This window comes from Sceloporus undulatus, chromosome 3, assembly GCF_019175285.1.
Source record: "Sceloporus undulatus isolate JIND9_A2432 ecotype Alabama chromosome 3, SceUnd_v1.1, whole genome shotgun sequence".
Lineage (NCBI taxonomy): Eukaryota > Metazoa > Chordata > Lepidosauria > Squamata > Phrynosomatidae > Sceloporus > Sceloporus undulatus.
Window position 1 is genome coordinate 255,606,494 of NC_056524.1, and position 72,089 is coordinate 255,678,582.

General features: G+C 41.5%; 1 protein-coding gene across 1 annotated transcript; it reads left to right on the top strand.

Moving 5' to 3' along the window:
• The first annotated feature begins 9,320 nt into the window (after positions 1-9,320).
• Positions 9,321-45,797, top strand: TMEM212 (transmembrane protein 212). Its single transcript, XM_042459697.1, has 4 exons — positions 9,321-9,500; positions 24,808-24,867; positions 30,407-30,730; positions 44,647-45,797. Exons 1-4 carry the CDS (start codon positions 9,330-9,332, stop codon positions 44,665-44,667), a joined length of 576 nt encoding a protein of 191 aa, XP_042315631.1. The 5' UTR covers positions 9,321-9,329; the 3' UTR covers positions 44,668-45,797.
• The last annotated feature ends 26,292 nt before the right edge of the window (positions 45,798-72,089 follow it).

Genomic DNA, 72,089 nt, shown 5'->3' on the forward strand with positions numbered 1-72,089 from the left:
ACCTAACAGTGCTATTATTGTGTTTTGAATATGAACAAAAATGACTCATCCTTTGTTGCACATGGTAAAAGTCACTTCCCTTTTTTGTTGCCATGGGGAGTTCAATGTCCTAGAAATGTATCCTTTCTCCCACTCAAATATGTGGGTGTCCAAAGCCCAGGAAAGGCAAATCTTTAACAAGACATCATCTCCATCGCCACTAAGACCCCTGTTAAGAAAAACAAAGAAACTCCTCTTATTACACTTGTAGAGCAACAAACCGTCACAATAAAGATGTCACTTCCCTTAATTTGTGTGGGGGTGGGTGGGATGTTTGTTTTTTTAAAAAGTATTGAAGCAGTTGAACTCAATTACATTACTTAAATTGATTTGGGTGCCCATTCACAGCAAGAGATACAAGCCAAGCATCACAGAACTGCAAAAATCATGGATCAGTTTAAAGTGTGTTAAAGAAGCCCATGTAGTGTAGTGGTTTGAACATTGGACAATGACTCTGGAGACCAAGGTTTGATTTCCGCTTGGCCATGAAACCCACTAGGTGACCTTGGGCAAGTCCCATGCTCTCAGGGGAAGGCAATGGCAAACCTCCTCTGAACAATTCTTGGCAAGAAAACCCCATGATAGGTTTGTCTTAGGGTCGCCATAAATTGGAAATAACTTGAAGGCACACACACACACACACACACACAAGCAGCAACAAGATTGTTAGGATATTGATTATAAGGGAAGAATGAGGCAGGAGAACATTTATCTTAGATGAGTGGCTGTACAATGACACCTAGTGTTCTACATGAATATAGCAATTGTGGCAGCAACAACAACAAAATCAGTATAAAGGGATGTGTGCGCATCTTCAAGTTGCCTGTCCACTAATTCTGGCCAGACTTATGATAAAACTACATGCCTGAAGCTTTTGTTTTCGGCCCTTAGTGTATGTTTCATTCCGGGAATTGATCTACACTAGGCAGGTTTAGCACTTTAGTACCACTTTAACTGTCATGGCTCAATCCTACAGAATTCTGGGATTTATAGTTTGTTGTGGGACTTTAAATTCCCAGCCAGAGAACTTAAGTAGAGGGTTACCATATTTTGAGAAGCACCTTGTAATTCAATGTGCACTCGCACCGCTTTGCCCCAGTAGTGACCACAATTTTGTTCTTCACGTGTGATAATTCATCACGTGAATTGCCTTAATAATAGTAATAATACAGTCATCCCTCCATATTTGCAGCTTTGATATTTGCGGACTTGATTATGCACAGGTTTGATTAATATGTTCTCTCTAGGACTGTCTATGTCTTCCAGTGCAACTCTGTGGTCAACTTTAACTAAAAGTTGCACTGAAAGACTATTTGTAGCTACTCCAGTGCCATTCTATGATCAGTGTCTGTTGGACATTGACCACAGAGTTGCACTGGAGGACCTAGAGATTCCTAGAGAGGAGTCCTCTCAGGTAAAAACAGTGTTTTTGTTATTTGCAGTTTTTCCATATTCACGGGGGTCTTGTTCCCCTAACCCTAGCAATATGGAGGGACAACTGTAATAATAATAAAAATAAAATTTATTTGTATTTTCCTGCCTCTCCCAGGTGGATCGAGGCAGGATTACAACCTAACAGTAACAATAAAATACAAGAATAAAACATATAATTTCAAACATTAAAACAGTTAAAAACAATGCAGTCACTTTTATAAGATAAAATGCCTTGGATTCGAAGTGACTCTGCTTCACCCTCGCTATGGAAGTGCTTTGAATTGGGGCTCCTGCTTCACGTGCGATAAGGCTCTGTCTCTCTGAGCACTCAGCTGGACCAGCTTCTGTCTTTTCTCGTAACAGAGCTCTTGGTGAAGCCAGCAATGGGGAGGTGGTTTCAGCAGACAGGAAGTAAAATAGTGGCAGTCACTTTAAAAATTTACCTGGACACAAAGTTTAGCTCTGAAAAAGAGGACATGTGATGACCATAGCTCTCCAGCTGTCCAGAGTACCTCACCAAACTGCAAACCCCAAAATTCCACAGAATGGAGCCATGGCAGTTAAAGTGCTATGCTTGTGCAGTGTGGTCGTTATCTTATGGTGGAGTCAAATCATTTTGCCATCTGTGACAAACAGAGTTCCCAGGTCAGGATATTTGAAAACCTGAGACTTGGGGATCACCCCTTTTGATGTCAAAGCAAACAGGCCCTGGTGATGTTATTCTTATGCTGATGTCATTAAGCATGATGCATCAAGGATTAAACACAATTGCACACAATATGCCATTCTAACAAACAAATAAACAAAAACCCCTAACACACGCACACACACACACACACACACACACGGTGGGCCCTGGTCTCCAGGTAGCCCAACACCCAAACCACTATACCACGAGTCTCTATTACTTTTAGGGAATATGCCCCCATTGAACCCACTTCTAAGTAAACCCAAATAGGGTTATACTACTAATGTGAGACCAAGCCAATTTAGTTTGGACACATAACTCAACCCCTGCAGATGCAAAATACTAGGCCAACTCTGTCCATTACAAATCAATTTCAATAAATGTGAACATTTACTCACAGTCATGACTCTCATGGGATACACAGGAAGGCTGTGGGCCCTTAGTATCCGCTGGGGTTTGGTTTCAGGACTCCCCATGGATACCAAAATCTGTGGATACTCAAATCCCATTAAATATACTGTCATAGTAAAATGGTATCCCTTATATAAAATGGCAAAATCAAGGTTTGCATTTTGGAATTTATATATTTTTTGAATCTTTTCAAGACATGGATGCTTAAATCCAAGGATAAAGAATGTGTGCATATGGAGGGCCAACTGTGTGTGTGTGTGCGTGTGTGTGTGTGCGCACGCGCATTCTCCACACATTTTTCAGTGCAGCCCTCTTGCCCTGAGATTCCTCCTACTCTCCCTAAGGATGGAGTAAATGCCCATTCTTGGTTAGTACACTTAGCCTACTTTGGTGAAAGGGCCTCAGATGTTGATTTTAGGGTGCAGGTAGAGTTATATAGAGAAATGTGCCCCTTGAGCAGGAAAATATAGCAAAGAACTAACCAATCTAGGAGGCCAGGACCTAGTGACAAAAGACAACACCATTGATATCAAGTGAACTGCTGTGGAAAAATATCTTGTCTGAGATAACATTATTTCTGGTCTCTTTAAGTATTTATCTTCAGATGTCTGTAGAGACCCAGAAGAGGGCCTCAGACACTGCATGCAATGTTCAGAAAGCCTAATGGATGTGTAGACAGTCAATTTATTAAAAGTCATAACAGAATTAGATGTGTCAGGGCTACAGATGCTCAAGGATTTAATTTGCTCCATGTTTTAACGGGAACTGAATTCATTTGTATTTCCCAAATCAATACGTGGATCAGAACATATCCATTCTATTTTGCAGTTCTCCAAACTTTGCGGCACAATTCTCAGCTACAAAAATGTACCCAAAATCTCCCTCTTAGATTAAAACAAGAGCTAGGGGAAGTTATGTTTTTGGACTACAACATCCAGAATAACCCAGCTAGCATCTTTTATGATGCTTTGAGCTAGAATTGAACTGGTCACCTTTCCAAAAGAGGATACCTTCACAAACATGACTATTCTCTTTAAATTGGACACATCACCATCCTACCAACTTAAGCAATTGCAGAAAATCACATTTCTAATATTTATCCAGACTGGGCTCTCAGTAGAAAGTTCCCTCTAGTGGCTCATTGTGATAATGCTGGCATATTGTAATTTCCACAATCCAACATAACAGGGTTAGGCATTCAGTTTCCTCCAGATATTTTAAACTACTGTTCCTGTCATCCCTGTCAATTGGCTACACTAGTTAGGGCTGCATCATAGTCCAAAACATCTGGCAGGCTCCATGTCACCAGAGCAAAGCAGCTTTGGGCATTAAAGCAATTGTGGTTCCCATGTGCTGATCCTGGGTCTGCTGGCAAAACTACAGATTCCATAGTGCCAGTGGCATCACTAAGAGGGTGCAGGGGGTGCGGACTGCACTAGGAGACACCCCCTGCAGTAAGGGTGTGTGTGACACCACTACTTCTGAAACATTTGCCTTTGGCCAGAAATGGACTGTGGCATTCACCTGTGTCCCATTAAAAAGCTAAAAAGATGGTTGAGTGGGATGAGGCTTAGTGAGAGGAGAAAGGAGATGCCCCAGTTTTTAAATTTTAAAATTTTAAATGCTTTTTTAAAAAATTAAAAAATATATTTTTTTGCTTTAAAACATCACATTTTACCAAATGTTCACTTCAGCCACATCAAACTGTGTATATGTAAATGCATTTAGGCTGTGCATATGAATTTAAAGGTGTAATTTTAATTTTGCTAGTTATTTATGTTGCAACTATTACCATTAATTCAGTAATTTACAGGAATTATAATTGAGTAACATTCATACGAAAAAACATTCCTAAGGGTTCTGTGTGGCGTGGTATGGGAAGAGGTCAAAGGTGGGGTGACACCATGAATTACCACAAAGCTAGTGACGCCACTGCATGGTGCCTGCCAGTTGCAGGACCAAATTGTTGCACCTTCCTTTCCCCTTATGAACAATGTCTGAAAAGGTCCCTGAAGCTTTAGCCCAGTTTCAATAATTATCTGAAGGATATCCCAGCAGTGTAAGCCATGAGATTCCCAGAGTACTATGCCATCCCAGACAGGAAGCTCCTCCTTGGAGGTCTTCAAACGGAGGCTGGATGGCCACCTGTCGGGGATGCTTTGATCTGGATTTCTTGCATGGCAGGAGATTGGACAGGATGGCCCTTGCGGTCTCTTCCAACTCTATGATTCTATGATTCTATAACATCCAGAATCCCCCAGCTTTTGAAGATTCTGGGAGTTGTGGTTCAAATAGTCACTCTCATTTTAAAACCCCACAAACAGCAAGGTGCTGTCTCTATCAATAGATGTGCCAGGTTGCTTCAACCTCTGCAGATAAAATGTGCAGTAGAAGCCAAAGTGTGGTTCAGAGAGCAAAGCATGGACTATATCCTTCCCAGCTCCCTCTGTGGAGGTCTTCCTCTGTCTCTGTTTACGGAAACTTAGAAGGGAAATATCAAAGGTTAACCAGCCTAGTCACAAGGAAAGCATTAAAGTGGCGACTGAATCTGCACTGCCAAAGCAGAGATTAGAGCCCTGGGGTCCCATGATGCAAATGTACACATTGAATTAGTTGGAAAGTGCTAAGTCATATTAAGCTAATGGCTCTTCCATTTCCCCTTCACCCCTCCCGTAACCACCACAACAGTAGAGGCATGAAATTACATTTCCAATCCGTACATGATCTTTCTGCATCTTTAAAGGGGTCATGTACTCTGAGCATCTGGCATATCTCTTTGAGCATGTGTTGTCTTTTGCATCAGAACTGCTCTCTAATGGAGCCACCCAAAGTTATTGTTTTTGCATTGGGGGGGGGTGTCACATTTACTGACTTGCTAAGTGAAGAGAGAGGAATTTATAATTAATTTTGATAGTAAGAGAGATTGCATATATGTGTGCATGTTGTAGATAATTGCAAGAGCCCACTAAATGCCATTTAATTAAGTCCAGGATGTTTGTATCATCACTTTCATTGAAACAGATGAAACAGTCCATGTTTTGATATCCTGTGGTGAGAAGAACCCACTAATAATGCAGCAGAAAAACAATGTAATATGCAGCACTTACACCATGATTTTAATGTTGCAGAAAACATCAAATGTAGATGTTAAAAGTTAAGATACCACAATTTGAGTCTGTCAGTAATTTCTTTTGTCTTTTCTTGCAGGCACACATTGAATTCAGCTTGCAACAATTGAAATAAATAGAGGATGAAAAGGAAAAGTGGGAGGAAGAGAGAGAAACTGGGACATTTTAAAAGCAGCTGAAAAAGTGAGATGACAGAGAATTAATTGGCACTCTCCTTACTAAACTGAGAAATTTGGAAGGTATGTTATAGTCATTGCTAGTTAATGGGAATCTCTGTTTGTAAAAACAGCTTATATTAACTGCACGAAAATCTATCTACCCCTTTTGTCCCCTCTTTTGGCAGTGTGGAAACCACGCCTCTTCTGTTCTATGTTTTTTCTCGTCATCTTAGCTGGAATTTTATGATGACTGAAAGTGTAAAGCTTCCTTTGCCGAGCAAGACAGCTAAAAATAAACCTGAAATTCCAGCAAGCAAAATTTCTTCTGGGACTCCCTTGACCAAACCTTTGGATCCAATAAGGGCAGGTGAGTGTGATTGCAAGCAGAGTCCATACTTTCGTTTTCTTTCTTTTCTGTTAGCATGATTGGATTACTTGGACACAAAGGATGTTAGGTTTTCATCTTGGGTCTGCTGAGCATAATTGGAAACAATGACTGTGACTCACTCAGCCAGAGAGTCAATAACACTGTGTACACCAGGAAGTGGTCACCCCTCATGGGAAAATGGGCAAAAGAGTTATTTAAACAATAAATCACTGGAGCTAAGGAAGATTCAGTCTAAAGTTCAGTGCTTTATGCTCATAACCTTAATTATTTGTAGCTACAGACTGACTACATGGTCAAAACATCCTGAGCTCTCTTCATATTTATATTGCATTTTCCCATTACATTTGGAATTTATTTTAATCCTGTACAAAACTGGAATTCAAACTGAGAATATTGAGAGCATTGTACTCCTACTACTGGTATCTGAGAACTTGTTTCACCCCCACCACCCCAATGATTTTGTGCAAATGAGAAAAACTTTCAACACAGTCCATTTGTCCCTCACCATGAGCTGCACATGGGGGAAGAGAAAGAAAGCTTGGGGAAGTCACTTTTTTCATCTGGGATTCTGTGGGTTATAGTTCAAAAAAGTAACTTCTTCGAGCTCCGATTCTTCCCTAGCAGCCTTCAGATGGGTATGTAAGGCACATTACAGACACACCGAAGGGGCGTGCTAGGGTTAGGAAGGGGCGTGTTAGGGCTGAGAAGGGGCATCACTTCCTGATGCCCCTCAACCCTAGTACGGACCGAGTCCGTACAAAATGGCGGCACCCGTCCACACTGGGGCTGCCATTTTGACGTCGCGGATGCATAGCATCCGGACGTTCCGCAACAGAAGTGATGCCGCGAGTGCACTTCTTTCTGGCTTCGCCCGGGAACCACACGGTTTGGCCGCTGTGGTTCCCAGATGCAGCAACCGGCGGCGGCGACAGACCGCCCGTTTTGGGCAGTCTGTAAGTCGCCTAAGTTACATAAGATATAAAATTATGGAAGGAGCCTGTATCATCAATGTGATGATCTTGCATAATTATAAAGGTGCATCCACACTGCAGAATTATAGCAATTCAATTCCACTTTAATTGTTATTGACCTATCCTAGGGAGCCTGTGTGGTGTAGCGGTTTGAGCTGTGAACTAGGATACTGGGAGACCAGGCTTCAAATCCCAGCTCAGTTATGTAAAAACCCAATGGGTAGCCTTGAGAAAGTAACACTCTCTCATCCTCAGCAATGGCAAACCCCCGCTGAACAAATCTTGCTGAGAAAACTCCATGACAGGCCAATGCCTTATAGTTGCCATAAGTCAGAAACAACTTGAAGACACACAACAACAACAACAACAACAACAACAACAACAACAAAGAACCATCCTTTGGAATCCTGGGATTTGTAGTCTGGTGATGGACTTAGAATTCTCTAGTGCACTCCCTTGAGCTGTGGCATGAGAGCCTTCTGGTAGTGAATTGTATCTCATAAAACTACAAATCCTAGGATTCCATAGATGGAACTAGGACTAAAGTGGTATGAGACTGATGTAACTGTGTAGTGTGGATACCACCTAAATTTCATTAGGGGCTTTTCAATACTTCATAATTCTAGCACAATGAGATGACTTTAATTTTTAACTGTCAGGGCGCATCCTGTGGAATCTTGGGAATGGTAGTTTTGTGAGGCACCAGTTCTCTCTGGCTAAGAATTCAAAATACTTTGTCCTAAACTGTAATATATCCTAGGATTCCATGGAATGTTGCCATATCAAGTGGAATCATAGTACTCTAGCTTTCTCCAGATTTGTGATGTGCTGGATGCTAGGACTCTATGTGAAAGCCATCACCCATTCTGCTGCCAGTGTGCCATGAGAAGTGGTAGTAGGCAGCTCTGTTGCATAGATAGTAGTCTCGTTGTTTATTTAATCAAAATAATAGATTAACAGAATTAACATACAAGTAAAGTAAGCAACTGATTGTCAGGCTATTGCTTTTAAAATCATTATAACACAACATCTGACATAATAATTGTATATTATTTCACTCATAAATTCATGTTTGTGAGAATCTGTTGAGTTTTTCACCTCTCAGGGTCTCTCTTGCCTATCTCCTCAGTCCACACACATAGTGCCTCCCTTCACTTGAATTCACTTGGCCAATCCCATGTTTATCCTCACTTTGTCCAGCCAATAAAATGCCTCCTTCATTGCCTCTGACTCACCCATATATCATATGAAGGACTGAGGACCACAGTGACGACAGGAGGTGACTTTGTCCCAAGCACACTCCAGTCTCTTGCTGCCCAAGCCAAGAGAGATGTAAACTAATCTATGCATTTCTCCATATTCTGGTAGCCATATCAAGTCATTCATTCACACTAGCAAGATGTGTGTTTATTGATAGTGAAATCGACCAACTAAGCAGTAAAATTCAACTTCTTAATATCCAAATGTGACATTACTTTTGTAGAGGGTGCAAACATTAATGCAACATTTCCTAGGGGTGTGGGGCACAGAAAAGGTTGGGAACCACTGGTTTATGGAAGGTAGAAATAGTCCGTGTTGGCACACACATCTGTCCCCCAAGAGTGAAGAAAGTGAGAGAGCTGAGAAGAATCAGAAGGGGCAGGGATGAAATAGCCATGGGGCTTTCCAGAATTTGCAACTTGAGCCAACTACTGTACCTCACTTAGCCAAATGGTAGGCCTATGAAGACCAAAGGAAGCCACTGAATAGCTCTTAGAAGGGTGCAGAAGGGCCTGGGTTTTGATGGCAGCAACATGATCCTAACTGAAGGCCAATGGAGAAAGACAGGGGTCCCAATGGGGATTCCCTCCCACAGGCACAGAACTTTTGTGCAAGTCTTGGTAATGAATTGTGGTTATTATCCTGTATACCAGGAAGCCTTGCTGATTCCTTTTCACTGCCTTGCATTCTAGTGGGAAATCTCTAAACTAAACCGAAGCATGTCTCATCTGAGTAGGCAAACAAGAAAAGCTTCATGACTACAGTCTCCAAGACACTTTGGCACGTAATGGTATGCATCAGCCCAAGCTCTTATTGCAAAACGTTAGTGCAACAAGTCGAGCACAAAGGGACATGAAGAAACTGAGAATGAATCTATTCCTAGTCACTGGGAGAATACTTATTTCCTTTGGGATTCTAAGCTTCATTTCTGGAATTATTGCCTTCTTCCCTGTTTTTTCCTATAAACCATGGTTTGTTGGATGGAGTGTATGCATTGCTTCTCCCATCTGGAATGGAGGTTTGGTAGGCAAAAAATAATATATGACCAGGAGAGGATGTTAAAGTGTCATTGCTTTATTTATTGGCCTAGTTGTTAGCAAGTTTTATGGAAGCTTTAACTTTTCAGAATGCTAAGAACTAGTGATGGAAAGACTTGAAGATAATTCTTTACATGCTGTTAAGTTTTAGTATGATGTTTCTATCTTGCCAGACTTTTCTATTATACTGAGTTGAAAGGAAACAGGCTGGAAAAAGAACTTCCTAAAGTCGGCCTAGGAATAATAAGGATATTGCATGTTTTTCTCTGATAGTGTAGCAGTCAAACTCGAAGTGTGAACTTGCTCATCATACAGTCTCATAGCCAAGGAGAACCCTAAAATGCAGGTGGCTTTATGCATCCATATCATTTTCTAGTTCTAACTATTTTTAATCTCTTCCATGATTATGGGGCTGTACAGACAGCCTCTAAGAGGTGGTGGGATGCTGGGACATAGCAACCTTCCTAGCCAGATCGGGGCCACTGCAACTGCATGCTGCGGCCCCGATCTGGGTTTTCTGCAGCTCAAAAAGGAGTCACAAAAAGTGGGTCCTTTTTGGAACACGGAAAGGGTGCCATAGCCGCCAGTGCCACAGCTTTTTGGTGCTCCTTTTGGTGTGTGTTATCTGGATGCAACGCCAAAGGACATGGGCATGGACAGGGGAAGCGTGTCCCTGTTAGTGCTCTTGGACATCTCAGCGGCTTTCGATACCATAGACCATGGTATCCTTCTGGGGCGCCTGGCGGAGGTGGGAATCGGGGGCACTGCGCTCCAGTGGTTCCGATCCTACCTCTCCGGGAGGTCCCAGATGGTGCAGCTGGGAGACGTGCGCTCCGATGAGAGGGCCCATACATCTGGGGTCCCTCAAGGAGCCATTCTGTCTCCCATGCTTTTTAACATTTACATGAAACCGCTGGGAGAGATCATCCGGAGACATGGGGCACGGTGTTATCAGTACGCTGATGACACCCAAATAGTCTTCTCTATGTCTCCGACTGATGCAGTGACCGGGATTGGCGTCTCTCCTCTCATGGCCTGTCTGGAGTCGGTAATGGGCTGGATGAGGGACAACAGACTCAGCCTGAATCCAGAGAAGACGGAAGTACTGGTGATAGGTTCCCCCGGTCCGGGGCTGGCGGTGGTTCCACCTGTCCTGAACGGAATCACGCTTTCCGTGAAGGACTCTGTACGCAGCTTGGGGGTGTTCCTGGACTCGTCGCTCCACCTTACATCTCAGGTGGATGCGACGGTCAGGAGCACCTGTTATCAGCTTCGGCTGATAAGCCAGCTGCGTCCCTACCTCGACCGGGGAGACCTTGAAACTGTTGTACACGCCCTGGTAACCTCTCGTTTGGATTTCTGCAATGCGCTCTACATGGGGCAACCCTTGTACCATACCCGGAAGCTGCAACTTGTGCAGAATATGGCAGCCCGTCTGGTCACTGGCACTGCCAGGGCCAGTCATATAACTCCAGTCCTTAAAGACTTACATTGGCTGCCTATTCGCTTCCGGGCGCAATACAAGGTGTTGGTAATTACCTATAAAGCCCTAAATGGCTTGGGCCCAGGGTACCTGGAGGACCGCCTCTCTCCGTACAATCCGCCCCGCGCACTTCGATCTTCAGGGCAGCTATTGTTAAGAGTTTCAGAGGTGAAATATAACTCCACCTCTAGGAGGGCTTTTTCCATCTCAGCCCCCAACCTCTGGAACGCACTGCCCTTTGAGCTCCGCTCAGCCACCTCCCTACCTCAATTCAGGAAGGGGTTAAAAACCCATTTATTTGAACAAGCTTACCCTGACCAGTAATTCCCCCCCCCATGTCAGCATTGTTTTGCCGACATGTTATTTTTATTATTTTTATTGAATTGTTTTTAATGTATTTTATTGGGTTCTGTATAATTGTATTTTTATTCCTGTTGTTCACCGCCCTGATTTTATAGAAGGGCGGTATATAAATAAAATTTTATTATTATTATTATTATTATTATTGTGATGCCACCCACCATGCCGTCGAGCACACGGCATGATTCTGGTGTCAGGACAGTGTCGGAGCATGCGTCATGCAGACGCCACACCCCCACTCTGCCCCAAGGTCAGCATTTAGTGTCGGTCTGTTGAGGCCCTGAGTCTTTTATAAAGTTTGTTGTTGTTGTTTGCCTTTGTTTCCAGTTTATGGCAAACCTAAGGGGTTTTCTTGGCAGGATTTGTTCAGAGGAGGTTTGGCATTGCATTCCCCCTGAGGCTGAGAGCATGCGACTTGCCCAAGGTCACACAGTGGGTTTCATGGCTGAAGTGGGAATTGAACCCTGGTCTCCAGAGTCATAGTCCAACACTCAAACTACTATACCATGCTGATAAAGGTTCTAGGTTTTAATTGTCTATTGTAGTCACCCCAAAATACTTTATGTTGCAAGCAGAACAGCTCACAGCCAGAGGGCATTGGAGATTCCCATGCCAGTGGAGTTCTGAATCCACTCTGGGCTTTAATCTTAATTGTCCAAGGTGCTGAAGCTATCGGGTGTGGAAGAATGGCTGGGGGCCATACAGGCATCACTAGGAATAACTGCTAACATCAATATATTGTTGCTGGAAAAATCTATCCCCTGCCCCTGACAACTGTGAACCTTGTACCTAAAGTTGGAGACAACGGAAGATGATGATTGATGGTGATGATGATGATGATGATGATGATGATGATGATGATGTATAATTTCAATTCCACTAAAGGGTAATATAAAACATATTCAATCAGGGACAAAGACAATAAAACACCTCTCTCTCTCTCTCTTTCTCTCTTTGTGTATGTATGTATATGTGTGTATGTATATGTATATATGTACAGGGGTACCCCGGGTTACGAAATTAATTCGTTCCGCCGCCGCTTTCGTAACCCGGAATACTTCGTAAGGCGAAAAAGCCATAGGTGCTAATGGGGAAAAGCCGCGATTTCGTGTGAAATAGCGCCGAAAAGCACCAAAAATTTTTCGTAACCCGAAATAACCTTCGTAACCCGGAACAATTTTTTTGAATGGATTTTTTTCGTAACCCGGAAATTTCGTAAGGCGGCGCATTCGTATCCCGGGGTACCAGTGTATGTGTGTGTGTGTATAAAACCCCAGAATCCCACCAGTCACTACTTACTCCAGCAACCTCAGGCACAATTCAGCAGCTTAATCCAGTGAACTAAAGAGGAAGGTCTTCAACCCCATATGAAAACAGGTGAAATCCAAAAGAATACTGTTTTACACATGCAATGCCAGATCTTGAAAGGCTCACAGCCTTTCAAGAGCTGTGTGCATTGTTGGAACAGACCAGGGACGTAGCTAGGATGTTAGGAAGGGGGGGTCCAGACTAAGTGCCACCATTATAATGGGGCTTGGGTGCGGCAGCGCAGCAGCACACACCATTCGTTTTTCTAGTGGAAGGGGGGGGCCGGGCCCCCCAAGCCCCCCCCCCCCCTTGGCTACATCCCTGAACAGACAATAATCCTTTGCCTATAGATCTTAAGGGTGCATACCATGCTAGCTGATCAAGTCCTATGACTCTGGCGACCAGGGTCGATTCCCAACTCAGTCATGAAACCAACTGGATCATTCTGGGCAAGTCACATGCTCAGGGGAAGGCAATGGCTAACTTCCTTTGAACAAATCTTGCCAAGAAAACATCATGATAGGGGCCACTTTAGGATCACCATAAGTTGGAAATGACTTGAAGGCACACAACAACAGGGAATGATGGATGGACAGATGCAAGCTGTCCTTATTTAGCAAAGACCATTCAAATTAATCCTTTGTTCACCCAATTTTCAACTGATTTTAAAGTCTCCTCGTTTTTCTTTCCTCCTCCCACATTCACCTTTTGTTCTTAGCTTACTTCAGTTGCAACAAACTGGGTTCAAAATGCAGAAGTACTTAATTAAAAAAAAAGTGTTGGCACAATGGTTAAATGCCTGTACTCTAGCTACTCACTCAAAAGCACAAGGTTGCCAGTTCAATACCAGCAAAAGGGCTGAAGCTCGATTCAGGCTTGCATCCTTCCGAGGTGGCTAAAATGAGTACCCAGATTTTGGGGGGCAATTAGCTTACAGTTGTAAACTGCTTAGACACTGTTAGTTCAGTATGAAGTGGTATATAAATGAAGCTTAATTAATTCTCCAGGGAAGAGAGGATTGGGTAGAGGCTTGTCCCTATCAGTGTGTGTGTGTGCCTTCAAGTTGCCTGTCAACTTATGGAAACCCCATGAATTTCTTATGGTTTTCTTAGGCAAAGAATACTCAGAGGTGATTTTGACAGCTACTTCCTCTCAGAAAAAGACAAATTGCTGCAGCCCCTCCTAGCTTGTCTGTTCTTCCTCATTAATAATATGACCACACTCTGATGTTGCTTGGCCACACATGAACCCAGTTTTCATCTGTGCAATGTTCAAGGATATGCTGGTGCCGCTTAGGATGCCAAATCACTGGCAAGGGAGAAATAAATATTAAGATGGGGAACCAATATAGGCAGTGTGCCAGTATATGGGAGACCCTGGTAGCTACCCAAGGAGGCCAAGTAGCTATGCCACCCCATCACATATTCATACTTCAACACAAACACCTTCCTCCTCTGGGCTGCTTAAGGTTTTAATATTATTATTTATTTATTTTTGAAAGCCACATGGGAAAATACTGTACTATGTAATGCACAGTGTGAGCCTCTGGTGAACGGCTTGGGAAAAGAGAAGTTGGAAAAATTCTTTCATGTCCTAATGATGATGATGAGAATGAATATTAATCACCCTAATTCACACAGTTTGAAATTCTGCTTTTGCTACATCACTTCTGGAGACAAAATCCTGAAATAAATGGTTAATTGTTCCAACGGTTCAGCTCTCATTCCCTTGAAGTTATAATGTTCCAGAGGCTTCACTGAAGAACTCAACAGGAGCTTTAGCTTCTCAAATGTGCAAAGCAATATAGATTTTGTGAAGTTAGTAATGTAATTTTTCTGCAAGCAGTGGTTGCAGATGAGCAAACTGTTTCCTTATTGGCCTGTGATTTTTCCAGATATTGCGGTAAGAGGAAGCACCATGAGGAATTCTCATGAGGCCATGACAGCTGAATCAGTGAAATATTGTTTATAAAAATGGTAGACATACAAGCAGCTGGAATGTTAGGGGAAATACTTCTGTGGGAATGAATGCTATTGGCTGACAATGAAAGTATATATTTATAGCAACCCAACATTTTAGCTCATATATCACCTATGCTGCAGCTTGAATTGGCTACTGTGTGTGTGTATATGTACCTTCCAGTCGCCTGTCAACTTATGATGACCCCATGAATTTAATAGAGTTTTCTTGAGCAAGGAATACTCAGAGGTGGTTTTGCCAGTTCCTTCCTTTGAAATGTAGTCTACAGCACCTGGCATTCATTGGTGATCTCCATCCAAGTACTAACCAAAGCAGACCCTGTTTAGCTTCCAAGATCAGCTGGGATCTGGTGCCTGTAAGGGTGTGTAGGCACTGCAGAACCCCAATACACTCTCAAAATGACAACAAAGGTTTAAGCCAGTGATGTCCAAACTCATGCCCTCCAGGTGTTTTGGACATAAGCTCCCAGAAGCCTCAGCCATCTTGGCTAATGGTCTGGGATTCTGAAGTCCAGAACACCTGGAGGGCCAGAGTTTGGATATCACTGGTTTAAGCTCTTCATGACATTCAGACTTTTTATGGGAGACTACATATTCTGCAGCAGCCTCCCAGATGCCAATGATATACAGTAATTTCGTGTAAGAGCAACTCTGTAGAACATGATGGGCAGTTGTAGCAGATCCAGGGGGCATTTTTCTGCCAATGGGACTCTTTCAGGATCACCTAGACTGCCAAAAATGTCAGGAAATACAAAAATCTTTATGTAGCCACATCTATTTTTCCCCCAAGGTTAAACAGTACAGGAGGCCTTCCAAAATATTTAAAGGATGCATTGCAGTTCCTAGACTGTTTTTAGTACAGAAAAAGGTCACTGTGAGGATTAGAGTCTGGAGTGACCAAGGGCCACAAAAGCAACTGGGGAAGAAGGTAGATTATAGCTCCAGGGCTCACTCCAGATATGAAGTTATTCCTCTAGAGCACCATAGCACCTCAGTACAAAACTTGTTGCTGTTGTTCTTGCTGTGTGCCTCCAAATTATTTTTTTTACTTATGGTGACCCTAACACAAAACTATCATACGCTTTTCTTGGCAAGTTTCTTCAGAGGGGGTTTGTCATTGCCATCCTCTGAGGCTGAGAGAATATGACTTGCCCAAGGTCACTCAATGGCTTTTATGCTGAAGCAGGGAATTCAACCCTGAACTCCACAGTCTCAGTCCAACACTAAAACCACTATACCATGCTAACTCTCAATGTGCAAAACACTCTATATTATAGCATACCCTACATCTGTCCTGGTTTGACAGGCTCAATTTCTGTTGATACTCTGTTGTTCCATTTTTGCATCTGCTTTGAAAATGTCCTGCTTTCTTTCTTCTCTTCCCACTTCCTCCTTTTTTACCCAGCTGACTTCAGTTGGTTCAAATTGTCTTGAAGGTGCAAAAGCAGTTTTCACTCAGAGGCCATTCAGACTATCTTTTAGCCTGAATCCCAAACTGGATTAAAAGTTGGAAGTTCCCACTGGCACCGGTTTTTACATATCAGGATTGGGGTTTTGCACACTGGATCTGGGGCAAATCCAATCAAAGTGGTTTTTCTGAAAGCAGTTTTCCCCCAGTTTCTTTTGAGAAAACCCGTTTCTTCCAGGGTGCCTGCAAATGTGAACTTGGTCATGATCAGGTCAAGTTCAGGGGGAGGGAGAAAGGTCAGAGGGTGGCAGTGGGCAGAACATGCCACCCCTCTTGAACCGGTCACTTTGCAAGCAGCATTTTTTTTAAAAAATTATTGTTTTGTGTGTGTGACAGAATATGCAAATGCTTGTGCTACATATGGTTCCCTTTTAAATTTGGCAAATTGATATAATGTGTGAATGCTTTTGCTACATATGTGTATGTAAGGAGAGATGGCAATTGAAGGCAAAGCAAAGAAAAAGGATATGATGGCATTCTGGGGTGGCAATCGGAGGCAAAGCAAAGAAAGAGGATGCAGAGATGGCATGATGGGGTGGCAATCGGAGGGAAAGCAAAGAAACAGGTTGCAGAGATGGCATTCTGGGGTGGCAATCGGAAGGAAAGCAAAGAAACAGGATGCAGAGAGAAGGGAATTTGAATGACCCGAAGGCACACAACACATGCACATACATGGAGGTTTTTAAATTTGACAAGTTGACAGACTATGTGAATGCTACCGCCAGTTTTTTTTTTTTAAAGGAGAGGGGAAAGCACCCATTCTGTTTGCCAATGGTTGTAGGACACTGACAACAAAGGAGACTCCATTTTAAAGCGCTACTGCAAATGTGAACTTCAGAGGGGCAAATTGCATCGATCAAGGTAAAGGGTAGTGGGGATTTCTTTCTGGGGAGATTTGGTACCGGCTTACCAAGTTCAACCCGATTCCACCCAGGGCATATTCCCCAGTGAGAATGGGGCCTCAGTTAACTCAGCAATGAGGAAAGAAAAGAAGGTATGCAATCTTGCCCTTCCCAGTAGATTCAGGCAAAAGCACACTGGTGCAGCCTCTCCTAGCTTGTGTAATTTTCCTTACTGATAATTTTTGGTATCTTGAGCACACACTGATGTTGCTTGGCCATGTATGTCCCAGTTATCATCTGTGAAATTTGAATGGTATGTTGTAGCTGTCCCACTGCCTTCGTAGGTGTGGCTGGCATGTACAAGGGAGAGGGTCCAGATTTTGGAATGCCTTCTTTAGGGAGGCTCTCCTTCCATCAGCAGGTGAAAACCAACGTGTTCTAACAAGCTTTCAGGAATTGTTCAGATGCTTTAAAAAATAACTTTAAAATATTTTTACTGATTTTTGTAGTGTTTTAATCTGTTCCAGTTTTAGTATTCTATAAACTTCCTCAAGTCTCAGTACTGGGTGGGAGGGAAGTAAGGTATATATTCATAGCATTCAGCTGTCTTGATTTGGCAGGGACAGTCCTGATTTATCCCTGTCATCACACTTTTCAGCTGTTTTTAAAATGTCTCAGTTTCCCTCTCCTTCCGCTTTCATCCTTTGTCCTCAGCTTATTTCAATTGCTGCAAACTGTGTTCAGGGTGTAGAAGTTGATTAAGTTCAGCAGTGTTGATTAACTCAGCAGTGGGGAGAAGAGAGGAATGTGTATAATCTTGAATGAATGGACTTCTTTTGTCATCAACTAGAATATAGTAGAATCTTGCCCATCCAGCAGGCTCAGGCAAAAGCCAACTGCTGTATCCTCTCCTAACTTGTATGTTCTTCCTCATTAGTAACTTTTGCCATTTTGGCTACACTCTTAATGTTTGACTGCACATGTCCAGGTCTTTATCTGTGAACTGTTGGAGGGCATTGAAAGCCTATATAAATTTGCATACACTAAACTATGTAACAGAGATGCTAAGAAACCCTATTAGTGAATTACAGAGATGCCTAACAGGGTACCAGCAAGAGTGGACAATGCAGATTGGTGCCTGATGTGCATTGGGATGATCCGAAGTACATTGGTCCCAATGTGCATCACTCCTGTTGCACAATGGTCCCTTTACATGTTCTACTATGTAGTTACATAAAGCAGCCCTCTATGGATACAGATGTTGTGTATTTTCAAAATTCCAATCCCAGCACACATAATTTCCACTTATGAAGACCCGATTCTTATACAGGATTCTGGCCAACAACAACAATTCGTTCTTAATAGAGCTATAAAATTAGATCGTTCTTTAGTTGTAGCACACTCTAGACCTATAATTCCATGTTAGTGCTCAAAAGAATTAATACAGCTTGAAACCATTTTAACTGCCATGGCTCAATGCTGTGGAATTCTGGGATTTGTAGTTTTGTGAAATATTGTATCTTTGTATTATATCTTTGTTTTGCCTCTGCTCTATTATTGATGCTTTGATCTAATTTTATTGTTTGTATTTGTATGAACATGTTTTACAATATATAAACTAATAAAATTTATTTTTACAAAAAGAAAAAAAAATGCATTAATTCTGCAGTATGGCAGTAACCTCAGTTAGAGACGCTTTGTTGGACAGAAAGGCTTTCCTTTCTGGAGGAAAAGAATCAAATGTGGGAGCAACCAAAACTGACAAATTTGTTCTTCCAAACTTTGGGCTTTGAGTCTAAGTATTCAAGCATGTTAGTGCTGAATTAGGGTTGCCCTCTCTTTCTTCTATGAGGCATCTTCGCTTTAATACCTCTTTAGCAGACAAGCACATAGTATTGGCCTCTCCATGCTGGGAATAGCTATAGTTATTGAATTTGGATAGTGCAGATGGGGAGGAAATTCATTTCAGTTTATCTTTGCAAATTTGTAAATTTCTTCATATCGAGGATGAAGATTCTCACATTAAAAAACTGAATGTGGGAATGAGAAGAACTGAGATGTCTTCCCATTCTTAGGCAGCAGTGAAGGACAGGCAGGGATCCTTAGAAAGGAACAAGACATGATCTAGATGTATAGGGTAGAGGGAAGACAAAAATTAGAAAACTGGGATGGAGAGGTTAAAAACAAGGTATGTTTGTGCCTGAGATAAAGAATTAGCCTGATTAGTCTGAATATTATATGTTGTTTCGAACTATCCATCCAAAGCATTGGCTGCTGGGCTGTAGTTCATAATATTTCAAAAGTGTGATTTGCAGAGATGAAAACAAAATGGCAGAATTGGGAGAAAAGAGCAAGAGTGACAATCAAACTTCTGCAAAATTGCAGTTTTGCAAAGTTTTGGGACAGAAACTAAGATTCCTTGCCAGATTCTTTAAAGCAAAGTGGAAAGTGATCATCTAATAGTTTAAACTATCTGGCTGGAGCTGGCCCAGGAGGGATGAAATAATCCCTCCCTGCTCTGTTTCTCTTTGTTCCCTCCACCACATGTGTAAATTGAGGGAGTCTTGGTTTGGAAAAGCAGACAGCAAACAGGGTTTGGCCCTCTTTGCATGCTACAATAGCTCATCACAATGTTCTTATTTTGTTGTATTATTTGTTCTGGCTAGAGACTCTCCCGGATCCTTTGCAAGTTTTTTTCCTTGATAAATTTGCCAACAGCCACTCGTGACTCCAGATGTTTCTGCTTTTATTCATGGGAAATTTTTTATGGTAGGGTGGTGCCAAGATTATAATTTCAGGCTTAGTCTCCTAAGCAATCTGTTCAGAGTGCTATTTTGTTGTAGCTGTAAATGACCATGAACGTGAATATCTAAGTGTTAGAACAATGCAGGAGGGAACCCAGTCAAAAGCTATGCACTTATCAAAGCTCAAGAGTTTTGTCTGGCAAACAAATAACTTAAAACTGTAAGAAGTGAAAATTCCAGACTTTGGGGTTGTCTATGATGTTAGTATGGAATTCAATGTGTTCAGTCTGGTTTCAGGATTATCTCTAATTCCAAAGGCAAAAAGGCTGTAATCAACAAAGCACATACAGATTTTCTTCTGGAATTCCCTGGTGCACTCCATTATTCATTGTATGTTTGCAAAGCGATTCCTTGTGCCTCTTCCTTTCCTGAAACCTGCTTGCACCTCTGGGATTTCTTGCTCCATATATGGTAGGCGTCTTTGCTGCAGAATTCTGACCATGATTTTTCTTTCATGGGAAATTACTTCAATGGTTCTGTAATTACTGCAATCTTTTGTGCCTCACTTCTTGTGGATGGGAATTTATATATTACTTCCAATCTGTGGGGCACTGCTCTGTTTTCCATATTTGTTGGCAGATTTTAGTTAGAACCGAACTTGATTCTGTCATTGTGGATTGTAGCAGTTCTATTGGTATGTCATCGGTTCCTGGTAATTCCCCCCCCCCAATTGTTTTGAATGCAGCTCTCACTTCACTTTCCAAACTTTGGGGTTCATCTTCATAAGTTTCTTCTTCCCATGTATCATTAGACCTTTCACATTTTTATATAGCTGCTATTATTATTATTATTATTATTATTATTATTATTATTAACCTTTATTTATATAGCACTGTAAATGTACACAGCGCTGTACATACAATCTTTTAGTTAGACGGTTCCCTGCTCTCAGGCTTACAATCTAAGAAGACACGACACAAAAGGAGAAGGGAGTGGTGGTGGGAAATGGGATCAGGTCCAGCAGTTCTTCTCCACCTCCGAGGCCTGGACCAAGGCAGATGGACTGGAGGAAGGGCTTGGCTTCTTAATGGATGCTTAAAAGGAGGCTTCCTGGGTCAGAGAGGGGCTCACCTCTGGGAATGCTTCTCTAAACAATATAGTCTTTAACCCAGTTTTGAAACTGGATAGGGAAGTGATGAAGTGTGCATGTGGGGGAAGAAGGTTCCAGGAGTAAGGGGCAGCAAGCAAGAAAGGACGAATTCGGGAGGGGGCAGTGGTAGTCCTACACTGTGACAGGAGACCTTGACTACCAGAGTGGAGGGTGCGAGTAGGAATGTAAGGAGAAAGAAGGTCAGATAAGTAAGGAGGGACCAATCCATGGAGCGCTTTGAAAGACAATAAAAAAGCTTGTACTGAATGCGGAAGGGGAAGGGGAGCCAATGAAGGGAGGATAAAAGAGGTGAAACATGGTCAAAGTGGTGAGCGGATGTGACAATAAGGGCAGCTGAATACTGGACAGAGATTAAAGGATGGAGGTGTGAAAGAGGAAGCCCTGTTAGAAGGAGGTTACAATAATCTAGTCACGAAACCACTAGGGCATGGACTAGAGTCTTGGCAGTAGAGGCTGAGAGGAATGGACGGATCTTGGCAATGTTGTGGAGAAAGAATCTACAGGCCTTGGCGGTGGCCTGGATCTGGGGAATAAATGACAGAGAAGAGTCAAAAATGAAGCCAAGACTGCGGGCTTGATGAACCGGTTGAATAGAAGTGTCGTCGACAGAAACAGAAAAGGAATAGTGAAGGGTGGGTTTAGGTGGAAAGACAAGAAGCTCAGTCTTAGACATGTTGAGCTTCAAGCGCCGAAGTCGCATCCACTGAGAGATGGCAGTCAGACAAGAAGAAACTTGCTGTTCAAGCCCCGTCTAAAGGTCAGGGGTGGAGAGATACAGCTGAGTGTCGTCGGCGTACAGATGATAGGAGAAACCAAAAGAACTGATGAGTTTACCTAGGGACAGTGTGTATAGAGAGAACAGAAGGGGACCCAAGACAGAGCCCTGGGGAACTCCAACAGATAGGGGAACAGAGGACGAAGTCTGACCACCCGTGACCACTGCAAAAGATCTGTCTGACAAGTAAGATTTAAACCAGTCGAGAGCAGAGTTGGAGAACCCAAGGTCAGAAAGTAAATCAACCAGGAGACAGTGATCAACAGTGTCAAAGGTCGCAGACAAATCAAGAAGAATGAGAATAGAGTAGAGGCCGTTTGCCTTGGCCCACAAGAGATCGTTTGAGATCTTGGTGAGGGCTGTCTCTGTAGAGTGCCGTGGGAGGAAGCCAGACTGGAAAGGGTCCAGGATGGAGTTGGCTTCAAGAAACTTAATACAGCGAGAATAAACGACCCGTTCTAGGACCTTAGAAAGAAAAGGAAGAAGAGAAATTGGACGATAGCTAGATAAAGAGGAGGGGTCGAGAGAGGGTTTCTTCAGAATTGGGGAAACGAGAGCATGTTTGAAGTCAGAAGGGAAGGAACCCATAGAGAGAGAGAGAGATTAAAGATATAGAGGAGCGAGGGCAGAAGAGAAGGGGCTATAGAGATTAGGAGACGGGAGGGAATAGGAACAAGAGAACAGGTAGTAGGTTTGGAAGAATTTAGCAGCTTAGAGAGTTCATCCAGAGAAACGGGGGAAACCCAGAGAGTTTATTAGTAGAAGGTACCAGGAGGTTAGTGGTAGGGGGCAAGTCGGGAGGAACTATTTCAGATCTAATAGTATATTCTGTGTATTGTCCCAATCATCTTTTTCCCATCGTGGTCATGTATTATGTTCCTCTTCTGGTTGTAGAGCACCTCAACCTTTGGTTTAAATTTCTCTTTGACTTCTCAGATCTTGTGGAAGAGGTCTCTTGTCCTTCCTTTTTTGTTGTCAGATTCTATTTCTCTGAATTGATTGTTGTAGTAAATCTCTTTATCCATGTACACTAATTATTGGACAGTAGCATTCATGGTTCTGAGCTTCTGTCTCCCTTTTCTTTTGCTTCTAGTGCCTAAGTGTCTCCCAATATGGTGAAAAAGCTAATTTGCACCCAGAATTACTTTATGGCAGTGCAGCACTTAAGACAAATAGAAATTAACTACAGTTCGTCCTCGCCTTACGCGGGGGATCCGTTACGGATCCCTCCGCGTAAGGCGAATTCCACCTATGCTCAAGCCCCATTGGAAACAATGGGGCTCGTGCGCGGTGGCGCGGCGGCATGGGCGCGCGCAGGGCGCAAGCGCCCATTCAATTGAATGGGATGCGCCGCCCCTTCCACCCTGTGCACGTGCCGTGGCTTGAGCGCGTATGCTCAAGGCCGCATATGGCGCGCCCGCGTATGGCGCGGGCGCACTGTATTCAGTATTTCCCAGAAAGCAACTGGCAAAACCATCTCTGAGTATTCCTTGTCTAAGGCCCGGTACAGACAGGTCCTTTGCAGCGTGCCCATGACGTGCTAGGGTTGCTCGGAGGCGGGGCGTGCAGACACCCTGCAACCCTAGCATGTCATGGGTGCCTCGCAGATGTGCAGCACCATCCAGATGGTGCATGCAGCGATGACGTGCCAGCAGCGCAGCGTCCAAACAGTGCTGCACCACTGGCATGTCATTGTGTCATAGCTGGCACTTTGGCATGGTGCAAGTGTGCCACAAAAAAGGAGCTGCTTCTGCACACTCCTTTATTGCTGCACAACAGCAACGTACAAATTGGGTACTACAGCGCTGCTGCAAAGCAAGGAGAGGTGCCTCCCCGGCACCTCTTTTTGGCACTCTGTACCGCACCTAAGAGACCCTGATTAAATTCATAGGGTCACCATAAGTTGATAGGTAAAGTGAAGGCACACACACACACACACACACACTTTTCTAAGCTCTAGTCATTACAGACCTCAGGTAACAACATTCTATGATTGTACTCTTTATTAACCAATCTCTCTGTCTTGCTGTCTGCTTGACCTATGTTATGGAGTGAACCATATACAGTCGGACCTCTGTATCTGTGGCGGATCCATTCCACCACCCCACCCCAAAATCCATGTATGCTCAACTCCCATTTTTCTTAGTGGCAGCACAGCACATGCAGCATCATTAAGAAAACAGGGGCTTGCTGTCTGTGGATGCTTATATCCATGGATGGCAAGTCTGCCAATTGAGCTCATGGAAGAAGATGAGATATGAATATGTCCAATAAGTGGAATATGTAACCCTTTACTATGTAACCCTATGTTAGGAGCCAGCATTGTGTAGTGATTTGAGTGTTGGACTAGGACTTCAGGAGACCAGAGTTCAAATCCCCACTCAGCCATGAAACCCCATTGAGCAAGTCTGTTTAAATATTTGAAAGGATGTCATGTTGAGGAGGGAGCTAGCTTATTTTCTGCTGAGAAAATAGGACCCGGAACAATGGATGCAAGCTACAGGAAAAGAGGTTCCACTTCAACATTAGGAGGAACTTCCTGACAGTAAGCGCTGTTTGACAGTGGAGCACACTCCCTCAGAGAGTGGTGGAGTCTCCCTCCTTGGAGTCTTTAAAAAGAGGCTGGATGGCCATCTGTCGGGGATGCTTTGACTGAGAGTTCCTGCATGGCAGGGTGTTTGGACTGGATGGCCCTTGTAGTCTCTTCCAACTATGCTTCTATGAAGTCACATTCTTTCAGACTAAGAAGAAGGGAATGATAAATCTTTTCTGGAGAAATCTGGCCAAGATAAGTTTGCCTTAGGATTGTCATAAATCAGTGACTTGAAGGCACATAGCATGAACCATCAGCTTCACATGTATAAAATTAGAACCAATGTCTATATCTCATTATTTTAAAACTCACCGGGATTAGCTGACCTCAATATCAGATGAGTAAACTGTATTAGATTTCTTTTTTAATTTCTAGAATGCCAAATGTTTCACTAGATCCTTTATTTGCATTATACAGAGAGCTCTTCTGATGCTGGTGTATCTGTTTCCTTGCATTTTTTTTCTTTTTTAAAAAAACGTTGCTTGCAAAAAACATCAGCAAGAACAAAGGACTATTTTAACACTGCACACTTTATGATGTGTAACCATATGCTTTCTCCTCTGTCTACAGGCTGTTATTGCAGGTGTACTTGTTGCTGTGGCTGAAAAACAGTGGACACAGAGATACCTGGTAAATTTATCTGGTTATTCTATATGGTGTCAGATTCTAAGCAGTAGGCAGGCAGTTATTCCAAGCATAGAGTCAAGAAGAAGAATAAGCATCCCTCCCCCGCCTTAAGCTGGGGATCAGATAAAGAATACAAGACTCATAGCAGGCACAGTTTAAAACATTCTACCAGATTTATGAGACCAAGCAGGATTCAGAGATATTTCCTGACTTGAAAGAAGGGAATGCTGTAAGAACCAATAAAAGCCATCAAACCAGTGGAATTTTAAAGAAGACATATTTCTGCTTCTTTGATACATGGAAAATGCATAAATAAGAATGCCATCCTCACCAAATGAGCCACATGGAAAATTTGCACATTTAGGTTTGGGTGCATCTGCCTCTCTGGAAAAACACAAGTGACTAAAACACCTGTAAGAACTTTGAATGCTTGAAAAAATATATATACTATTATTTTTCCCCACAACATACTCCAGCCCACGATTTCTATTTTGTCTGTTGTTCTGTTCATGCAAAAGAGCAAACTCAGATTCAGATTTGAAACCCTCTTTTTCTAGTGTTTTTTGCAAAAATATTTGGGTGGAAGAACTGTGTCATGAGGTTTATTGCTTTTTAAAGCATTTTTATTAAAAGTTTTAAAATACATTTTTAAAAATTACAGAAAAAAAAGTAAAGAATGAAAAATAATAGAAAAGTTATTTCTAATCTTCCTTTTGATGGTTATATATACATATAGTTATTCATTCCTCCCTCACTAACAAATTACAGTAAATTATCTTCTTTCAATGACCTATTCTTTCTAATTATCAAAAACAGAGGTTACCAAATAATTTTTTTCACAAAATGTTTATAACCGGTTTCCAGTCTTTAAAACAGGTCACAAACGAACTTTCTCTAATCAAACCAGTTAGTACATTTCAACAACCATTTCTTCATAGCAGGTAGTGTTGACTTCTTCCATCTTTGAACATACAGAAATCTTGTTGTTGTGGTCATATACTGAAATAATCTACCATGATAACTTTCCAACTGTTAATCTATCATACCCAACAGAAAAAGTTCCAGTTTTAATTGAATACAATGATCCCTTGGTATCTTCCAAAGTTTGGTTCCAGGACCCCCCATAAATACCATAACCTGTGGATGCTCAAGTCCCATTAAGTACAATGGAACAATAAAATGGTGTCCTTTACATAATATGGCAAAATCAAGGTTTGCCTTTTGGAATTTATATATTTTTAAAATATTTTCAAGTCATGGATCACTGAATTCATGGATAAAAAATCTGTGGATACAGAGGGCCACTACATTAATCTTTAAACCCTTTTAATCTTTTCTTTCTTTTTTTGTTATGCTGCTGGGAGGTGGTTTTGCCTTGTGCAGAATCCTTGCTGTTTCGCCTCTTATCTCTTCTGCTTCCTCCTCTGAGAGATGTTGGAAGGCGGATTCAACCTAGGCAATGATGTCTTCAACTGGGATTCTGGTGGCAGTTCCTGCAAAGTTGCCTCCTTTGGCCAGGATGGATGTTTCCTCTTTCAACTGAAACCCTCACTGGACATTAGACACTGAAGATGCCAGCCACAGCTGCTGGCGAAACATCAGGAATAAACTCTTCTAGAAGATGGTCACAAAATTCGAAAAACTCACAAAAAACTATAGATGCCGGCTATGTAAGCCTTCGACTTCACAGTCTTTTATTTCTCATCTTCACCCATTCTTTCATCCAAACAAAACAGCAAGCTCCAAAATACAAGCTGAGTTTTACAATCTGAGCAGTGAGCTTTACCCTACCATTGGAGATAAGATAGCATCCTTCACATTAGCTAAGAGCAGTAGGCTGGCCTAAGGCACACAAGGCCAGTTGTCTGAAACACACAGCTTAAAAGAAGGGGATAGCCATCCAAGCTCCCTGCATCTGCCATTTGTTGTAGTTATTTCATTCTGCCAATGACAGGGCTGATCTGGCAAGTGTCTGAATAGTAACAGGAGCAAGAGAAATCTCCTTCTCTCACCATTAGGATAATAACAACAACAACAACAACAACAACAACAACAACAACAACAACAACAAATTTATATACCGCCTTTCCAAAAAGATCAAAGCAGTTTGCAAAATTACATAAAAATACATAATACATAAATGATTTACATAAGCATATAAATAAAATACCTAAATAGTACATAATGTATACAAACTAAAATTCCATCCCTCATCCCTTAACTAAAATACAATCATCATTAAACATTAAGCAAAATTACACAAACAAAACAATATTAAATAAATTCAAATTGCAAACGTAACATAGTACCAAGATAAAAAAGAAAAGAAAAGAAATATGAATAATACAAAATACAGTGCAGCCTTGTGTCCAGCTTTGCAGAGGACAGCCTTCTCTCTGAAGGGTTTTCAGGGACCAATCCTCTAACTGAAGGGATCTTCAGTTTAAGAACTGCTTGGTCTAGGTTTAGTTTAAAGATGAGAGGGAAAAACAGTGATTTCTTCAGTTATCACCTTCTTCACTATTAATTTCGAAATCTGTAATATATTCATAGTTTAGAATATCCAAGCTTTATGCAAATCTGTATTCCTTTTTCTCCTCTTTTATCATCTTTCTTCCTTTCCTAATTTGATTAGTCACCTGGTAGTTTTCAGGGTGACACAGAATAATAATGCAGGCATATTATATCCCAGAATTTGCATAAATTTAAATAAATAAAAAACTAGCACAGTAAAATAACTAATTATAGGTGACAATAAAAAAAGCTAGCTTTCCTGATCCTTCAGCAGTAGTGTAGCTTGGTCTCAGAGAGAGAAGGAAAGTGAAGTGTGGTAACAACAATTTGGAACTATTTAAGAAAAAGGGTTCTCTGAAGGTAGTTTGCCTAAGAATCCACAAAAGCTTCAGCAAAAGCTATAGAAACCAAGATCAGCATGTGGAAATGCCTCTCTTGTACACACAGTGCTTTGTATCCATGGATGCACAAACTGAAAAAATATTTTTTAAAAAAATCCCAAAAACCAAACCTTGATTTTGCCATTTTATATAGGGGACACCATTTTACTATGCCATTGCATTTAATGGGACTTGAGCATCCACAGATTTTGATATCCATGGGGATTCTTGGAACCAAACCCCAGGGGATACCAAGGACCCACTGTAGTCCAAAAAAGTAGCCTTCTTATGTATCCCATGAGAGTCAGAATCAGTTCATGAATGTGAGTGAATGTTCACATTTGTGGAAATTGATTTGTAATGGGCATAGTATCCCTTATATTTTGCATCTGCAGGGGTTGAGTTATGTGTCCAAACTAAATTGGCTTGGTTTCACATTTGTAGTTCAACCCCATTTAGGTTTACTTAGAAGTGGGTAAAATGGGGGCATATTCTCTAATAGTAATAGAACCATTGTGGTGTAATGGTTTGGGGGTTGGGCTTTCTGGAGACTAGGGTTCCATTTCCAACCTGGACACGAAACACATTGGGAGACCTTGGGCAAGTCACGGTGCTCTCTGTCTCAGGGGAAGGCAATGGCAAACCTCCTCTGAACAAATCTTGTAAAGAAAATTCCATGTTAGGTTTGTTTTAGAGTTGTCATAAGTCAGAAATTACTTGAATGCACACAACAGCAGTAGCAACAACAACAGCAGCAGCAACAAGGGTGTTCCTGACATCCAGGTTTGGGTGGGAGGTGAGCAGATTCCAAAGACACTAAAGAAGAATAGCAGCTGTGCTTCCTCTTGAAAGGGGGGAACTGTGGATTATATTTCTACAGAAATATAAAACTGAACAATAGGTTTTCCCTATTAGGCAAGCGATGACTAGGCTGGGGAATGGAAAACAAAAAATTAAACCAATAAAAGCAAAACTGTCATTGTCATTGTCAGTCTTTGGATGTCTCAGGCCCTGTACAGACCGGCACTTTGGGCCAGCTTGGGGGCAGAGTTGGGGGTAGCATCTCCCTGACTCATGCCCCAGCTCCGCCCCCAGAATGCCATGATGACATGCACTGCTCCACACAGCGTGCGGTGTCACGGTGCTCCTCTGGAGCTGCATCCATATGATGCAGTGCCAAAAGAGTGCCATGTAGCCATGGCGCTGCAGCTATGGCACCCTTCCTAGAACACAAAAATGAGCCATTTTTTGCAGCTCCTTTTTACGTCCTGGAAAGGTCAGATCAGGGCCGCAGTGTGTGGTTGCCGTTGCCCTGATCCGGCTGAAGAAGGGGCGGCTGGAGGCCATCCCTTCAGAGCTGTTTGTACTCTTAGGATACTTTTAAATTTAGCATGCATAGAATACCAGAAAACCCACTGTTGCCTACAAACTATCATCACTCTTAAAGGCAGAATGACAGAAGTCCATTGTTTTAGCTGCATAGGCGAGGGTTGGGTGAGAGCTCTTTAGTTCTAGCCAGTTTTTTCTGCAAAATAAAGATATCAGTTCCAATCATTTTTTAAAAAAATGAACTAAGGTCTTACCATAATTTGCATTTTTTAAAATATACATTCTTGATGGGAAGAACATGAGTTTTTCCCCCCTTAATGAACTGGTGGAAAGTAGAAACTGACAAATTCTTCCATTCAGACTCTGAGTGCTTAATTCTTTGACGTCTTGGGAACCTTATCGCACACGCTTTCCCCCCTGATCTGGCCATGGGCAAGGGACGCATTTTATTGCATGACATACTATCCTGAAGGTGGCCCCATACCATTGCCCAGCGCTAAGTTGTACCCAATCAGGGCTCAGCCGCGTGATTAGTATGGCATGTGATAAAATGCATTTTCACTTGGCCACTCACATCTCCTGCCCATGTCTAGATCGGGGACAAAGGTGTGTGCAATAAGGTCCTTGGTTTCAATTCCTGTTAATACAGTGGTACCTCGGGTTACGAAATTAATTCGTTCCGCGGCTAATTTCGTAACCCGAAAAACCTTCGTAAGCCGAATTGCCATAGGCGCTAATGGAAAAATAGCTCTCTGCTGCCCTCCGGTGGCGGAAAATAGCGCCGAGGTTTTTTCGTAACCCGAAAAAACCTTCGTAAGCCGAAACAATAAATCCCTATGGGATTTTTTCGTATCCCGAAAAATTCGTAAGCTGGGTAATTCGTATCCCGGGGTACCACTGTACAATGTTTGTTGGTTTTGCTTTATGTGCCTTCAGGTTGACTCCTATTTATAGTGACCCTATCTGGTGGTTTTTTTATTGTTTTTTGGCAAGACGTATTCGGGGGGTGGGGTGGGGTTACCTAGCCTTCCTCTGAGGCTGAGAGTGTGTGACTTGGCCTAGGTCACCCAGTAGGTTTCCATGGCTGAGTGGGACTTTGAATCCTGGACTCTCAAGACTCCTAGTCCAGTACTCAAATCTCTAAAACTGCAAGAGAATTTCCTTTCAAGTGATTTATAAGGAATTTACCAAAAATTGCAAATTTCTTCATATTCACAATGGAAGAAGCTAAAGAACAATCTGACAGTGAAACTAGTGTGGCTTGCCCATAGTTTTTCATAAGTGCCAAATGTGATAATACATTTCTGTTTCAATTGCAGTGGGAAACCAGCTTTACCTTTTGCATCTTGAATATCATCACCTCTCCAATCCAAGGCGTTATTGCTGTTGCCTCTCTCCTCCTCGGCCCTTACTGCTACTACTCTTTTGCTGGGGTTTCAGGTACAAATTACCTGGGCTATGCAGTCCTTTTCCCTTTTCCTTATGGCAAATTTGCTTCTGTGTGCAAGGACCCATTGCATTATGAATGGTACCATCTGGCACTGCAAATCCTAGACCTTTGCTCAAGTTTCACCATGCTCTGTGGCTCTGTGGCAACGGTGGTCAAACTCACAGCAAGATTGATCCAGTTCGGACACTTAAATGTGAGTATAAATCATTGTCAGGAAAGTACTAATTACAATGCATAATTATTAATCTGCACTTTTGCAGCAGAAGGGAAGCAGCTGTCAAGACTCTCTGGAAAGCAATAGGAGGTGAGGATGGCTGGAGAATTCTGACAATAACTTTCTACTTTGGAAGCAAGACAGCCAATACTGCTCTAAACAACCTGGCCCCAAATGCCATGCTCTATAAAAGCATTGTGAATAGATAATTGTGGTCAAGGATGTGGAGCTTATCTGTGCCATGACAACACAAGAGGCATCTGTTGCCACCCCACGCACAAAACCTCACTCTGGAGAAGGAACATTAAAATAACATTGGAAAAGACCTGGGATAGGAGAAGAAAATGGTGGCAGTGACAGGGAGGAAGCAGCAGAAGTACAATCAGATCTAAGAGGAGTGACAGCAGTGGTTGGGCTGTGTCTGTCCTCTCACCTCAACACCTTGTACCATGACCTCCAAACAGGCCAGTCCTGCACAGATTCTGTGAGCTGATCACATTTTGTGATTGAGAAGTGGTAGAAAACATCTAGATTTACTAGGACTACTATAAATACTAAGAGCTTGGAATCCTTGCAGTGTCAAAACCATTTGCGCATTTGTGCACAAGTGCAGATTGATCTCAGATTCTGCATGGGACAACAGTGCTTTGTGTGTGAAAACCATTTGCACAATTGTGAGTTAGTAATAGGTACTGGCCATTTTAAACTTCCAATTTTTCCCTGTGTAATAAACTCCTATGTGGTTTACATGGCCTCCATTGTTAAAGGAACAGTGCAATAGGAACACCTTGCACATCTACAACAACAGCAAGTGTTAAAAGAGTGTCACTGAAATTTACATATAAAGGCCAATATCCTGTGCACTTTTAATGTAATGTAAATATATGCTTGTATAGTTGTATTGGATCCCACAGTTAAGTATCCAGTTGTATAGTGGACACTTTGGTCTCACCATTTGAACAATGGCCAGGTAGTCCCCACTTATCCACAGGCAAAAGTGGGAGAGGGGGCTGTGTTGTGTGTGCTTGTAAAACAACACACTAGAGACTGCACTTGTACAACCTTTGAGAAATCATGAAGTTTATCGCATGGGGTTTAAAACGTTCCCCGATGCGTCCAATTTCCAAACGCGTTCCCAGAAATGGCGCCCTCTGGAACCAGATGGGAACGCCATGGGAACGCTCGGCGGCGGCATTCCCTGTGCGGTAAAGTCACGTTCTGGGCCCCATCGGGTTCCCATCACGCTCTGCGCGCACTCGCACTCATGCTCGTTAGGACGCATCGGGGAACGTTTTAACCCCCATGCGATAAACTTCCATCTTTGATTGCACAACTATTTTTATGCTAACATAGCTTTCCAGCAGGAACCCAGAAATTGATTTAATCTGTTTTACTGACAGGCAGAAGGAACTGTGCCATTATTAACAAATAATTTGCTAACATATACATGACCTTCATGCCTGGTTTTGTGCTGTTGAACTTTTCTTCATACCTGGTTTTGTGCTGTTCTACCAAATTAGAAGTACAAGAGCATGTGTAAAGAAGGAGCACAAGAACAGACACTAACCAGGAGTGGATATTTGCATACCAGTTGACTGTTAGGCTATTACACACATGCTAATCCTGTTAGGTGAAGAGTAGGAATTATCCAGTATTTCAGATGCTGTTGAACTACAACTTGTGCTAGCTAAAGCTGCTGGGACATGCAGTTCATAAACATCTAGAAGACCAAAGGATTTGCATCCTGGTGCTAGGTATGGCCAGCTATTTGGGGTATTGTTATTTGTTGATAGACACAAAGGTTAATTGTGCCTTACCAATAAAGAGAAAATGAAGCACCAAAAAAGAAGGTAATGAGGAGGAGCTAGGTGTGCAAAGGCCTAGCATTTGCTAATATAGATGTGTAGAGGCAAACACAGAAATAATTATTAAAATGTAATTAGAAATGCAGAAATCTCACCATAGTGAGGAAGAATGTGATTGAGTTACGTGTGCATGTTTGTTTTCACACCACTCAATTAGCACTATGATAGTACTATGATTTCAATTTAACCTGCTCTGCCCACATCCTGTGGAATTCTGAATTTGCAATTTGGTGAGGCACTAGAGGTCTTTGGCAGACAATTTTAAGTATCTCCCCTTTAAACTGCTTTAAACACACACACACACACACACACACACACACACACACACAATTTGGCCTCAGAATAAAACTAGCACTGGTACCAGTAAGGCTTTAAGAACAATGCTGCGGCAGAGGACAACTCAAGTAAGAAACACAGCAGACTGTGGGAGCACACAAAACACCTGGCGTTCTTTCACAAGATACTATTATAGCACTATGATCCTCCTTTAACTGCTGTAACTGGATCCTATGGAATCCTGGGCTTTGTAGTTTGGTAAGGCACATTAAAATTTTTAAAGATTCCTTATACCTTGGCTCAGCCATTAATCAAAATGGAGACTGCAGTCAAGAAATCAGAAGAAGACTAAGACTGGGAAAGGGAATCATGAAGAAACTAGATAAGGTCCTGAAGTGTAATCATTCAGGCCATGATGTTTCCAATTTCTATGTGAGGAGAATCCTGTGAATACCATGAACTGCTAAAAAGACAAATGAATGTCTTATAGAAAAACAAGCCTGAGCTCTCACTAAATGCATTAATGACTAAACTGAGTTTATATGCCTTTTGGACATATAATGAGATGAACTGACTAATGTCTGATAAAGTGGAAGACAATAAGGTAAGTGGAAGAACACATTAGAGGGAGATGGATTCAATCAAGGAAGTCACAGCCCTATGTTTGCAAGATCTGAGCAGGGCAGTTGATGTCCAAGGAACTTGGAGGTCTCCCTTTCATAGGGTCTTTGTAAGTCAAAATTGACTTCATGGCAAATGCAAAGTCACTAGAATGCTCTGGCTGAGAATTCTAAACAAAAACCAACCAACCAACAAACAAAACAACAACAACCCTCTCTAAACTGCAAATCTCTTAATTTCATAGAGTGGAAACATAATCATTAAATTGGACTCATAGTGCCAAAACTGTGTAGTGTGAAAGCATTAACTGCAAATAAGCAAACTCAAGGCCTCTGCTCCTCTTCTTTAGTTCTTTAACTTGAAACTGACCTGAACAAACCTTCAAACAGAGGATTTCCCTCTGCTACACAGGATCATGGCCAGCCTCTGATCATTAACTTTTCATACATTACATATTAGTGTAAGAGCCTTAGTAGTGCTAGCATTTCCCAGCTGTTCCCTAATGTAACTAAACCTAGATCACATAGCTCCAGAGATGGCTGCTAGATCAATTACTGCAAGGAGTGATGAATCCACTCATGGTTTTAGGCTGCTCCTTCTGCAGCTGGATTGTAAGAAGTTCTCCTAGTGCTCAACCTTTTCTGGGAGAGAGTCCAGTAGCTGGATGCCTCCCATACAACCCCAAACAGTTGTAAAACCAAGAGTTGATTCATTGCTCCCATGATAACAGATCCACTGGCTGCCTTTGCATACCCTTTTCCTACATTTGTATCACCTATGTTTCTGAGAGGGCCATGAAGCTTCTCTTTTCTTTATATTATTGGACCACTGAAGGAGATGTACATGCTACAGGACATGCCCATTCTACCAGGGTAGGGATTATATGGCCCTTCAGATATTGTTGGACTGCAAATCCCATCAGATATAGAAAGCATATTGTGAAGAAGAATCAAGTCAAATCAATCAATCAGTCAATCAAGATGGGTCCTACATAGGCTTAGCTTCAGCAGTGCTGTTACACAAGTACTCCCATGCTACTCACTTATATTACTAAATTAGCCAGAAGAAAGACCAATCTTTGCATGGTTTCTGGATTTCAGGCATGCTGAATTTGTACAAGATACAGCTGACACTTAAGTATGTTTAGAAGAATTTTAAATGAGCCTGGGAACAAGTAGTAAAATGCTAAATCAGGCTGGGTTGCTACTTCCTAACAAGATAAGATTTAATTCATTTTATTTGTTATAAGATCCTTATTTTAAAATAAGAAAACAACACTGTTTACATTTTTCCAGGGTGTGGAGGAGGAAAATTCAGTGAGTTAAAGAGATGGGCTTTTACAGTGAGAATGAGAAATCTGCAGTCCACCAAACCAGACAGCTGTTTATATCTCCCAAGAGGCTTATTTACATTGTTTCTAAATTTTCTGTACTCCCTGGTCTCATTAAATGAGACCTCAATTGACCCTTCACTATTATCAGAGTCCTTCATATTTCTTTAGCTCCATTTTCCCTTGGTACACCTTGGTCCAGCTGTGGGATTAATGGTCACCTTGATCTCTTCAACTGGTCCTTTAGCAAAAACGTTAGCGGTGGAGATGCTCTGTGGCTTCAAACTAAGTGGGGGGCTTAAGCATCTTGAAAAGCAGTAGATTCAGTACACTGCATGAAATAAGTTGGTACCACTCAGCTTATGACCAGGTACCTTCAGAACTCAAAACTTCAGGGTTGCCTAAGTGGTGAAACACAAGTCATGTTAAGGCCAACTAGCTATAATGGAGGCACACCTCCAATGCCAGTGGTATCTACAGATATAACATTTGTGGAAATTTGCAGCTATCGGGAGAAAAAAGACCACAGGAAAACTGAAATTTTGGAAATGGAAAATGAAAATTTGGTGGAATGTTGAAATGTATGGAATGCTTATTTTCATATCAAATCTAAACAAATACTGCTATAGCAACAAAACATGCTTCATTCATAGAATTATTGAATCATTGTATTGGAAGAGACCACTAAAACCATCCAGTCCAATTTCCTGCCATACAGGAACACACAATCAAAGGACTTCTGACAGATGCCCATCCAGTAAAAACTTCCAAAGAGAGATTCCACTATACTATGAGACAGCATATTCTACTGTTGAACACCTCTTATTATCCAGAAGTAGTTCTCAATAATAATAATAATAATAATAATAATAATAATAATAATAATAAATTTATGTGTATCCCAGCCAATCAACGAGGAATCTGGGTGGCTAACAACAGTGGAAGTAAAATAAAAATACAAAAAACAAACTAATCCCTTCCCAGCCCCCCCAGTCATATAAAGCAGACAATAACAATAAGCAATATCAATACAGTGGAAATCAATAGGAAAACATAAGAACATTACAAGTCAAACAAGGTTCTTGGAAAATCTCTTCCCCAACTCCTCAGCACAGGTCCACATCAAAACAATATTAAGCAAATTAAATAGAAACATAACATAATACCTGATATAAACCCACCCCCATTAAAATAGCAATTACAATATGTCAAAACCATAATCCATATAATATAAAAACCATTGAAAACTACAATTTATCACAATTAATAAAAACAATTATGACTGATCAAAGTTCAAAGGAGGCAAAAACAGTTCCCACAACTGCCTTCCAGGCCAACACCCCAGGAGCCGACCCAGGTGCCTCCTCGCCTCCTCTTCCATGGAATGGGTGTTTAGGTGGAATCTCTTTTCCTATAGTTTGAATCCATTGCTCTGTTCCCTAGTCTCCTCTCATATATTTAAATATGGCTATCATGTCACCTCTTGACCTTCTTTTCCCCAGGCTAAATATACCCATTTTCCCAAGCTTCCCCTCATAGGGCATATTTTCTTTCACCATTTTGGAAGCCCTCCTCTGGACATGCTACACAGTATTCCAGGTGAGGTCTGACCAAAGCAGAATAAAGTAGCACTATTTTTTCCCTCAATCTAGATGCTATACTCCTATTGATGAAGCCTAGGGGTTATTCAGATGGTGAAAATAATCCAGGATACTAAAATCCTAGGGAGAGAAAAATGCTTTCCCCCTGAGCGTTTCTATGTTTTCAGGCCTTCATAGCTCTAGTTGTACTGCATTTATATAAATCAGGAGGAAGACAAATGATAGAACAGTGGCTTCCTACCCCATTGAAACCACTTCCAGTAGCCATATTGCCCAATTATAAGTTTCACACCACTATGAAATCCTGGGGTTTGTAGTTTAGAAGAGTTGCTTAGAACTCTGTAGTACTGCATCAACTAGAACTCTCTAGAAAATGCTGACACCTCTCACAAAGTTACAAATTACAGGATTCTCTATGATGGAACTGTGGCAAAGTGATATGAGATGACTATAGTGGCATGGTGTGGATACACCCTTGGAGGGGGAAAAATGGGCATAGAATTTTGGGTTTGTTTTGCCTGGTGGTCAAATGAAAATGGTTGTAAATAGGTGTAAATATATAGTGAGTTTTGCTAAATGTATGCACTGGCTTTTAAAGGTTCAGTGTGCAATATAATGTACATCTTAGGCCCACTACTCATTTAGCCCCTGTTGTCAACAGTGAGTGGCATTGGCTCTCTTAGATTTCAGATGAGTCCTAGATAGATGGCTAGGATTGAACTTGAAGTCTATCATAGCCAAAGCCTGCAATCTTCCACTGAACCACAGCCCTTTCAAAGCTTAGGCTGAATTTCAGTAACCACCCAATCTTTGTCATAAGTTAAGTTCAGGGTGTGTTGCTCAGTGTGTATACCAGGGTCCGGATCGGAACTCTTTTTGCATCTTGAAGGGTTAAAGCAGAGGCTCTTCTTCACCATGAAGCACAACAAATGCCTTGGAATTGAGTTAACTCACATCATTGCCTGACACCAAAATGCTTAGGGGCATAGGTTAACACAGGGCTCCTCAGAGCATGTTTCTAACCCTGTGCTGTCTCAGCTTGCAGGACAAAATCAACTCAGTAATGAAGGGTCTGCACTTCACTTAACCTCTGCTGAAGCCCTTGCTTGAGCTATCTAGAGTGATTTATTCAAGGGGGTGGCATCTGGGAACATCTGCTCTGGCCTATTTTAGCTCAGTCTGTAAAACATATCTCTTCAATGCATGTTACAGTTCAGCAATGTGTTTGTAGTTTCATTGTGACCTTACAAAATAGGAGAAACACAAATACTGAATGTAGGTGAAGCCAACAGAGCATAGATATATGTTAGCCAGCAAGCTAACAAGTCAAACCATTTACATGAGGAGTGTTTGAAGGACTGACTATAGAATATACATTTATCTACAACTGAAGTGTATCTTTTTACTATATATTTAAACCTTGCCATGCCTCTTTCATGAGTCACAAAAACACAATATGCAGAGACCTACAATTAATTCCTAAGCAACAACTCTTTTATTCCTTCTCAGGCTGCTGCCACACTGCAAAATAAATGCAGCTTGACACTGTTTTCACTGTCATGGCTCCATCCCATGAAATCCTGGAATTTGTAGTTTGTTGTGACACCAGAGCACTCTGAAAGAGAAGGCTAAATATCTTACAAAAGTACAAATCCCAGAATTCCATTACAAGAATAGGAAAAGCTGTGAGAGAAGCCTGGGTTGCATACAGACTGCATACTGCCCAGTGATAGGTGAATGTGATAAGATCTTCCTTAAGAAAAATACATGCCAGACCTATCCTGGCAGGAAAGCTAATGCTAAGCATGGGAAACTTCTTCCAGATGTTGTTGTATTTCATGTCTTATGATTCCTCACACTGGCTATAGTGGCTAAGAGTGAAGTAAGTTGTAGTCCAAAAACATCTAGAAGCCGTTTCCTATCCATGCCCACATGTTACATGGCATGCGACAAAACATGTCTTTTGATTATGTTCCTAAGTAAAAGATAGATTTATATGAGAGTTACTCTTCCATAGCTTATTCTGTCTTCCTACTACACACATCCACTTCTCCATTTTGGAATTTCTCAGTGAGAGGCAATGACATCAAATAACCCAGGTTAGCTAGCTGTGTGTATGTATGTTTGTGTGTGTATGAGCATGTGCGCGCGCGCACACACACACATCCTTTCAAGTTGCTTGTTGGTGTATGACAACCCTATGAGTTTCATGGGGTTTTCTTTGGCAAGGAATTCTCATAGGTGGCTTGCCATTGTCTTCTTCTCAAATGCTAGGTGCTGTAGGATTCTACAGCACCTAGTATTCCCTGGCAGTCCCATATTCAACAACTAATCAGGGTTGCTTAGCTTCCAAGATTAGACAGGAGCAGGTGCCTTCACATTAAGTACTGTATTTTCTGGCGTATAAGACTACTTTTTAACCCAGGAAAATCTTCTCAAAAGTTGGGGGTCATCTTATACGCCGGGTGTCGTCTTATAGGGCAGGTGCTGAAACTTCCGAGCTGGACTGGAGAATCTGTGGTTGCCGCATATGGTAGGGGGAGCTCAAAATGGCCGCAGCCGCATCCCCTCCTTATGTGGCAACCATATGAAAGCAGGAAGGGAGGTGCTGTACAAGTATGGTAGAATAAAATCTTGGAGACAGGAAGGGCTGGGCAGGCAGGGAGAGCTGACCAATTCAAGCAGGCTTTGCATACAACAAGTTTTCCTGCTAAGTACCTGCATGTCATAAACATTTGAATTAAAATTACCATATTGAAATCAAATCTGATTTTTAAAATTTTTATTTGGTGTGCGTTGGAAGAGGGGGTAGTCTTATATGGCGAGTATATCACAAACTCTTTATTTCAACTGGAAAAGTTGGGGGTCATCTTATATGCCCAGTCATCTTATACGCTGGAAAATACGGTAGGTTTTGCTAGGATGGTGTCTGTGCAAAACAAGTGTCTGCATCAATAGCCTTAACTGGAAGGTGGGTTGCTGGTGAAATAATGTGTACAAACCTTGGGTACATATGAGTGTCTCAGATTTTAAAGATAAATGTGGAATCTTTAGAATGATAGATATTTTCAGTGTTACGTTTTTGCTGTATTTTTTTTATAAATTATCAGAAGTAGCAGAAAGTAATGCCCATTACATAAATACCTCCTTCATACGGGTGTCCTTTCGTAGAGCTATTTGTCTTTATCTTTTGTCATAGACATTTCCCTCCCTATGTGCATAGGTTATTCATTTTTTCCTCACTTTTTCACAAAACAAGCTAATTAAAATCTAAGTTGCCAAAGCAACCTTCGTATGAGAAAAAGTGACAGTGTTTTAAAGTACGAAACACAGAAACAAGATGTGTAGGGAGAGACCCGATAAAGGTCTGCAAAATTATGGATGATCTGGCAGAAGTGGATAGAGAAGAGTTCCTCTTGCAAAAAATACAAGAATCTGGAGTTATCCAGTGAAGCTCTTCTATCAAATACCAAATTAATACAAGAAATTAGTGGGCAAAATGTAATTTTATAGCTTGAATTTTGCCATTGTACATTCAGCCTGAAGTCCCTTTTGTACAAAATCCAACCCAAAAATTAATTATAATTTCACAGGTTCTGCTGCACATGGAATTACTCAGGCTGATCTATTTGCCAAGAATGTGCAATCTGATAGGTCCTATCAGAAAACTTATGTATAGCACTGATCAATTGGATTTAACATCCTTTCATTCCTGCCCTCAAAAGATGATAGGCACAATTTCCACTTCAACAGAGCTTGGTGTATGCCATCCACAATGGCTGTGAGTAAATACAAGAGTTTAATCTTCAGGATCTTTGATTTAAGGCATTAAAATACTTTTCTGAGCTTCCCTGCCTGTGCTCAGTCACAGTAACTCAGTCACAATGACTGTGATGCTCAGGATTTCATAATAGCAGTTCCAAAGTAAGAACCTAATGGAGCAGCATGGACATATGCCAAGCCACTGATGAGGATTCATTTAATGAGCCTATATATTTAAGTTCAGAACTCAAACATGAAGCAGCCACTGCCAACATTGTCTGCATTCTTGGAGGAGTTTGAGCAGGAAGAAAGGTCTAGAGCCACTGACCCGGACAGGGTCCAGCTGCCTCTGACCACCTTTGTTCTCTTCCTCCAATCACCACCTCCTCCTCCTCCTCTGTGAAATGTAGCCATACAGCTTGTTTTCATTTAATTATTGGAAGGGGGCCATGGGGTAAAGGATTGTACAGCATGCAAGTATGCCTACACACCATTCTCTCTCTCTCTCTCTCTCTCTCTCTCTCACACACACACACACACAGATCCAGAAACTTTATCATGTTATGTCTCTCTGAACTATAATCACAAAAATCATGACTAGTATTCAGTATTGCAGTTACCGATTCATAAGCTAAAGTTATGGATCCATATCTGATCTGTATTCACTAGTCTTGAGCCAGCGTGGTGTTGTGGTTTGAGCACTGGACTATGACTCTGGGAGACCAGGGTTTGAATCTCTGCTGGGCCATGAAAACCCACAGGGTGATCTTGCACAAGTCACAATCTCAGCCTCAATGAATGGCAATGGCAAACCCCATCTGAAGAAACCTGCCAAGAAAACCCCATTATAGGTTCAGCTTAGGGTCACGATAAAACAGAAAAGACTTGAAGGCACACTACAACAACCTATAGTCTTACCATGAACCTATGTAAATAATAATAAATAAATAAATCTTATTTTTATCCCACTTTTCTCTGAGGAGACAATCAAAGCAGCTCATAACATATTAAAATATCCACATTTACAAAATTATATCCCAAATTCCCCAGCTTGTAAGTGCCAGTAGCAGGATTGGGTGAATGAGATCTACTCAGATCAGGACACAAAGAGGATGTTTCCTCCCCTTTCTCACCAGTAAGCAAGTCTATGATACTCAGAAGCAGGACACCATCACAAGTCCTAGCAACCTTTTGTCAGAGGAAAGTTGTTCCAGTCCCTTAGTTAAGTTGCTTATCTTTTTCTGCATGGATATATAAGTGAGGACAAAAACTACATAGCCTATGGGCAGATAGGAGCATCCGTGGCAAAAGTTAAGGACAAACAGCTCTAGAAAAAAAGGGAATCATGGAAATGAGGAAATTGTATAACACTGTTCCAACTTCTGATACTCCAGAGCTCTACTCACACTACACTGCACAATTATAGCACTATTATTCCTGTGTAACTACTGTGGAAACCTGGGGTTTGTAGTTTGATGAGGCACTAAAACACACTGGTTGAAAATTATAAATGTCTCTCCCAGGATTCCACAGGAATTTGCCATGGAAGTGAAAGAGAAATATAGCATTCTGTGTGTATCCACACAGCAGAATTAAATCAGTTTCACACCACTTTGATTGCCATGACTCTATGTTACAGAATCCTGGGATTAGTAGTTTGGTGAGGTATTCAACCTGGTGTGTCAGAAAGCTGTGGTGATTTATGAATAACATTAGTACAAAAATTACTAAGGATTCTGTATGGTGTAGTATGGGAGGAGGTCAATGGGCACAGTGACAAGACGAGTGACATCAACCCTAGTAATGCCAAAGCATACATACCGTATCAAAAGGCTGTTCTGTGTAACCAGCAAAGAATCAAATGTCTGTTCAAATAAGAAAATATTTACCTGTTAGTGGAAAGAGAGCAGAGAAGGGGACAGCCTTCCAGGGGAAGATAATTCCACGGGCTGGAGCAGTTATCACACTAGGAAAGATCCCACAGGAAAACGGGAGTTAAACGCGATTTAAAGTACATTCAAATTTAAACCAAACTTGCAAATTGGTTTAGTTTATCACATTAGGAGCAGCCCAAGTAAAATAACTTCGGATTGTTTATTTTTGAAACAATCCGAAAGTAAAAAAGCTGCCATTATTCTCTGCTTTGCGTTCAGATTAACTTCATGTTATTTCATGTTAACGGTGACGTCATGTGATAAACTTTGGGCATTTCTGGGTTTTCTTTGGTTTAAATCTAGTTTAACTCCTGCTTTCCCACAGAATCTCGCTAGTGTGATAAACTCCCTTGTTTCATGTTCTTATTAATTAGGCCAAGGACAGTGGTAGGGCCACCAGAAAACCCTCTCCTTAAGACTTGATCTGTCAGATAGCTTGGACTTAAGTGATATAGGGCTTTATAGGTCACAACTATCAATTCAAATTATGCCCAGAAATAAACCAGTAGCCAGTGAAGATGTTTCAACAGGGGAGTTGTATAGTCTCTGTAACCAGTTCTTATTAGCTGTCTAGCTACAGCATTTGTAACTGCTGACGTCTCCAACTGGTTTGCAAATCCAGCCCCAGACAGAGGGTGTAACAGTAATCCAGTCAGGATGTAATCAAAGCACATGTCACTATAGTCTGACATTTCCAAGACTGGGTGCAGCTGACACACTAGCGTTAACTGTGCAAACATGTTCTTTCTAATACTAAAATTTGGATATAGTTGAGGACTCAGGTCAGGACTGAGTTCAAGAGTACACCCACACTGCAAACCTGAGATTTCAGGAGAAGGACAAGTCTAATTTATCCCCTCTGATCTATCTTTCTACTGACCAGAAGCACCTTTGTTATCTGGATTAAGTTAAAATGTGTGCACCTTCATCCAATCCATTATGGACAGCAAATACTGGTTTAGCACCAAAACAGTTTCTTTAGAATCAGATTCAAAGGAAAGATAGAGCTGGGTTTCATCAGTTTACAATCACAAAACCCTTGATAACTTCTCCCAGTGGTTTTATGCAAATATCGAACAGCATGAGGAGCAGAACTGAATCATGAGGGAGCCCACAGGCCAACAGTCAGGGTATAAAACAAGAATTAGCCAGCACTACCCCTACCAAAAGGACCAGAACTGTGCAAAGGCTGACACAATGTTGGTAGAGAAGTTTTTCTTTGCTGTCTCTCCCAGGATTTCACAGGCTTTCCAGTGGTCTCTATCCCATGTTCACTCAGACCTTCTCTGAGTTTTTTGCCACTGAGTCTCTGGAGTTTATCACATGGGATGGATCCCATGCAAAAACTGAATTTAAACTGAAAAATACCTGTAAAAGTGGATTGTTTTTCAGATGACATTAATATTAATGAGAATTAATGCAACATTAACCCAAACAGAAACTAGACAAAACCCGCTCCTTTTTACTTTTGGAAAATCCCAAAAGTAAAAAGGGATGGGTTTTCTCTACTTTTGGTTTTGGTTAATATCACATTAACCCCATCATGTGTGAAAAACTACCTGCTTTTGTGGATTTTTTCTGATTTTAAATCTCGTTTTTGCACAGAATTCTTGCAGTTTGCCTTCATATGATAAACTCATCTGTCTCATTTGTTTCATCGTTGCCAGCTCCCTAGCAAATAGAGGGCTCACATGGCTCCATTCCATGGAAGGGGATGTTCAGGAACAATCATGACCAGTGCTCTGGCTGTTCCTCCATTCCAGAGTTCAACCACCACTTGATCAGAATCATCTGCCAAAGCAACAGGAGACTCCCTGTAGCCTACCAGGAAGCTATCCAGATCCATTAGCCTCCTGGAGCAGACCATCTTAATTGTTCCCCCGCCTCTACAGAGGCTCCGAAAACCAGTGTGTCTAAAGTCCACCAGGTACTGACAGATTTACTTGCCATTATCATGGCAATATTTTAATGGAGTTGACCAAAGCCCACTGTCTACTGATTCCTTCTGATCCCCAGGGTCACTTCCTCGCTGTTCTCTGAACCTCACACAGGGAAGGGGTAGGAGAGACTGTGTGCTGTTGTTACTGGAAATGAATTTGGATAAGCAGAGGACCATGGTTTTACAAATAGCATGCATTTTGGGTCAGTGCACTGATAATCATATGAGTTGCCCCCAGGTGATGAGGAGAAGTTTAATCCTTCCCTTCCCTGCTGAAGTCCTGACAAAAATAATTCATCTGAAGCTGTTTGCTGAAGAGGAGAAAATCTCTCATTGTCAACAAATTTAATTTGGCCCACAGTCAACAGAGCAGGAAGGAAAAAGATGTTGTGGGTTATGAGTTGAATGTATTGGGACTGTATTAATTCCAAAATATCCAGATATTTGGTTGAAAATATTTGTAATTAACTATATAAATGGATCTATAAAGTCTCCATAGTAAATTAATTTTTTTCTCCTTCCTTCCCTCCTTTCTCTCTCCCTCCCTCTCTCTCTCTCTCTCTCTAGGGGGAAAGGAATACATTCTAATAAGGAACCTCCATTCATTAGATATATCTTCATAGAGCTCCTTGAATATCCCAGTATGCCTTGTGAATGTCAACACATGTTTAGTTGCAAATTGATTTGCTCTTACATTATACATAGTCCCCACATGGTTTAAGGTAATGTAAAAGTTGATAAGATATAACCCTGCACACATACCGCCACCTATGCATTCACCTATATGAGTGTGAATCACGGGTGTGAACTGAGTAAGAGCATACAAGAAAAGTAAGGTTGTTTGGATCAAATATGTCCTGTCATTTCAAAACACTGGGAGCTTTGATCTTTGGCTTTGCACAACAACAGCTTGTGATCTTGAAAAGCTCAGTATCATATATTTAAATTAACCTGTACTTGCAACATGTGGTTGACAGGTGAAAAAAAAAGAGATGGGGGAATAACCCTCTTTTAAAAGATATCTACCACTTAGTCGATATTCTGTTTCTGATGTGGTGTGTATTTTGAGCCTCAGTCAAACACAATATACCTATCAGGTTCACTGGATATGTTTGTCTTGATAAATACCCACACAGCCTACGCAGTTTACAATTGTCTGTATCTTTTTGAGCACAAAACAGCATGTGAAACAGGAGTTCCATCTGGAGGTCCAAATACACCTAAACCTAATTGATATGGTTCTTCCCTATCAAAAAGAGGAGGCAGGAAAGAGATGCAAAAATTGAGTTTATGAATCTAATGCCCTCCATCTTGCATGTGGCTAGGAGGCAAAGAGTAAGGATGTATGCCCACTCTTCTACCGCATGAATGATGGCCTGTCTTGTACTCTGTCTTGACCTATGGGACAGAAAGAGAAGCCTATGAGATACAAGGACAGCTAAGATTGCAGAACTCCACCAAGGAAGGACATCTTCCTTTCCATGCCTGCCTGAGGACTGAGATCTGCTGGGGGAGTCTTCCTTTGTCTCCTATCAGTGGGAGGGGTACATTAGGGGAGGATGTGAGGAAGGAGCTTTTCTGTTCTGATGTCCCCTTTTGTGGACCCTTGGAGGTTCACTTGGTGCCAACATTGGTATCTTTCTGGCATCAAGTCAAAATATGATTCTTTATTAAATACTTTGGTGCTGAGTTACTTTTAAAATGTACATGTACATAATTTTAAGACGTTTAAACCTGTTTTAACTTATTTAAGATGTTTTTATCTTCTTTAAATTGATTTATTCTTTTAAATCTGGAATTGATTTGATTTGTTTATATTGTTTTACTTGTACACTCTCCTGAGATCTCATGATAAAGGGTAGGATATAAATAGCTTAATAAAATAAATTAATTCTGTGTGAGCAACTAACTTGAACAAAAACAGGAGGATGACTGCAACATTAATCCACACAAACAGCAGAATAATGTGGCCCTTTAGACTGCGACTCCTAGCATCCTTCCCCATTCGCTATACTGGCTAGGGCTTCTGGAACATGCAGCCCAACAAGATCTAACAGGCCACATGATTCCAAACCAAGGTTAGAGCATTTGACTAGGTTCACATTTTCATAGTGTGGCCTTGGGCCATTTAGTTTGATCCACCTCACAGGATGATTGTGCAGATTTAAGGTTTGAATCCCTGCTTGGCCATGAAAACCCACTGGGTGACCTTGGGCAAGTCACAATCTCTCAGCCTCAGAGAATAGCAATGGCAAACCCCCTCTATAGGGTCACCATAAATCAGAAATGACTTGAAAGCAAACAACAACACACCAAAGTGGAGACGGAGGAGGGTCCTGCACACTATCTTGATCTTACTGGCAGAAAGGTAAAACATAAATGTAGGTTGAGTCTCCCTTATCCAAAATTTTTGGGAGTGTTTTGGATTTCAAAGTTTTTTGGATTTTGGAATATTTGCAAATAGATGATGAGATTTCTTGGAGATGAGACTCAAACCTAAGCATGAAATTCATTTATGTTTTGTATACATGTTATACATATAGCCAAATTTTATACACAATATTTTAAATAATTTTGTACATGAAACAAAGTTTGTGTACACTGAACTATCAGGAAGCAAAGGTGTCACTATCTCTGCCACCATGCGGACAATTTTGGATTTTGGAATTCAGGATAAGGGAGATTCTATAAGGAAGAACCATTAATGTTTATGACCTACATCCCACATCAGTACACTTTCCTGAAGACTTGGTTTTCTCCTTTTTTGGTATTGTGAATTCCCAGATGATGTTATCATCTCTTCCCAAGGTGCATTCTTCCCCCTTGGTGAAGATCTGGTCCCTCTCCGAGCCTTTTTCTCAGAGACGAGGCCACCAAATTTAAAGGAATTAACAAGAACAAAAATAACAGCAACACAACCATCATACCTTGGACTCATCCACTAATCTCCTTTTAACCTTTTCGCTTTCCAAACCTTTTCCCAGTACACAAATATAGTCATTTATTTTGTGTCAGCAAATCCTGAACCTTAGTTTTAGAGGGAGTAATAACCCAAAAGAAAACAGTTTTTATTAAAGACCCTTATTCAACCTTTTCCTCCATGGGACACCTGCTAATGATTTATTATTGACAAACTAGTTCCTGCCTTGATTCAACATTAAACCTTCCTCCAACTGCCTGTCAGTTGTAAGAGTTCGTTCATCTTCTCTCATCTTTAGCCCGCAGGGCAGTATAGTTTAAAGTTGAACCACATGAAAGAAGGTAGCATTTATCTGCATTTATGGTTATACATGCACATGCATATATGTCTGATATGACAAGGAGAGCTTTATCTGATCATTAACTCAGAAGTACAAATAAGAAGGTAGGCAACCCACACCACCTGGAGTGAAGGTAGGCGGTAAAAGGACAGAAAAAATAAAATGAAGTCATCAAGGCTAGGGAAAGAAAATTCTTCACCATGATCAAAGGTTTTTAAGGCTGTCTGTTAATGGCAACACTTTCCTAAAACAAAACAGAAAAATCCCTTTGAAGAAGACAACAGCTGAGTGAAGAAGCCAGGTCCAGTGAATGTGGTTCTTATAACATACAGCTGCAACAGAGGGAAAGAAAAAAAGCAGGCATAGTGCACTCTTGAACATATCAAAGCTTTGCCATGCATTCTGGGTAAGCCAGCTCCAATTCAACAGAAAGGTGCTAGTAATTAAGGTGACTTCATTCTACCAAAAATAACCTCCAGCCATAGACTTCTGATGCCAGCTGTTTTAGAGATCAAAGGAAACAGCAACTGAATCGCATCTTAGCCTCTCAAGATATTAGAAATTGGGATTGAACTGGGGACACTCCAGGACTGGTTTCAATGGAGCTCATATTCAGCCATGTTCCCTATTTCCATGGGGAAGGGAGAGAGTTAGGGGAAAGCTTTGATTTAAACACAAAAATGCTCATCAACACTGACTGGCAGCTCTGAAAGGGCTCCTTGGCACCAGCTCCAGTAGACAAATATTTATGCTGGCACTGTGAGGTGAAGTTTAATTTAGAAGGGCTTTGAGTCTGGGGCTTGATAACCCCAGGGCAAAAACTGGGGGCACCATGCCACATGTCAATTGTAGGGTAGTTGTGGGGTAATTCCCCACCCCATTTTCTCACCATAATGTTTGAGTGCCACTGAATTTGTAAGAGCTTTGTTCATTTTAAGAGGATGGATGGGAATCTTTATATACTTTCGGCTGTTGAGACAATAGTAGGATTCATTCCTTTTCACTCTTGCCCTTCCTCTTGTTTTCCGTTGCATGTTCCCTCTAAAATATATCTGCAAAGAGCCTTTTCAGTCTTCTGTGCCAGTTTCACCATTACACAGGGTGAGACAGCTGGCTCAGGCAGCAAATGCCATGGGGCAGAGAAGGTGACAAGATTTGGCATGAGTAATGTGAAGCCTACCCCAACTTCTCTTCATTCAATAGCTGCCCTCTGTTGTGGTTGAAGATGCTATCCTGTCACCAGTATTGAATTCCTCAGCCCAGGCTGCTTCACTACATGGAATGGGAAGAAATGCCATAAGGAGGAGCCATGGTGGTGCATTGGTTAAATGCCTGTACTGCAGCCACAAGGTTGTTTGTGAGTTTGATCCCAGGACTCCAAGCTTGACTCAGCCTTGCATCCTTTTGTAGGTCAGTAAAATGAGTACCCAGCTTGTTGGGGGCAATTTGCTTACGGATTTTAAACTGCTTAGAGAGTGTTCAGTTCACTATTAAGTGGCATAGAAATGTAAATGCTATTGCTATTGTTAATTACATCAGGAAGCAAAATGTCTTGGGCCAGATCTACAGAACTTCACACAGTGTTATCCTTGCCAGTGGTTTTATTATGTGTTATACTGTTAACCCTGCTGTTGGTTTTATCTTCATTTATTATAAGGAAACATCTATTGGAAGTTTTATTTTTATGGGCTGCATCCACACGGGAGAAATATTCTAGGTTGAAACCACTTTAAGTGCCATGGCTCAATGGTATAAAATTCTGAGAACTGTAGTCTGGTGGGGCATCAGAGCTATCTGATAGAGCAGCTAAATGTCCCAGAATTCCATAGCTTTGAGCCATGGCTGTTAAACTAGTGACAACCTGCTTTTTTTTGTTTTTGTTTTTGGTAGTGCAGACACAACCATGTAAGGGTTTTGGAAGAAACATAGGCCTGTTACAGACTGCCAAAATAAAGCTGCTTCGGGTCTCTTTGGAGGTATGCTGTTTAAATGATGCATGCGCCCTAAGAATCCGGAAGCTGCACCAAAGCTGCACTCCAGTGCTTAGGAATGGAGTGTGGCTTTGGCGCAACCTCTGGACTCTTAGGACCCATGATGCATCATTTAAATAGCATACCTCCAAAGAGACCTGAAGCAGCTTTATTTTGGCAGTCTGTAACAGGCCATAATGTCTTTTCCCCTTTAAAAAAAGTCCCCTTTACCCTGCCTGCAAACATCTTACACTACAGTAGGGAATATATGGTATGTTGTGTCTCTTTGCTTAAAAGTTCAGATAATGAAGGTGCTTGAGAAATAATAAATACAAGTATCATCAAATTTCTAAACTGGAGGCAATTCCTTAGTAAACGATTGGAGGAGAGAGGAGCATATTTGTTTTCTTAGATTCTTAATCATGAAATATCAAGTTTCACATATAAACATGGAGAAATACCTTTAGGTGTTGAAAGGTATTCACAGAGTGATAGTTAAACATCTTGGGGTTTAGGTTTTTTTTTCCTGGAAAAACACATCAGCCCTGGAAATGAAACATCCCAGGGGTGGTAGGCAAGACTTTCTAAAAACATCCTCACAGAAATGTTGCTATGACGCTTCAAATAAATAAGCAGTCTCTCTTGAATCCAAATGGGACAAGGTCTTCCCCGTTTTAATTAGCCTGCAGGGAAATCACATAATTACAATTCATCAAGAATCTGTCAGCATTAGTTCTGCTTTAATTGGCATATTATGAGCAAACTATGAAAGAACAGACTGCTAGTGACAAGAGTTTTCCAGAAATAGCCCCTGGGTTTAACATAAAGAGCAAAAAAGAAAAGAAAGAAAAAGAAAAGCCCAAACTGAAGTTTTCACACTAATTCTATTATGTTTTGGTTTCTCTCCTCCAGTTATAGTTCAACCATTCATATCTGATACCTCCCCCATTAAAAAAGAAGAAAAGTTCAGGGTCAGTATTTTGTAACCTCTGCACTGTTATCATTAAAAAAAAACAGTAATAATTGAACTAGGATTCTGTCTTAGCTCTGTCAATGGTCAGGCTTTTGCCCCATTTCCTCTCTTCAGAAAGAAAAGATTAGCTTACATTAAGAGAAAGCAAAAAGCAACAAGTTCTGCAAAATGTACAGACCATACAATGTGATGGAACAGAAGCCATAAAGCTCACATCTCATTCCCTAATCTATCTAGAACAGGGTTCTTGATAAGATCAAAGAAAAACATCTGATTCTTTATGGCTGATTCAAATAAAATCAGGCCTTGACAAATAGCTACTGCTTGCAGAATCTTCCAGTTGGGGGTCTGGAGAGTTCAAATACAAAAAGTCACTTTTCAAGCTCTGGATAAAATGTGAAACAAATGACCATATTAGTAACAGGGTGTAATAAATTTGTTCGATCAACAAGAACTATCACATTTTCACCCACTGAAGTAAAGTGACAGCAGCACGGCAGAAGTTCCAAAGTCCTACTAGATTTAGTAAGATGGTGGAAACACATTATTTCAAGGATACAACATAGTAGTACTTGCCACAGGTGGCACATAAATTTGGATAAAATTACCTTAGATAATCATATGCATCTCAAACCTCTACTTTGACTGAACTTCTCAAGCCAAAACAATATGCGCAAAGGCCAAAACATATCAAACTTAACATATGGAGGGTGCTGAAAACAGCCTTGACAGACTGTATCTTCCCGTACAAATGTGCTCAAGAGAGACCCTTCTTTCAGCACCACCACCTTCACTTTTACAGGTGCAGTTGCTGGGGACATGAAATAGGGCCTTCATGGGGGCTACACCCCTACACTTCCAATTGGAAGAGACAGCAACTTCTACGTTTAATAATAATAATAATAATAATAATAATAATAATAATAATAATAATAATAAGTTTTATTTATAAACCGCTTTTCTGCAGTGATCAAAGCGGTGTGCAGATAGAAATTGCAATGACAAAATATAAAGTGCAGACTAAAAATTGCAATACATAAATAAAAATTCAATAAAACATTACAATTATACAAATTAAAACCATAACATCAAATCCAAGCTAGCTGAGTGCAGTTGATAATACAGTACATATAGAGAGGGGTGTCACATGATAGCAAGAAACATTGGGGAAGGCTTGCTGTTTGTTCTTGCTGCTGTCTCCTAGCTTGTCTGTTCTTCCTCATTAATAACTTTGAATTCTGTTTGCAGCAACTGAAGTAAGTCAAGGAGGAAGGTGGAAAGTGGGAGTAAGAGAGAGAAACTGGGACATTTTAAAAGCAACTTAAAAAATTGAATGAGGCCTCTGTTATCAAGTCTGGAATTTTATAAAAATACCCCCAAAATCCCTATCCCAAAATGCATCTGTGGAGGTAATCAGGTGGCCCCTTTTCCCTGGCATCACTTGATCATAGAGGCTTCCAAGCAAGTTCTGCATCTATAGGGTGAAGTATGTCTCCTGATGACCCTAATGAAAGGCATTATGGGAGCTGTCCCTTGGCTGCCATGACCTGAAAGCGGAGAGACCACGTAGGCACCAGCCTCAGTTAGGAGTTGCAAATAGGAAGATTTCCTTCACACCTAGGAGACCGATTTACAGACAAGCCATTCCGGTAGCAATCGTTTTCCCATGACAAAGGATGCCTATGGATCAAGTGATGTGTAAATTTGGTTTCCCTTTTGAGGTAGGACAAAAGCCTCCACTGACTACGTGACTAGGAACCTATTTAAAGTTCAGTTTTTCCTTTGTTCGAAGTTCCATGTTGGTGGCAGGCAGGCACTCTGTCAGTCTGCTTCTCCTGGTTCCACACACCCCTTTCCCCATTTTCCTTCAGTGTTGCTGCAGCTACCTTGATTCCTAGGGAAACCATTGCAGGCAAGTATCTACCATTAGAAGGCCTTTAGTGTTCTCTTTCCACTTTTCCTCCCTTTCTTCTATTAGCCTTCAGTGACTGCATGAGTGAATGTATGTGTGTGAGTGTGTGTCTCCCTGTGCATCAATAAACTAGATTAAAATTCAAAGACTTTGCCTTTGCGTCAGTCCCTGGAAGTTCTGGTCCCTTCGTAAACACTGCTGGGATTCGATCCAACAAGGGTACTTGTAAGGAGCCCTATATTGGTGTGTTGAGCTAATTAATATTCCCCAAAATTTGAGCAGATATCCTTACACCTCATTCCCACTTACAAATGAATCGGTTTACAATCTGAATCGATGGATCGATTCAACATCAGAGCGTGGTTCACATAACATTTGCCCCAATCGCATTTTATGGCATTAAAACAACCCACTTGTAGTTCACACCGATATATGAATCGATTCAAGTTAAATCATTTACTGAGGTAGATAACCCACTTGTGATTCACATTGACTAAAGAATTGGTTTAAATAGAATCATTTTGGGTTGGTTTTTTTTTTATCTGTGCATTTCTGGAATCGCATTTACATACTTGTGCCAATGCATCGGAACTGTCAGACTTTGTCCTGAAATAATAAAAATGGAAGACAGCTGGCAATCACCCATGGGGCAGTGTGAACCAAAAAAAATGTATGGCGCTGGTCCAAGAGAGTTGGAGGGTAGAAGGGTGGGTGGACGCAGGTTATCATTTCCACTTTAATGTGCCACAAAAACCTCCTGCCTGGTGATCCTTTAACACGTCATAATAAATTGATTCCGATCCACATCTGGACGTCCCTGCCAAATTGAGATGGAGAGTATATGGTTGGTCTTGACAGCTACTTAGTTTGTTTCACATCAAACAGGTGATTATTTCCAACTGTATCTCCATTTTTTAATTATTATTTTCATTTCTATGGTGTGTCATCTTTTCTAAGCTCTCTGGTATCTCCTTGAAACCTACAAGATCTTTCTAGGAACAGAGAGCTCTTGAGAACCATTAATTCCAATCAGCCAACTACTCTGAGCCATAAATAAGCAGCAATATCCCTAGCAAAGGAATGCTTAGCCTGTAGTAGGCATTATAGCAGATTGACTATTCAACCGTTTCAATCAGTCCAAAATCTTGGAGTCTGAGGAGTTCAAGGAGCATGCGTTCATTAGGTGCGCCAGAATAAAAAAAACCTGTGGTTTAATTTAAGATCACATGGATAGATATCATGGGAATTGTAATCCCATATACCTGGAAGGCACCTGCCTGGAAGGAAAGACTGCTTTACTGGAATTCAATGTTTTGTTGATGAAAAGTTGGGTTATCCCATTCCCCATAAAATACTGTGAAATGTTTTATTAATGTTTATCATTTTGGGGGAAATAACATATAATAATATAATTTACTCTCCTTTGTAAATAATTAAATTTCTTTACCTAATTTACAGAGATGGAAACATTAGTAAGAAATAACATTATTATTATTATTATTATTATTATTATTATTAATCATCATATATTTTCCCCAAGATTGGGACTCATGGAAGGTTACAGAACCAGAACAGAAGAGATGAGAAACATACAAAAACATATCACTCACACGCACGCACACACAATTTATTTTTAAAAGCCATTAAACAATCTATAAAATTAAAATAATTTAAAATTTAATTGAAAGACAGGCTATAAAAACCAAGAATAATATTGCTGTTAATAATTGAACAAGTCACTAACCATTAACTGTTAGCTCTGTTCTACACCCAGCCACCTATATTTATTCATTTGTGTTTGAGGAGCAGAAACCCTTAGTAAGTCATGGGTTTGTCTGAAAGGAGGAATATGCACTCAGAATTCTAAAGGATAACAGATTTATGTCAAGTAGTCCAATTTATAGTAAGGACCTTGTTTTTGAGCAAAATGCTCTACGGCTTTATTGGTTATTTATTTAATCAAGAATCAGATATTCTCCCAAGGCTGTTATTCTGAGATAACAGATTGTCTACAGAAAGAAGGAATTTCAGGGAGTTTAAGCTGGCATACAAACAAGGTCTGCTGACTCACAGTTCTAAATTTCTGCAGATGAAGAGCAGCTTCAAATAATAAAAGTTATAAAAATGAAAGTAAAGAGATGTACCAGTGGCAAAAGCAGAGCTATTTCCTAAGCATAGCTTATTTACTTTAGCCTCAGCCTCTTGATAGCTTCCACCCTAAAATCATATGTATATATATATTTGAGATGTCCCATACTCTATTTCTTGCATTTTTAAAAAAACAAAACGAAACAACAACACAGTGTTTCTTGTACTATTCTTGTAATGAAATTTGTTAAATGAGGGAAGGAACAATGGGAGGTGACAGGGCTAATTTGAGATAAAGAACAACATGGCACCTATCTCGTTCTAGATACAGAAGCCTGATGAACTGTGGTTAGATTTTTCTTCTACATTGACAATGGGAGGTCTTTCTCTAAGACCCTGATGACACCAGGCTGGGGGCATGTCTACAGAGGTCAATTAAACTGGCTTCCCCCATCCTTATTGTGATCTGTCTTCATGATGCAGATCCAGATCCCCAATTCAAGTACTGTACAGACTATTTTCATGAAGTGAGGCAAGTTCCACAACAAATCCATCCTATCCCTTCCTATTACCTTTCTTAACAAATCACCTTTTGCTCCAGATTTTACAGGGAAGTCTGGAGCACTCTGTGGCATTTCCAGATGGCTGTTTACACATGTGTTCCACTGCGCTGCCCACAGCCAGCATCACCGTTGCAAGTTGCTCCCTCTGAGGCCACAATTAGGTGTCCAGCCACGTGATTGGGTGCCATGTTTCTGACCTCTGAGTGACTTGTGCGGGGGTGATGGCATTGGGGTGGCACAGCAGAATGCAAGTATAGACAGTCACCTGACATCATTCCAGAGTGTGGAGGTAACAGGGGGAATCTGGTGCAGCTCTGGGGCCAGAATACATGAGAAGCAACCCAGAGTATTTCAGCTCGGTGGAGATGAGTTTTAAAGACAATCTGCATAGCTTTTTCCTCCAGCACCCGGCTGCTACCCCCAGCAAAAATGTCACTCTCCCTAATGAGAGTGTCAGCTCTAGGAGCTGCCATATACCATGTCAGACAAGCAGAACTTGAACATTTCTTGTTTTTAAAGGGATGGTTTCCAAAACGTCTTACCTGATATCCATCACTGCTATTACTCATTACTTGTTTTTCTTTTTACAGTTCTTTTGTTACTTCTTATTTCCTCCCCTCCCCCCCCAAAAGGGGATTCCATTTTTAAAAGTATGAAAATGGGCTAAAATTGCATAGGAGGGCATGTCAATATGTTTTCTCCCAAATAATAAGAAATAGTAACAAAAAAGTCACTTATTACATGAAAAATGTAATGACGTTCTTCAGTTCAGCAAAAGGAACATCTTTAAGTCTTAATTAAATAATAATAATAATAAATTGTTTATTTATAAACCGCTTTTCCCAGGATCAAAGCGGTGTAGAACATATCAATAAAAAACAATACTGTGAATAACATATTACGAATACACATTAATACAAATTAAATCCAAAATGTTAAGTAAAAAACATATAATTTAACATCATCCTAAATATCAGTACATCACAATCAATAGGGGGAAAACATTATTACAAGGAACTGGGAGGGTAGGCTTGTAGGAAGAGATGGGTTTTTAATGCCTTTTTAAAGACTTTAACCGTTCCACTAAGGCAGATCTCCTCAGGTAAGGCATTCCAAAGAGAAGGCGCTACTGCTGTGAAGACCCTATGCTGGGTAGTCGCCAATCTCACCTTAGGATAATTGAGCAGTAATTTACCAGTTGTTCTGAGAGTGCGGGGTGGATTATGCAGGGAGAGGCGTTCCCTTAAGTAACCCGGGCCCAAGCCATTTAGGGCTTTAAAGGTAATAACCAACACTTTGTATTGGGACCAGAAACGGATTGGCAGCCAGTGAAGAGATTTTAAGACAGGTGTTATATGGTCGGACCTTGCTGTCCCTGTAATTAACCTGGCTGCTGCATTTTTAATCAATTGAAGTTTCCGAACCTGATACAAAGGTAGCCCCATGTAGAGCGCATTGCAGAAATCCAAATGAGAGGTTACCAGTGCATGTACTACCTTTTCTAGGTCCCCTCGGTCCAGACACAGACATAGTTGGCGTATCAGCCGAAGCTGATACCAAGCACTCCTGGCCATCGCATCTACTTGAGATGATAATTGCAGAGACGGATCCAGGAGTACTCCCAAACTATGAACAGTGTCCTTTAGGGGAAGTTTAAACCCGTCTAGGACAGGATGACAAATTTCCCTGCCCAGGCTAGGGGAACCTATCATGAGTTCCTCTGTTTTCTCTGGATTCAGTCTGAGTTTGTTTTTCCTCATCCAGCCCATTACTGCCCCCAGGCAGGCATCGAGAGGAGAGATGCCATCCTTAGTCACTGTATCAGTCGGAGACATGGAGAGATAGATCTGGGTGTCATCAGCGTACTGGTAACACTGCGCTCCATGGCTCCGGATGATCTCTCCCAGCGGCTTCATGTAAATGTTAAATAGCATGGGGGACAGAATGGCGCCCTGAAGGAACGCCAGATGTAAGCTCTCTTTTACGAGAGCAACTGTCCCCCAGCCTCACCATCTGGAACCTTCCCGAGAGATAGGACCGGAACCACTGGAGCACAGTGCCCCCGATACCCAATTCTCTCAGGCATTCCAGAAGGATACCATGGTCGATGGTACTGAAGGCCGCTGAGATGTCCAAGAGCACCAACAGAGTTATATCTCCTCTGTCGGTGGCCAGACAGAGATCATTGACTAAGGCGACCATGGCAGTCTCAACTCCGTAACCCGCCCTGAAGCCGGTTTGAAATGGGTCAGGATGATCAGTTTCATCCAAGACCGCCTGGAGCTGAAAGGCGACTGCCCTCTCGATCACCTTGCCCAAGAATGGTAATAGGGAGACCGGTCTATAATTACTCATAGATAGGGGATCAAGGGAAGGTTTCTTCAGTAAAGGCTTTACAACTGCCTGTTTCAACGAAGATGGAACAATACCTTCCCGAAGAGATGTATTTATTATCAGATGGAGAGCAAATTTTATAACATCTCCTCCCTGCACGGGCAACCAAGAAGGACAAGGGTCAAGAGGGCAGGTCATCTTTTTCACGCATCCAAGGAGCTTGTCCACGTCCTCGGTACTCACAAACTCAAATTGATCCAGAATAACCTTGTTACCAGAGGCACTGGATGCCTCTACTAAAGGTTCTGCTCGAAAACTGGCGTCAAGATCAGCCCTTATCTGAGAGACTTTGTCAGCAAAGAAGTTGTTAAAAGCGTCACAGCAGGCAGTTGTTGGTTCAAGTAAAGGGTTCTGGGTGGCCGGGGGTTGAGTTAGTTCCCAAAGTAATGTGTTGCAGGAAATGCCAGTACCTGTAACACGTTGCTCTCAAGCTCTGCAGACATTGGCTGAGTACCACCACTGGCAGTGCAAAAGTTTCTGTCAGTATAATTCCATCACTGTTCTGGGGGCTAACTGCTACTTTTTCTTCTTTCCTAGTGAGGGAGGGGAAAAAGTCATAGCTCCCCCCCCCACACACCAGAATTGGAGATGTTTCTTTTTTCCTGATTCCTTATGAATAGCAAGATACTTCTCAAGCACACTCCTGCAGCTGGTCATTGGTTGGCATAGAAGCCACTGGGTCTGAAAACCTCCTGTTGCACTTCTGAACCCAACACAAAGGCATTGTGCAAGGAGGTACAGTATACCTCTATCACAACGTCTTTCAAAGCAACTGTGCTGGCCTGACTGGGGTATTTTGGCCTATTTATCTATCAAGTTCAGTAATGTCTGACTGATAACAACCCCAACCCCAACCCCCAACCCCAAGGGTTCAGGCAAGATTCCTTCCCATTAGCTGCTGCCTGATTCTTTTTACTAGATGTCAGGGATTAAACCTGATGCTGCTCACATCTGAAGCATATTCTGTATCATAAAGCTGTAGTAGAGATGAGTAGAAGGGATATTGGCTTTATTGTGAGTACTGCTTTATTTTATGTTCATATTATGATTGCACAGTGTAAAAGATGCCAGCTGTTTCTCTTGCCAAAGAAAGCACAGTAGAAAAAGAGTCTCTTGCAAAATTTTACCCCCCGCATCACCTTCACAGAGTATTTTTGTTTTTGAAGTGGTAAATTAATTGAACCTCGGTGAGGATTATTCACCAACCCTTCCGCCCCAGTGCATGTTGGCCACGAGTTAGATAAACAGACATGGCATCAGAAAACTTTAAAATGTTTTAATTATGGAAAATTAATTAAGGTACCTTACCCTGTGGGCTGTTTGTTCAGATTCAGGCCTGGCTATGTGACCAAGCAAGAGATACTGCCAACTGATGTCTGTTTAGCATCCTGCTGAAATGCTTCCTGTGACTCACTCATGTGGCGGTACTGGGGTGGGTATAAAAACTGGCACAATTCCTTTAAACATCAATAATCCTTTGTGAGCAAAGGAAAGCTACAAATGTTGGGCCTGCTAATTTGCAGAATTTAATCAGAGAATCCATTTCAAACACACATACACACAAACACACCAGTAAACAAACACAAAATTTGTGAGGTCCACAGCAGAACCAGTATTACTTCCTAAATTTAGTTTACTAATTTTTTAAACAACAACAACATATCAACCAACACAATACTGCTTATATGTTCCCATGTTCCCTGCAAATGGGATTATATACTCAAGCAAGCTTTAATCAGAAAGTTGTGGTGGTGTTGCTTTGACGTCTGATGAGAAGAAACTGACAACAGCATTTTCATTGCAAACAAAGCCTAAATGTTTCAGACTGTTGTTAGAGGGTCCACCCAATCCCCAGGTCCATACTCCATGCATGTAATTAAAGGAGCATGGGAGGATATTTTCTCTGTCTTCAGGAGAATGCCTTCCTAGTAATTAGGGAGATGCAGTTCACCAATACTTACCTACTTATTACACATACACCACTTCTCTGAATCAGGAGTACTCAACATTTGCTCCCCCAAGACCTACTATGGGCCACACCAGCCTACAAAACAAAGGATGCTGGGTACTATTGAGGTGGAAGGGTCCCTGCACATTGTTTTAAGGAGAAATTATCAGTTCTGGAAACTTCTGGAATCAAAAATAGCCATTTTGCCAGTGGTTTAATGGATCTAATTCTGTTATGTCTGGTATGAAGAATGCAAACCAAGAAGATGCAAAATGTAGACCATGAACTCACAAGATTCTTAGTTTAAACTGTGTGCAAAAGACTAGCTTCAGGTGAAAAGGAGCTTGCTCAGAAATCTACCCACACATTGAAACAAAGGGAAACTTACCCTGCTGTCCAGGATCGGGCTTCAGATAACAACAAAAACAACATAGTTTATTTACAACACCCTTTCCACCAAAGGGTGGTATATCAGAACATATATAATAAAAAGCAAACAATAAAACACAACTCTATAAAACATTAAAATACTAAAACAATATACTAATATACTAAAAACAAAAACAAATGAAATCCTCCTCAGTTGCTACACATCTTGGCCACCTTAGGTATGCTCAGCAACTTAATCCAATGAATCAAAGAGGAAGATCTCCAACCCTTCACAAAAGTGGATCAGATCTTCTGCCAGCTGGAGTTCCAAAGGATGTTACTTGAGCTGTGGTTCTTTAGATGCCAGGCAGATATGTAGCCAGCTCATGACATCTTTTCCTGCCACCTTGGAACCTTGATTATTTTCTTCCTTACTGGTAGTACTGTAAAATAAATCTCCGCTGTGAGCAAATAGAAATGCTGCATTGCTTTCCATTTAAAACCTTTCCAAGGCATTTACCTACCACATTCTCATAATTCTCTTAACTTTTAGTGTTCAGAATACAAGTGTACTATTGTTTTATGTAAGTAGAATGGAACTCATATACATACATCCTATGCACAAGATCAGCAGGCTTGGACAAACCTGAGCTAATACAGAAACACACAAAAATCTTTAGAGGAAAAACTCTAAAAGTGGAACAGAATCAGAACCTGGAAAGTTACTGTTCTGGACTACAGATCCCACATTCCCCAGCCTTCACAAATTGAAGGGGGAAAGTGAAGGGAATTTTTCAGCCAGTGGTCATGGTGGCTGTAGCTCTGGAAGTTGTAGCTATGGTGGCTTTTTGCAGCTCCTTTTTGCAGCTGCAGAAAGGCCAGATCAGGGCCGTGGCATATGGTTGGCATGGTCCCAATCCAGCTAGGAAAGGGGTGGTATCCTGGCACTCCTTAAAGACTGTCTGTACAGGCCCTCGGTGTCCTCAGAGAGAATTCCTATCTTTAATGGAGTTCTTACAATAAAGCTTTAGCTTGTTTCTTTACCTACTTATGTCTTTGCATGTCAATCAGAGGTGCATACATACACTTTCCATCAAGAACTCCAGTTTTCATCCAGTCACATAAGGAAACAGCATTGGGTGCCTATCTGGCAATGCTGTCCACCATGCATTGCTGTCCACCAGGCAATGGGAATGTGACCTTGTTTCCCTGCACCTGTCAGTGAATTTCAGTGCTATGATATCCATTGGACTTTATGGCCAGAGCTGGTCTGGATATGCTAGTATTAAACTAGCTGCAGACTTTCATGATCAGGTGTATTCAACTGGCAGTGCTAGAGGCCCATGTTCTAGCCTGTAACATTTTCAGCCTGAGGCAGAGGTAGGAAATGTATAACACACACACACACACACACCCATATATTGCTGGACTCTAGTGTTGGAGCCATTTAAACAAATAAATAGAACATCTCTAAACCTAAACTTCCATACAGTACCTTTTTGTTACAGGTCCCACTTCATCACAACTTGTTAGGGTACTGGAGTATATGTGTGTACATGTATGCATACGTATTTGTGTGTCTTCAAGCTGCTTGTCAATTTAAGTACAATCCCCAAAATCCCCAGCCAACATGGCTGTAACATAAGGCAGAGAAATGAGCACTTGCTGCCAGCCATTCTAAGGACCAGAGATTCAAAGCTAGGCTCAACCTCAGCACTGTCCAGTGTGTGTCCGGATCCTAGCAGATGCTTAATCCTGCACCTTCTACAGGTTTTTGGTTTGTTTGTTTTTTACCAGTTGGGCTTTCTGTTTCAGCTACATTATTGCACTAATAACCTTTGTCAGTTGATTAGGATTGGTTCCCACAGATCCCTTAATGGGTTTTGTGCCTGCTATTATTCTGCCGGTCTCCGGAAACCAAGCTTCAGAAAACAACTCTTTCTTTGCCTTGAGGCTATGGCAAAAGTTAACTGCTTCTAGTAAGTGAGGAAACAGTTGGCTGAGCCTAGATGCTGACAGATTTATCACTCCTGTCAATGATGATAATGGGGTGATTACTACCCGAAAAAAGCATGTCTAGATTCTGAAGGATTCTGAAGGGCAGCATCCGTGTCAGCTTGATGAACTACTAATCTCAGAGCAGGAAACAGGCAGTCTGTACATCGTAACTGAATAAGTGTTCCAAAGACCTCCCCTTGTGCATCTTCGATTTTGCAATATAGGCAGGATACGAGGGGATAAGGAGGAGCTTAACTCCTCACCTCCCTACCACATTTTCTTTATAAAACATTCCATGCAGCTGTTTTTCTCCTTACCTGAACTTGAGGGCCAAAACATGACAAGAGAGACCAGTGATCATATCTCATAACATGTCTCCCCGCATCCTCTAAAGCAGCTGCACAATGGGATGGAGCCAGATGGGAATGCTACCCTGGAGTAGAGGCTAATTGATCTTTTCTTCTTTACTGTTTTCCCTAGTCTAAATTCTTTACCGGAACTACTGTTAGCTTCCTGGGGTGGGATTACTCTCATTGTGCCTCACTATTCTCACTCCACAGCATAACTAATATTTGAATGGAGTTCATTGCCTTAGTTACCTTCCAAATAGATTACTGTAACGTGCTTTATGGGGAGCTACCCCCAATACTATTCAGCTTGTCCAAAATATGACAGCCAGACAGAACACAGGTGAGTACTTTGGAGATTCCCTATCCCTGATCTTGTACCAACCACACTGGCTTCCAATTTGCTCCTTAACTCAGCTCAGGTGATGGTTTTGATCCAGAAAGCCCTAAATGGTTTCGACTCAAGAGTCAGGATATGTGAAAGAGTGCCTTCTTTCATATAAACCGACCCAGAATTTGAGCTCTTTAGCAGAGGCACTGTTGCATGTTCTACAAAATTGAGAGGCTACGTTGATGAGTACAACCAGCTAGATAACTCATTCCCAAGGGATTTCAGGATAGCTCCATCCCGCTTGAGGTCCAAGTATGTTTTGTACAGCTCTTTGTCCTTTAACTCTGGGTGGCTTTTCTGGCTTTTTGGGTGTATTATTTTTTAAACTTTTTTCCCCTAAAGCTGCTTTGTGTTTTCACTTGTTATGTCTATATTTGCTCTTCATTGCCATGGGACTTCTGGCAAGCTACTGTGTGTGTGTGTGTGTGTGTGTGTGTGCATGCGCACACACACGCGCACCATCAATTCACCTACCAACTTATGGCAACCCCATGAATTTTATAGGCTAGGGTTTTCTTAAGGAAGGAATAGTCAGAGTTGGTGTTTCCAGTTCCTTCCAAAGAAATATAGCATATAGCACCTGGGCTTCATTGGCAATTTACCATCCAAGAACTAAAGATTATTGACCCTGCTTAGTTTTTAAGACCAGATGTGATCTGGTGCCTTTAGGATATTCAGGCTGACCAGCAGGCTACTGGGCAAATAAAATAAACTTGTAGCAGACTGGGGGAGGTGATTTTTGCATTAACAAAACACTAGAAAGAAAAAGAGACGAGCATCCTGTCCCTGTTTGGAGATTTCTGTGCCTACTTTAAATTGGAGGAAGGGGGAATCTAGAAATCCACTCATGGATCTAAAGTATCATATGCATTTTGTCCCTTATTTTAGGCTTTCTGATCAAGTTGGAAAAAGCAGATGTACTAGGTGGCAGGTAGGCTTAATCCCACCCTTCACAGATAGTTAGGTATGCTACTTTTCTGTATTACAGTTCCTTGAAATCTCCCAGCTAACATGGCCACGGATTATGACAGCTGGGGTATTCTGGGAGCTGTAGTCCAAAAAAGTAAGTTCTCCAAGCTCTTATCCATTCTCTTTACAAACCCACCTTGCCTGTCAAAAGCAAACATAAGATTAAGAATTCCATCTCTGCTACTAAATATCTCATTTTGCCCTCAGGATGTACATAGGGATGCTCAACTGTTATCAAAGTACCTCCATATCCAATTGGTTGTGCCAGTAACACTCACAGTTTAGAAGAAAGTCAGACCAGAAGATCACCAGGAAGAACAGGAAACACCCAAGCCTGGACTGAGTCAGAAAGCTTAGATAGGGATCCCAGTCAGCTGAGAGCCAAGCTAGGAGCCAAGCAGAGCCTGAGAAATCCATAATACAAAAATCACAAGAACTATGAAAAGCAGGGGAGTTTCCCTCATTTCTCAGGTTTCCTTGAATGATAGCCAAGGAGCAGAGGCTGATGAGTGCCAAAACCTGATAGCTAAATAGATATTTGCTTTAGCAAACAAACATAGAATGAAGACTGATTCAAGCTTAGTGTAGAATTCAGCAGCCATACATGCACTCCAAAGTGTAAGTAGCTTAGCTAACAACTGTGTTCTAAAAGTTGTGGCTGCACTGAAAATCAGGGAGTGGGGAATTATTTAATAATAATAATAATAAATTTTATTTATATACTGCTTTTCCAAAAAGATCAAAACGGTTTACATAGAGTTTAAAACCAATTACAAAACACATCATAAAATAGATAAAACCAAGAGCAATAAATACAATATACAATCTAAAAACAATCATTCAATCAATCAATAGGGTGAGGTAGAGAGTCAATGGGATCAGAGTACACAATTTCATTTTCCAGGAGGGAAGGCTTGACAGAAGAGGAAGATTTTAAGCCTCTTTTTAAATGTTTCCAGGGGGGAGATAAGACGGAGCTTGTCGGGAAGACTATTCCAGATTTGTGGGGCCGCTACTGAGAAAGCCATCTGGGAAGTAATAACATATTCAGAAGGTGGAATTTCCAACAAGTTCTTCCCGGTTGTTCTGAGTGTGCGGGGCGGATTATATGGGGAGATGCGGTCCCTCAAGTAACTTGGGCCTAAGCCATGTAGGGCTTTATAGGTAATAACTAACACCTTAGACAAAGATATAAAGGTTGAGTATATTTTATCTTATCTGAAATGTTTGGAACCAGAAGACATTGGGATTTTGGACTCTTTTCTTAGTTTGAAATATCTGTATTTGCATATACATACATAATGAGATATCTTGGAGATGGAACCCAAGTCTAAACACAAAATTCCTTTATGTTTCATATATATATTATACACATAGCTTGAAGGCAAGTTTATACAATGTTTTTAATAATTTTACCCATAAAACAAAGTTCATGTACATTGAACCATCAGAAAGTAAAGGTGTCACTGGCTCAGCCACTCATGAAAAAAAAGGTTTTTTTTAATATTTCAGAATTTGGGATAGGGAGGCTCAAACTTTATGTATTTCATATGGTTCAATTATCCCAATTTGGCAGGGACAAATCCAGTTATTCCTCTGTTGTACCACTTTTCAACTGCTTTAAAAATGTTACCGCTTCTCTCTCCTCCTCCCACTTTCCCCCTTTGTCTGCAGCTTACAACTAAGTTCAAAATGCAAAACCAGTTTGCACTCCATTAATTCAGAAGAAGAGAGGAGGGAGAGGAATCTTGCCCTTCCCATTAGGCACAGACAAACTGCTGCAGCCTCTACTACCTTGTCTGTTCTTCCTCAGTAATACATTTTGCCATCCTGATCACACTCTGATATTGCTTGTACGCATGGTTCCAGGTTTTCATATGTGATATGTTGGATGGTATGGCATTTCTGGCATGTGTAAAAAAAGAGTCTTTAAGAGCAAGTAATTTGTTTCAGCATCAGGTTTCGTGATTTGCTCTCCACATCTTCAGACGCAACTTGCAGCTGAAGAAATGGATTGGAATCCAAGAAAGCTCATTGGATTTCTGACTTCTTCTTCTTCTTCTTCTTCTTTTTTTTTTTACTAAAACAGACCAATAGAGCTATCTCTGTGAATATTATATGTGTGGCCTTGGGGTCAAGGTACAGCGAATTGCATATCTGACTTCAAGGTACAGAGTGGGCAAAATAAGGACATCACTTCCCAAATTAGAAATCTGCTCCCAAATACAAAAAACACAGCCAACATAAGAGTGGACCATTTGAGGACTGAAGGAAAATTTAATGTGTTGGGAGAATTCTTATATGGAGGTGCAATGCCCTCACACATACACTCCTGGCCTCATATAATGTTCTAATACATACACAGCCATTCCTTCCAATTTCCTGCAGGGAAGCAATGCTTCCATGATAATTACAATTAGTGGAATTGCTCTCATGTGTGGAACAGCTCAGTGTCTTCACAGAAGCCCCCATATATTTAAGGAGTTTCTGGGTTACAATGTTCAGCTTTCCATTTTCCACTGTATTTTTTAAAAGGAGATATATATATATAAATATATATATAATCTATTGAGCAGCTTAGCTTTTTTAATTCCATTTCTTTCCTAAGAGCTGTTTGAAATCCTTATCTTTCACTGAGCCAGCATGACATATTCCAGGTACAGGAATGAGATTACACAAGTGCCCATTGCCAAATACACAAGTTATCCTAAAAGAGCAGAGCTTGAGAAGAGGATATGGGAATATTTTTAATTGAAAAGACCAGTTTATCTCCCTGGGACTTGCATAGACATAATACAAATGTTTGCCTTCTGTTGTCTCACTCCTTAACAAGGTCCTCCTGGTTTGAAGGGAACAGATAACATAACTGTGCTAAAGTGGCAGCTTCCTGGAGAATTTGCAACAGACAGACAGGCTAAGGTCAAAAAAGTCCCACATTTATCCCAGGACTACCCCCTTTTTAATGGTTTAAGAAGAAAGAAAGAAAACAGAGGAAAGCTTTGAAAGAAAAGGTGAGAAGATTAAATGGAGAGGAGCTTAATGGCAAATATGATACATTTGCAAAGAGCAAACATGTTTCTTAATCCAGAAGACCTAGCCTGACCTTAATACTATACGAAAACCAGAAGAAGGCATGCTGGTTGGGGGGATTCTGAGAACTGTAATTTAAACAATATTTTCCACAGAATCTGGTGAAATCAATAAAGATCCTCCATAGGGTTGTCAGAATTCAAAGCCTGGTCCTAAGTCTTCAGTTTTTGTGGGCCATCTGTATATAGGAGATATGGGTGCAAATTCTCCTATTTGGGGGGAAGGGGAAAGGTCTGCATGCAAACATCCAGCTTGGTTAGTACAGTAAGCAGTTTTGGACAGTTTTGGCTTAATTGATTTGTTGCTGCATTTTGTCAAGATTCTCTAGAGGAGCAATTTACAGATTTGGGTGTATCCAGGCGGATTAAAAAGACCACAAAGTTCCAGATTTGTTTTTGTTCTTTCTGATAGAGATCCAAACATATTTTATCTCTTAATATTAGCAGTCAGCTTCCAGTTGGATCAGAGACTTTTTATACCAGCTCCCCAACTTGGTGCTCATTCCCACCGCAGTTTGCTCCGAAGCAGGATTCAGGCAAACGATTCTTGTTCCCATCTGAACCTGCTTCTGATCCTCATTGGATCGATTCCAGGAGGAAAGAAGCAGGGCAAACACAAATAACCCAGGGTTACTTGATCCCTTTTTTTTTATTATTTTTTTTGGTGGTTGTTTTCACAGCAATCGATCCTTAAACAAGTCAAATAGGTGGGAATGACAGATTGGAATCACAGCATTCAGGAGGGGAGGGACAAATGGCAGAGGGGTGTTTACCATCCCTCCTCAGTTTATGATAGATTCACCATTTCTCCCCCCATCAATGCTGCCTTTGTACTTGTTTTTTTAAAAAAAATAAAATAAAACTGAGTGCATATTCGATTGATCACTCTTGCAACTGATTGCAAAGACATGTAGTTGCTGAAGCAATCAATCGCATATGCAATCAGTTTAATTTAAAAAAATCATTGTCCTCCGTTTCTCCCTTCCCAGGGTGCCCCAGCAGTCCTGTGTTTCTCTCTCTCCCAGAAGTCCTCTGTTTCTCTCCCTGCCAGTGTTCCCAGAAGTCGCGTTTCTCTCCTTCCCAGTGCTTCCCAAAGTCCCCCGTTTGCCTTGCCTTTGCCCGAGTCCTCCATTTCTCTCCCTCCCTGGTCCCAGAAGTCCCCCACGTCTCCCTTCTTCCCCCTCCTCCATCCCAAACTTAGGGGCTTCTCTCTCTCCCTCCCTCCTCCAGTCCTGCCATCAAATGATTGACACCCAGAGCACAAATGGGAACAAGAAAAACCATGCTTACTCTGGAGTAAGCTAAATCTTTTTTGTAGTGGGGACGAGGGACCTTTTGGGATCGATTTCTGACATGCAGCCAAGCCGGATCAGAAATCGATTCATTCCTCCAATGAGAATGAGCCCAGTTTTTAACCTAGTATAAAATCAGAAAGAACAGGGACAAAATCTAGAATTTTTAAATCAATCTGGATGTGCCCTTAGTTAGCTTCTTCCTTCCCTTCCAGTTGTTATGGGATCAGGAATCATCCTCTATTCTGCACTGCATCCACCTTCTAGCTAGAAATAAATTGTTGTTGTGTGCCTTCAAAATGTTTCTGACAGGGTGACCCTAAGGCAAACCTATCATGAAGATTTTTTTAAAGCAAGATTTGTTCAAAGATTTGTTTTGCTGTTGGCTGAGGTTTTCTGGGAGCTTTGGTCCAAAGAATTAACTTGTCAGAGTTCTGAAATTAATCAGTGTCCCAAGTCAGTGTATTTAGAACCATTGCGAAGGAGTATGGCAGCCTGTGCTGGACCATTGGGTTGCTCTTTGATGGCAGAACAATTTGTGAAAGAAATAAAAGAACCCCAGTGTCTCCCTCAAAGCCACTGCAGCTGCTAAAACTATTCATAAATGGGCAAAAATGTTACAATTTTCTCTATTGTATTAGAAATTATCTCAAAAAGCTGCCTTAGTTTTGAGAACTGCAAAAATGAGGAGAAGTGGCACTTTTTTTTGGCTCAGCCCTAATTGTATTCTGCCGTTAACTGGATGCATTACGTACACTTCATGAAGGCTTGATGTGATGCTATTTGTTTTTCACACCTGGGACTGAAAGACCCTTTTTTCTTCTTATATAACAGATGGATTCCTTTATGTGTCAGTTCTGCAGTGACTAACAATCAGTGCAGAAGGTGCCAATTACTTAATTTTGGTGCTTTGTAGTTTGTCATGCAGCTGCCTCCATCATTTAATGTCTCTGTTGAAATCTGACTGCCTCCTCAGCCTACTGAACAGTAAACTGAGATTCAGGTTAACTGATGGCATGTTGGGGAAAGCAAAGAGGCAGGCTCTATAATGCAACTGTCTCTGCATTTTAATAGTTGTTTGAGGTGTTTTATGAGTCCTGGAGTTCTTTGGTATGGAACAGTTTTCTATTAGATGGAAATTGCTGTGGAACATATTGTTAGGGGGCATAATTAGTATTAATCTATAACAGTTTATTACATCATTTAATATGTAATGCAGTGGGCCCTTCATATTCACTGGGGTCTGGTTTGTGGGTACCAAAATCCATAGATGCTCAAATCCCATTAAATACAATGACTTAGTAAAATGGTGTCCCTCATATAAAGTGGCAAAATCAAGATTTGATTTTTGTAATTTATATATATTTAAAATATTTTCAAGCTGTGGATGTGTCAGTTCATGTCACTGCATTCCTTCTGAGGCTGAGAGTATTTCACTTGCTCAAGATCACCCAATAGGTTTCATGGCCAAGTGGGGGGTCAAATTGGCATTACAGACCCAAATTAAAAGAAATGTTCATACCTTCCAACATTTCACAGATGAAAAGGATATGTTTGGACTAGCAACATCAGAGTGTGGTCAAGATAACCAAAGTTATTAATGAAGAATAGCCCATTAGGAGAGGCTGCAGCAGTTTGCTTTTAGCCAAGACTACAGGAAAGAGAAAGTTTCTGTCCTCTCCTATCCTCTGCATTGTACTGAATTGATTCAGGGGAAAAGCTTTTGCACTTTGCTCTCAGTTTGCAGCAGCTGAAGTAAGCCAAGGACAAAGGGGGGTAATAGTAGTAGGAGAGATAAACAGAGACACTGTAAAAGCAGTTGAAATGACAGGACAGCAGGAGATTAACTGGGCATCACCCTACCAAATTGGGACAGTTGGAGAACATGGATTTTTTTCATGATTCAGCATGGCTTTTTTCATTGCAGCCCACAACCAGTTGAACTTGGTTAGCACTTCAGCTTTAGCCTAACCACACATTGCTACAGGCATAAATGGACATCACAAAGCATTAAAACAAGAATCTAGCCCCAGGTGATAGTCTGATATAGTTGAAAATGTGCATTGTTGATTCACATGAGTTAGAGAGTGGTTTTTTAGTCTGATGCTTTTTCAAAGTATGCAGCGTGTCACCTTATGGGAGAGAGGGCAATAATGATTTCCGTATGTTTTGTAAAAATTATTCTTCATAACTGTAAAACAGGGGGTTTATATGTTACGAAGTTTGCTTTGGTGGGATTTTAATAAATCCATAGGGAAATATCTGACAAAAGGAAAATTCTGACATTTACTGGTAGATGTCCAAAGAATGCTGTCCATAAATGTTCAAATGTCATCTTCTCATTTCTGGATAAATGGTATTACCATACTGTGGGGGTGTACATGTGAAAAAAAGAGAAAAGCAAATCACGATACACAGATGACTAATCCTTGTCACTAGAATGCTTAACAGTGTTGAAAAGGGGTGGTAAATTTCAACTTTGACCAGATTCCTGACATTTATTATAATAGATGGATTTGTTTTGGTAACACAGCATTCAGTTTATATTCAGTAATGTTTTGAAACATTAGAACACATTGTTGTGTGCCTTCAATCATTTCTGACTTATGGTGACCCTAATGCAAATCTATCTTAGGGTTTTCTTGGCAAGATTTCATAAGGGTGGGTTTTTCCCCCTGAGGCTGAGAGAGTGTGGCTTGCCTAAGGGCACCATGATTGAGTGGGGATTCAAACTCTCTTCTCCGTCAAAGTCCAATACTCAAATTACTACATTGTGCTGGCTCTCTCTAGAATACATTATAATGTATAGTTATCTAGAAACTTCTGGGGGGGAAATGAGAACACAGGCAGACTGCAACCAGAAAGAAAGAAAGATTCAATGCTTTTAGAAATACTGTAATAGTAAATGTTGATTGTTCTGATAAGGCTGTCATTTCCCTGTTCCAGGAGATGATTTGTCCTTCTCAGAGTTTGGATGCCCAAGGCAATGGGAAAAATCACACACACACACATTCTCTATTTAGGTAAAAACAGGTAGGCATTTAGGGAGAGCCAGCATGACATAGTGGTTTGAGTGTTGGACTGGGACTCTGGAGGCCAGGGTTCAGTTTTCTGCTCAGCCATGAAACCCACTGGATGACCTTGGGCAAGTGACATGCTCCCAGCCTCAGGAGAAGGCGATGGCAAGCCCCTGTGAACAAATCTTGCTAAGAAAAGCCCATTATAAGATAGGGTTGCCATAACCCCCCTGGGGGCGTGACAAACCCGATTTTTGGCCACTTGGCATGGTCACGGCACGGTTTGGCTCTTTGGCCCGGGTTAAGCTGGTTGCCGCCGCCACAAGAACCGCGGCTGTTCTGCAGCCGCCGCCATTGCTGCTGCGGCTGCTGCTGCAGCCTTTTTGCCCTGGCCCTGTGTGCTTTTGCAGGAGCTCCTGCCCTTCAAGCTGGCTGGCCAATGACTGGACAGCCCTCCCCTGCTGCAGGAGCCTGTGACTGTTAGCAGGAGGTGGGGCTGTTCCAGCTCCACTCTCCCCATTGGCCAGCCAGCCTCAAGAGGAGGAGTGCCTCCTCTTTGGTTCCTCGCGCGGGCGACGGCAGAAAAGAGCCTTGCCGGCAAGCTATCTCTCTTCCTTCCCCTTCCCCTATTTTTTGTTCTCTTTTTCTTCTTTTTCCTCCTCCTCCTCCTCTTTGTTTTCTTCCCCACCTTCTCTTCTTTCTGTTCCCCTCCTCTTCTTATTTTTCTTCCCCTTTTTTCTTTACTTCCCCTCTTCCTCCTCCTCCTCTTCTTTTTATATTGTTCCCTATTCTTCTTTCTCCTCCTTTTCTTCTTTCTCCTTCCCTTTCCTTTTTCTCCTCCTCTCCCCTTTCTCCTCGGCTGCTGCTTGGGGGACGTTGTCTCCCAGGCTCCAGGGAGGCCTCGGAAGCGGCGTCCTCCAAGCCTTCCCTGGGGCTCGGGGGACGTTGTCTCCCAGGCTCCAGGGAGGCCTCGGAAGCGGCATCCTCCAAGCCTTCCCTGGGGTTCGGGGGACGTTGTCTCCCAGGCCCCAGGGAGGCCTTGGACAAGGTTTTAAAATGTAGGACCTTTTTTTTAATTTCCTGGCAAGGAAATGGGGGAAAAAGGTCCTACATTTTAAAACCACGTCCTACATTTTTCCTGGTTTCGAGGCCCTCAGGGATGGCAACCCTATTATAAGATCGCCTTACGGTCCAAAATGACTTGAAGGCACACATCAACAGTAAGTCAGAAGTCAGAAATGACCTGAAGTTGCATCTTACTGTCTGCCTATGGCGGGTTACAAACGGCCCTCAAGGGGCCGTTTTCCCGCTGCCGCCATTCGCTGCGTAGGGAAGCCCCAGCTGCCAGACCGCGAGGCTTCCCCGTGCAGCAAAAAAGGAGCGGCGAAATGCCGCTCCTTTTTGGAACGCGGAAGTGGCGCCGCGAGGGG

Excerpts from the sequence above, each read along its gene's own strand:
- TMEM212 (XM_042459697.1), top strand. The coding sequence starts at position 9,330 with ATGAAGAAACTGAGAATGAATCTATTCCTAGTCACTGGGAGAATACTT. Across the intron at positions 9,501-24,807 it reads CCATCTGGAATGGAGGTTTG|GCTGTTATTGCAGGTGTACT; the intron begins GTAGGCAAAAAA and ends CTCTGTCTACAG. Across the intron at positions 24,868-30,406 it reads AGTGGACACAGAGATACCTG|TGGGAAACCAGCTTTACCTT; the intron begins GTAAATTTATCT and ends TTTCAATTGCAG.